Source organism: Cucurbita pepo, unplaced genomic scaffold, assembly GCF_057944985.1.
Source record: "Cucurbita pepo subsp. pepo isolate OVF unplaced genomic scaffold, ASM5794498v1 scafford_4, whole genome shotgun sequence".
Lineage (NCBI taxonomy): Eukaryota > Viridiplantae > Streptophyta > Magnoliopsida > Cucurbitales > Cucurbitaceae > Cucurbita > Cucurbita pepo.
In genome coordinates, this window is record NW_028257909.1 from 419,860 (window position 1) to 491,948 (window position 72,089).

General features: G+C 36.7%; 3 protein-coding genes and 1 non-coding gene across 4 annotated transcripts; 2 read left to right on the forward strand and 2 right to left on the reverse strand.

The window, feature by feature from the left end:
* Nucleotides 1-31,621: 31,621 nt before the first annotated feature.
* On the reverse strand, nucleotides 31,622-32,071 carry LOC147786252 (S-protein homolog 74-like). The gene has a single exon (XM_087120893.1). The coding sequence runs from the start codon at nucleotides 32,069-32,071 to the stop codon at nucleotides 31,622-31,624; it is 450 nt and encodes a 149-aa protein (XP_086977019.1).
* Nucleotides 32,072-33,898: 1,827 nt separating this feature from the next.
* On the reverse strand, nucleotides 33,899-34,348 carry LOC147786253 (S-protein homolog 1-like). Its single transcript, XM_087120894.1, has one exon. It carries the CDS (start codon nucleotides 34,346-34,348, stop codon nucleotides 33,899-33,901), a length of 450 nt encoding a protein of 149 aa, XP_086977020.1.
* An 18,818-nt stretch (nucleotides 34,349-53,166) lies between these two features.
* TRNAV-UAC (transfer RNA valine (anticodon UAC)) lies at nucleotides 53,167-53,239 on the forward strand. Its single transcript has one exon. It is a non-coding gene; the product is annotated as a tRNA-Val (tRNA).
* An 8,116-nt stretch (nucleotides 53,240-61,355) lies between these two features.
* Nucleotides 61,356-62,072, forward strand: LOC147786255 (uncharacterized). Its single transcript, XM_087120895.1, has one exon. It carries the CDS (start codon nucleotides 61,356-61,358, stop codon nucleotides 62,070-62,072), a length of 717 nt encoding a protein of 238 aa, XP_086977021.1.
* The last annotated feature ends 10,017 nt before the right edge of the window (nucleotides 62,073-72,089 follow it).

Below are 72,089 nucleotides of genomic sequence, written 5' to 3' on the forward strand. Positions count from 1 at the left end.
ACTCTACATACCAATTTTCTCGACAATTTTGGCAGGTCCAATGCATCTAGGACTTATTTGCCCTTACGTGTAAACCTCAAGAAGCCTCTTATGGGTGCTACCTTTAGGAATATTGGGTCCCCTACCTCAAACTCTAAGTTTCTACATCTTACATTGACATAACTTTTTTTTTCTACGTTGAGCGGTACGCATTCTTGCTCAAATTTTTTGGATAGTCTCATTGGCGACTAGGACTAGCTCGGGTCCTACTAGCTTTCTCTCACATACCTCATCCCAACATAGCGGGGACCTGCACCGTTTTCCATAAAGGGTCTCGAACGGTGTCATTCAAATAGTGGCTTGAAAGTGCAACTTCCCTTAACGTCTAATATGCAAGAACATAGAATGTCCTCTAAGTTTTGGCGCTCAGTTTGAACATCTGTTTGGGGGTGGAAGGAGGTGCCAAAGTCGAGCCGAGTACCCAATGCTTTTTTAAGTCCGAGCCAAAACGCTGACGTAAAGTCTGGATCTCGATTTGACACTATAGACTCTAGAACTCCATGAGGTCTTACTATTTCTTCACATACAGTTGTGCCTAGTTATCAACTATATATTTGCCTTTCCAAAGTAAGAAGTGTGCCCACTTGGTCAACCTATCGATAATTATCCAGATCGTTGTATAGCCTTTAAACGTTTTGGGTAATCCTACTATGAAGTCCATTTCTATGTTTTCCCACTTCCACTCTGGTATACTTAAGGGCTGTAACATCCTCGTTGTCTTTTGTCTAGGAGCTTTCACTTGTTGAAAAACTAAGCACTTGCTCATAAACTTGGTCACGTCCCTCTTCATGCTCTTCCACCAAAAATGTTGTTTTAAATCTTGGTACATCTTAGTACTTCCTGGGTGCATGAAAAATGGCAAGTTGTGAGCTTCCGTTAGTATCTCTTTCCTTAACTCCTCTATTGTCAGGACAAATAAGCGTCCCTGATACAATAGTCCTTCATCTGAGGTCTTTGAGAATCCGTGTATTGGACTTTTGTCTAGCTGGCCTAGGACTTTCTGTACGTTAGGATCCTCTCGTTGGGAGGTAATAATTCTCTGACTAAGCGTAGGTTGCACTGTGAGTCTTGCCAACTATGCTATGATTCCCTCGGTCGCTATAGCTATGCTGGCTTGCTCAAATTCTCTTTGTGTCCTTACTTCCCTTGTAATGAGGGCCGAAGAGTAGGCCATCTTTCTACTGAAAGCATCTGCGACCACGTTTGCTTTTCCAGGGTGGTACTAGATATCTACATCGTAGTCCTTCACCAATTCTAGTCACCTTCTCTGCCTCATATTTAACTCTTTCTATGTGAAGAAATATTTTAAACTCTTGTGGTTGGTAAAACTTTGAGTTTTCTCTCCATACAAGAAGTGTCGCCAAATTCGTAGTACGAACACTACAGCGGCCAATTCTAGGTCTTGGGTAGGGTAATTCTTTTCGTATTCTTTTAGTTGACGGGACGAGTATGCAACAACCTTACATGTTGCATTAACACACATCCTAGTCCCTTCTTGGACGCGTCACTATAGATTACGTACCCTTTTGAGCTTTCAAGTACTGTGAGTACCAAGGCTGTACCAATCTCTCTTTTAGGTTCTGGAAGCTTGCCTCACAAGCATCATTTCATATAAATGATACCCCTTTTCTAAGAAACTCCGTACTGATGTTATCGTAGTTGGGCGTTCCCACTTTGTGACTGCTTCAACCTTAGTGGGATCTATGGATACTCCGTCCTTTGTCACCACTTGTCCTAGGAAAAAGACTTGTCGTAACCAATATTCACACTTTGAGAACTTCGCGTATAACTTGTTCTCTCTTAGGGTGGCTAGGACTTTTCAGAAGTGTTCCTAGTGTTCCAAGTCTGTTTTTTAGTACACTAGGATGTCATCAATGAGCACGATCACAAAAGTGTCGAGACAGTCCTTGAACCCTCGATTCATTAACATTATTAACACAGTTGGAGCATTGATGAGGCCAAATGACATCACTACGAACTCCTAGTGATCGTACCTTGTCCTAAATGTTGTCTTTGGTATGTCTTTTTCTTTAATCTTTATTTAATGGTAACCTGACCGCAGATTTATCTTAGAAAATATTGTTGCCTCTCTGAGTTGATCGAATAAGTCTTCCATTCTAGGCAGAGGGTATTTGTTCTTTATGGTTCTCTTATTTAGCTCTCTGTAATCGATGCATCGACGCATCGATCCATCTTTCTTCTTAACAAACAACACTGGTGCACTCTAAGGGGATACGCTAGGTCGAATGAACCCTTTATTCAGTAAGTCTTGTAAAAACGCCTTGAGTTCCTTCAACTCTGTTAGCACCATGAGATAGGGTGCTTTGGAAATAGGCCCAGTTCCTAGCTCGTGTTCGATGACGAAGTCGACCACTCAGGAAGGGGATATTCCAGGTAGATCATTCGGAAATACATCTGGGAACTTGTTAACTATTGACACGTTTTCTAGGGTCTTTTCTTTTCCTCTTACGTCTACAACACATGCTAATATAGCCCATCCGCCTTGTTGGACTAACCTATTTGCTTTCATCATCAAGACTACCTAGGGGGTAATCCCGATACTCGTGCCTTTAAATTTAAAGGTAGGTCCCGCCAGTGACAAATATGTTACTTCCTTTTTACAATAGTCTATACTAGCATGGTTTTCGGCTAGCTAATCCATGCCTAGTATGACGCCGAAGTCCATCATGTTTACTACCATCAGGTCAACGCTTAGAGTTTGGTTCCCTATGATTACTTGGTCATTCTTTACTCTATCCCTAGCTACTAAGTCTACCCCCAAAGGGGTGCTTACAGACATTTCATGCAATAAGGGTTCTAATTCAAACCCCATCTGTGATCCTTCTTGAGGTTAACTCTCTTCAGCCTCACCTCATCCTCTACCTCTAATAGAACATCGTCCCCTTCCTTGTCTTACTCTTTCGCGTGGTCTAGGCAGCATGGTTCAAGAAACCAAGATAGCATTTCTTAAGTCTAAGGTTCATCACTATGCATATATATTATTAAAAATACATATACTAAAGTCACATTATATTGCAAACAAAATCACTCAACATACAACAAATCACATCGTACTCTATAATAAATACATTAAATATCACAACAATTTCAGTAATATCACTAGAAAAATGCATGCGAATTCGAAAATGTTTCTCTTTTCTTATCTTATGCAAGACGTACCTGATGGTGACGGGACATCGACGTTGGGACCATGGAATGTGCCAAGCCTACATCGTAGGCTAGTCTACAGAATCTAAAACCTAAAGCTTTGATATTAACTGTAACGACCTTAAATTTTCACATACTTAGTATCGCTACTAACGTCTCATGTTCATCTATAATGTGGAAATATAACTCTTACATGAACATCATTTATAGCGTAAACTTTGAAAAACGCTTAAAACAACTTCTTATCTGGAAAACACAGTCATGGTCTTCCATCTAGAGGAGGGAAGAGAGATAGGAGAGAAATCTAGAGCTAAAACGTCGTAGATCGAGTTGCCCAACAAGTCAATTCTTTGCTTTTTTGGGTGAGCTATAGATTGAGAAGAATTTATAAATATTAAAGCCACACACTTAAAGACTTTCGTTCAAATCAATTCATTTAACTAGAGAGAAGTATTAGTTTTCCAACGAACTTTGGAGGCAAATAACTTGGGCTACAATTCACGAGAAGGTATGAAGTCAATGTCAAGATCTTCCTTGTAACACCATTTTTAAGTTTCATGAAGAAATCAAGGGGAGCAATACCATGATTGGAGCTGGCGAGATTGATGCCACACACTCAAAGATGTTCGTTCAAACCAACTGATTTAACTAGAGGTAAGTATTAGTTTTCCGATGAACTTTAGAGGCAAATAACTTAGGCTACAATCCACGAGAAGGTATGAAATCAATCCCAAGCTCTTCATTGTAACACCATCTTTAAGTTTCATGAAGAAATCAAGCGGAGCAATGTCATGATTGGAGCAGGTGAGAGGCGTTTTAAAACGGCGGCGCTATTGGACATGCGCGTCTTCTTCTTAAAAGAGGAAGAGGATGATGACGTGGCCAGTTAAGTTGAACCCGCCATGTCAAACTAAACCGTGACCCTCCCTGTATTTTTCTTAATTTTAATCCTCTTCTAGACCAGTTGTCATGAAAACTTTATGGTTATAGAAACTAGACACCCTAAGGATTGTGTCAAAGAAAATTTGAAGCAATTAGGATACCAATTTCTCGAGAGCGGAGGTCCCGTACGTCAACTACGAGGTAAGTAACCATCTTAGACTTTTCTTAAGAAATACTTGTAGGAATTGCTTGAATTTTTATATAAACATTAAATCAAGTATGAATTAAATATATATGAAAGAAAAATATCAAGAAACATGAGTTAAGACCCTAAACCAATCAAATTTCTTGAGATTTAAGTAACATCAAAATAACCCAGTGAATGAATTTCGGCCAAACTTTTAATTCTGATCATACTATGGTATGTTAAGATTATATATGCAATTTGATAGTCATTGCACAAAGTTGAGTAGTTAAACCAAATAACGGTATAAAATGACCATAATGACGTTAAGGCAACTTACCTTCGGTTCATGATCTAAATGACCTCTAAAAGCTATCAAACTTTGTAGTAGGCCCTTTTATTTTTTTTTATTTTTTTAGTTATTATGATTGATGACATACTAAGTCTAAAAGGTATTGGAGCATTTTCAGAGGTCAAACCCCTCTAAATGACTTACTACTTCTTACAATGCCTATTCATAAGGGCATAAAGATATTTTCAAGATTTCAAGTTGTTAAAAATTAGATGCTTTGATACCATGCAAAGAATGAGAAACATAACTGAGATCGAAAGTCCAATTTTCATTAATGTTCATGTTTAAATAGGATACAAGCAACCAACTAAATCGTAGAAATAAAAGAAATCCATAATCTCATTGTTTCATTTTTTATTCACAATAACTATATTTATTTTGAAGCACGAGTTTTTGTCGGTAAAAAAGAAATCAAATGGATTTAAGGGGGCTTTTCAGAACGTATCAATAAGTAGACCCATGCTTCAAGTAGTTTCATGCCATAAATAAACACGAACACTCAAGAAATCAATCGGACAGGCTAAATGAAGTTGAGAAGGCTAGTGACATTGATCCACAAGACTAAATGAACTAATGTGTTCTATAGGATATACTATAAATAAAAATTAGTACATTCCCCGGGACACAACCAATTTCTAAAAGGGAGGAAAAATCCTAAATAATGACCACTCTATAAAATATATTTCATAACTAATCTTATATCCTAAATCAAATTTCTTAATACAAGTTAATTAGAACAATTTTGAAACCTAAACCAAGTTAGAGCCTAAGAAACGTTTAAAGGGATTACTTCAATTAATTCTTCCCAAAACTCAAGACTCTTCTATAATTATCTAAAGAACTCATTATGACTTCATGAAATTCTAAATGACTCAGGTATGTTACTAAGTTTTGTAGAGCTTAAAAATGCATGATACGACTTATGTTTCCAGAAATTACAAAACTTAGAATTTACATAATGTTGAAGACTGAGAACCAAGAAAAATACTATACAAACTCTACAACTACCAAGGTAAGAAAAACACTAGGTACCACTCAAGAATAAGGGACCAAGGTCCTTAAACTAAGAAACTCAAGAAACTCCTAAGACCTCCCACGGTATAGCATGTTCCTAACTTAGACTTCGTAGCTTTCAACGTATGAACCCTTAACTGTAGGTATTGAGACTATGCCGCTTGGAATGTATGAAGTGCAATGATTGACTTGTTTGTAATAATAATATCAATTGACACAACTTCTCCTACCGTGCATAACAGTGCAACTCTAAATATATAGTTGAGTGACCTATAGTTAACAATAAAAAAAATTTAATTAAAGAGTTTAATTATTTAATTTTGTGTCCTTGAATCTTATAATCTATATGTTCATAAGGTCTCTTTGATAACCCATATGCTCATAACACTAAAAGGTTCACTTTAGTTAAAAAGAAAAATTAAAATTTAGTATATAAGATTAAATATAAAGAAGAAAATAGATCTAATTTAAAGTGTTCAAATAAATATTTAATATATTAAATACAAATAGAAAAAAATATATTTAGTTTAAAGGGTTTATTGAATATATTAAATATATTAAATATAAATAGACAAAATAATAATAATAATCTCCGGTGTTCACATTAATATTTAATATATTAACTATATTAAACATAAAAGCAAAAAATATATTTATTGTATCACACTTCCATTCTTGGATGAGAATCTCCCGATTATACCCCAATCATAACTCCGTATCATTTTTCAACATAAATGATGCACATGTCACCTTTTGATCATCCAGACAGTTCATTAATAAGAAGATTGTCTTAATTGATGATTGCCACAATTGTGTTTTTGTTGGGTCTCGTGAGGCACCATTAAAGGTACGAGGATCTATCCCTTGAAATCCTTCATACAACGCTTCTCACAATGATTGCGTACTGTTGGTCTGCTGGATGGTCACCACCATTTGCATCCCAACCTAGAATGATTCCCACATCGTGGTAGTCATGGGGTCCATTCTAGACGTTGGTGCCACTAGGGGTGGCACTGCTGTGTCGGTTTGAGTAACTGATCCTTCACGAGGTGGACTCCCTCTACCTCTACCCCATCCTCTAAGAGGGGGTCATCTACTTCCCCTACACCCCCTTCCACGAACTCTAGGTGACATGATCTATAATCAACACGTAATTACTCTTAAGTGAGGATCTCTTGGTACAAAAAATATGTCATACACTATATCATTATAAACACACAACTGATTCAACAATATCACACTTGACAATAACATTCAATATCTTTTTTTATTAATTTACGTATGACGTACTTGACGGCGACGGACCATCTGCGGTGGGACCATGGAACGTACTAAAACTACCTCGTATGCTAGACAACAGAATCTGTAACGTAGGGCTTTGATACCAATTGTAATGACCCTATTTTTCTACTAAAATAGAGTCGCTACGATGTGAATGACCTGACCTGACATTTTTTTGCGAAAACATTCATTTAAATAATTCATAACACACGATGTCATGGACTTAAACATACATAATAAAACCTTAAAACAAAAAAACTAAAAATAAACGACATGAAATTTGTATAAAACAAAAAACGATTAAAATGATGCCCTAATCTAACTTAAGGACTACAAAATAAATAAAATGCAACTTATCCTAACACAAGTTCCATGGTTTTGAAATTGGGGTTATGAAATGGAGTCACATACTGGTGGGACCTATCATTAAAAACATCATGTATAATACTTCTGTACACATGGCCCACACGTGCGAACGTGAATCCACAAGATGGGCTCGTACGCCTCCTAGGCCTGCTGGTCGGGCTAGCACTCGCTAATGCGCTATTGCTGGACACCTAGAGGGAATAGCAGTCGTCGTAGCATTATGGCGAACATGATGGTCATAATCAGTATCATGGTCTACGTGTCCGTACTCACCATAATGGAGAAGTATCTCGATGCACGTGAACACAATTATTGATCAGGTCTCCATACTTTCTATCATAGTATGATAGGTGGAAATTCAAACGTAGAAGTATAAAAATATATATTTATATTAAAGTATAAGCATAAACTTTTAAAAATTACTGCATAGCATAGTGAATAATCATGTTAGTATATGTTATTAACTCTCGATTATCCTCTTTTCAATAAAGAACTCCCAAATCCATAGTGTCTTTCATTATCTAAACACCAGTTTTAAGTGGTTTTAACTCCCACCATATGGTCGATTAAAACTAACCATTATCTCATTTGCTTCTATTGAAAGGGTCCAAACATTATTTTCTGAGTTGTATAGTTGTCCGTAATAAGTAGTCAACTTTTTAGCAGCCAATATTAAGATTAAAGAGCTTGATGTATTGCTAAAAGTAGGATATAAATACTATTCAATCAATTCTAGAAAAAAAAAAACATAGAGATTTGAAATTCTAATTATATTTCTAATATTTTAAGATAGCTAAGCCTACTCTGAAAATTTAAATTAGTTAAAAGGTAGTCCTACTAACCTTAAACTCAAAATTTGAATTAGTTGACTACCTTTAAATGCTTTCGAATAGTTGAAATTAGAAGGAAAGGGACCGAGTTATGAGACCCAAGTCGGATTAGACAGAATGCTGGCTTGAAGTCCTCAGAAAATGTATTCTCCGACTGGCTTCAAACCTTTCAAGTGGGATGATAAAATGAAGTAAGGTGTCTCCATTTTACACCGGAGGCCTACTTCTAACTTCAGGGATGTGGGACAATGTCAATTTTTTTCTTCTAATTTCTTGGTTATTACATCAAGTTAGTTAGATAAACTCAATCATGAACCAACTTTATTCATAAAATTTTCATTTATTTGAACCAAATCCAACCCAAATAAGTTCACAATCCAACCCAAACTATAGAGTTGAGTTGATAGAATTTTTCTGATCATCGAGTTTTTTGAACATCCCTATTGTGTATTATATTTTATATTGGTCAATTTATGCCTAATAAAAATCATTTTAAATTGACATGTATATTTATATAACCTTGGTTGGTATGTTAAGAAATAGGTCAACCTTTCAAAGTGAAGGGAACAAAGACATGTGAGTGGGATAATCCTATACCATTAGTTTGTATAGAACTGAATCACTAAATATTTAATCTCTATTTATAAATTCATTAATTGAGAAGATTAATATTTCACAGATGATCATATGCGACTTGATTTTAATTTTTAGTGAGTTATGAACTCTTGTCTATGAGGGTTATCCTTTCATTTGTATGGGTGAGAATGACTTTCGTAACCTAATTATTATGAATGCCATTTTCAGTACTTGACCAAACGGGAGATGGAAACATAATTTCACGAGATGACTTTCACCCATTCTCATATATGGTAAGTAGATGAGTAGTTTCCTTTAGTGTTGATTTTGAGATTTGAACAATGGGGCCCACCCCTCTTACGGGCTCTAGAGGGACTTAGTTTATGATTGAATCATAAACAAATGGTTCATTAGAGAATCAGTGGTATTAAGGTGAAAAATATAATTAAGGGGTATAACGAACTTTTGACCCAGCTGTAATTACGAAAAAATTGTGAATGATTGACTTGCTTGTAATGATTATATCAATTGACACAACTTGTTCTACCGTGCATAAAAGTGCAACTCTAAATATATAGTTTACGAATGAAAATTGATTAATTAAGACCTTAATTTAGTTAAAAGAAAAATTTGAAGGGTACAAATTAAAATTTAATCTAAGAAAATAGATCTAATTTGAAGGGTTGGAATAAATATTTAATATGTTAAATAAATACAAATGGAAAAAATATATTTAATTTGAAGTGTTTATAAAAAGATAAAAAAAAAAAAAAAAAAAAAAAAACTTAATCTGAACCGTTCATATTAATATTTAATACATTAACTAGATTAAACATAAAAGCTAAAAGTATGTTTATTGTATCACACTTCCATCTTGGCTGAGAATCCCCCGGTTATCCCCCGACTATAACTCCGCATCATTTTTTAGTATAAACGATGCACAAGTCACCTTTTGATCATCCAGACAGTTCATTTATAACGACTCAAAATTTTCTAATTAATTTAAGGTCGCGACTGTATGCATATCATAAATATTGAATGCGGAAATACTACCATTTAAACTTTCATGAATCATAACCTTCAGCTTAAAACACAGTCATGGACTTACGTGTTTCGAAAACACCTTTAAAAATAACACAACAAAAGGCTAAATAAAATAAATGAATGTTTAAATTAAAAAACATCCTATCCTAGTCTAAGTCAAAAAAAAAATAAATACGACTACTCTATGCATGTGCTATAGTCTCGAGTTGCGATGCCGTCGCCAGCCGTACAGGAATGCGTTGCCTTAATCTGAAATAAAGGTAGCACGTGGCTTGAGTATTTTAAGAAATACTCAGTAAGTGACCTCACTATTGGGGGATAAATGCAAGAACATGTGAATGCAATGACGGGACCTACATTTAAATCCATTTTCCTACGGTACTGTCCTAACGGGTAATTTGGATGTCTATCATATACTCTACACATAGCCCATACGTGCAAGTATGGACTCACCAGTCAGTTCGCACACCGCTGGGCCACCTTCCTTGTTAGACGAGCATACTCCGGAAGCTCCTTAGGCCAGACACCCGTTAGAACTAGTAACCGTCACCACAACATTAGGTTAACCATAATGATCGTACCCCTGCCTAACCGTCGCAGCATTATGATAAACATAATGATCGTTTTCCTGCTTGGTCATCGCAGCATTATGATAACCATAATGATCGTATTCCTGCCTCCTAACGTATTCGTCGGTACTATCGTGAAGGGTAAGGGGTATCCCCCAATGCATGAGCACACAATAATGCATGAAGTCCCAATATTTTTTCATTTTCATTATCATTTAATACAACCCCACTAGCGTTCCGTACATCCCATATCATTTTTCATATCACTTATCATATCTTTCATGCATACGCTGGGGTTGTATTTCATGCTAGTTCGTCGTTTTGCATGTCAATCATATCATATCATTCAAATTACATAAGTGTATCATAATCATAACATTTCATGCTTCCAAGCATAATAATTTTCATCAGATACGTATCATGCCATAACATATCGCATCACAATATATTCATATCATAAACATGTCAATTTATCACATATCTTACCATAACATATTTCATATCGTCTTTATATTATATCACAATATATATACATCCATCATTCACATGTCATATCATAATCATATCATATCGTAAACACTTCGTGGTCATATCGTTCCCTAACTTATCATAGCCTCAACATTCTTATACCTATCACAGTCATGTCGTTACATCAACGTACCCTAACGTTATCGTTCTATCAATCTATCATGATCCTATCTCTTTCTACCCATAACCTAACTATATTCTTTTATCAACCTCTCATATCCATAGTACTTCAAGATGAAACCTAACCTTCACGTTTCATGAACAAATCTTACTTCTACGATTCACAAATAATTCACACATATCAGTATATATGACACCTGCAAAACCACGGGCATGTGTCAACATAAAATATAACCATGTCAATAGTAAGGTCACTTACCTGGTTAGCTTAAGTTGTTGTCACGAATATATCCTTAATGAAAGTTCGATTCTGTCCCTTGAAATCCAAGTCAACCTACGTGAGCCCATGACATCAGTTTCAAGTTTGAACCCTATAAAATTATTTCTCTAGTTTAGATTGGTTTATTGTTAAAAGTAAATGTTAGGTACCTAATCATTATATTTTTATTAAAAAGCTTGTTTTCTATGATTTTGTATAAAACAATTGATAGAGTTATTTTGGGTCTATATTTACTTTTCTTTCTATATTTAGTTTAAGTTTTTTAATACTGAAATCTTCCTTCTTTTTTTTCTTTATTTGTATTTACTCTATTGCCTTTTAATTATGTTCACATGTGTTCCAAATTTCGAATGGATCCCTATTTTTAAATCTTTCCTTATCTCCGTGTTTCCTTTTGTTTGACATGATTAACGTTTAGTTTCTAACTCAAACCTAAACCATTGTAAGGATTTAATGAAGATCTAACTACAGTAGGGTGATTTCAAAAAAAAGAAATAGGATAAGAGAAATGAAGATTTAATATATACCTTAATGAACATATCTATCTTCATGTAAATCTCTCTATAGGTGAATCTCAACTAGGTAAGAGCGGTTCTCATTTTTTCATCAGTAAATCTAACAATTGTTGTTTTTCTGTTCTTTTTTCCAACGGTGACTTTCTCGGCAAGGGATGGGTTGAGGAGAGATAACTGAGGAAAGAGATTACTTAGGAAAGACATAAGAGGTTAGTGAAGAGAAGTCGCGGAGGGTTGTTTCTTCTTCTTTTTGTTTATTTATTATTATTTTTTCATAACATAATCTTATTTTATAATTATTTTTAGTTGTTTATTTGTTTATGATTTTTTTAGACTATTATATCATTGATAGGAAAATCGTCTCAATGGACCATTTTGACAATTGTACCTTTGTTGGGTCACCTAAGGCACCATTAAAGGTGTGAGAATCTATCGCTTGAAATCTCGCATACCTCGCTTCTCGCGGGGATTGCGTACTGTTGGTCTGTTGGGTGGTCACCATCGTTTGCATCACAGCGTAGAATGATTCGAAAATCAGGGTCGTCATGGGGTCCATTCAAGTAGCCGGTGCGTCGCTGGAGGTGGACTCCCTCTACCCCTACCCCGTCCTTTAACAGGGGTCGTCTTTTTTCCGTACGCCCTCTTCCACATCCTCTAGGTGACATGATCTATAGTCAACACATAATTACTCATGATAGACAAATGACTCAGTCAACAATAGAACACTCAACAATAACATTTTTTTTTTCTATTTGATATGCATGACATGACCTTTTTTGTGTGAAAAATTCATTTAAATAAACACGATGCCATGGACTTAAACATTCACAATAAAACCTTAAAAAAAATAACGAAAAATAAACAACGTGAAATTTATATAAAACAAAAAAAAGAATAAAACAATGTCCTAATCTAACTTAAGGACTACAAAATAAATAAAATGCAACTTATCGTAACACAAGTTCCATGGTCTTTAATGTGACTTGTGGGCCGTGTGTAGGAACCCCTGTACTCAATAAGTGGCCCGACTATTGGCGTTATGAAATGAAGTCACATGAAATGTAGTCATCAACTGTACAAGAGTTCATTTCATTCTCTTGAAGGCTTTCTAGTTCAGGCTAAATTAGATGTGTAATACTTCTTTACACATGGGCCACACCTACGAACATGGGCCCACTAGGCAGGTTCGCACGCTCCCTACGCCTACTTGTCTGGCTAGCACTCGCTGAGAGTTGTTGCTGGACACCCATAGGGAATAGCGATTGTCGTAGCATTATGGCGAACAAGATGATAACAATCAGTCTCATGAAGTACGCGTCCGTGCTCATCATAATGGGGCAGTATCTCGATACACATGAACACACATTATGCATCAGGTCCCAATACTTTCCATCACAGTATGCTAAGTAGGAATTCAAACATAAAAGTATAAAAATATTATATTTATATTAATGTATTTGCATAAACTTTAAAAAATGACTGCATAGGGCAGTGGATTAGTGTGTCTAACTTTGGATTAGAAGGTTGTGGGTTTGACCCCCTTTGTAGTCAACATAAAACTTTTAGGGTCAACAACATTATACGAGTCATAGTCACTTACGTGACTCATCCACACACCCCTTACTTGCAATTACGGGACCTATCATATCCTACTAGGACCCGAGCCTCCTTTTCTTATAGGGCGAGCATTCTCTAGTAGCTCTCAGTGCCGGACACCCGTTAGGGGTACAAGGTCACAACAGTTTTTTCATTTTTATTATTGTTTAATACAATCCCGCTAGCGAACATATCATATCGTTTTTCATATCATTTCTCATATCGTTTATCATACTTTCATGCATACGTCGAGATCGTATTTTATGCTAGTCATATCATTTCTATATGCATATCTTAGTTCACGTCGTTTCATGAATGTATCCTAGTCTTACCGTTATAGGAACGCATCCTAACCATATCGTTTTATTTACGAATTCGAGTCATACCGTTATAGGAACGTATCCTAACCATATCGTTCTATCATTCTATCATAATCATATCCTTTTCTATACATAACCTAACCATATGCTATGTCAATGATATCTTAGTCATATCGTTCCATTACGTTTATCGCATCCTTCTCGTATCCTATCTCACAGATATCATTGAACACATGATGATGTACGAGTTATCATATCATTCACGTATCATAACGTATACATAACGTATCATAGTCATATCGACTCATAAACAATTCACACATCCATATCGTTCTATCATTCTATGATAATCATATCCTTTTTTATACATAACCTAACCATATGCTATGTCAATCATATCTTAGTCATATCATTCCATTACGTTTATCGCATCCTTCTCGTATCCTATCTCACAGATATCATTGAACACCTGATGATGTACGAGTTATCGTATCATTCACGCATCATAACGTATACATAACATATCATAGTCATATCGATTCATAAACAATTCACACATATGAAGTTTCTGACACATGCAAAACCACAGGGCACGTGTCAGCATCAAATATAATCATGCTAATAGTAAGGCCACTTACCTGATTAGCTTAAGTTGTTGTCACTAATTTAAAGTTCGATTCTATCCTTTGAAATCCAAGTCAACCTATGTGAGCCCATGACATCAGTTTTAAATTCGAACTTTTACAAAATTATTCCTTTAATTTATAATGATTAGGTTAGATTTCATGTGAACATTAGAATATTTGCATGAATAAATGTCCGGGAGTATTTTATATTATATTATATTTATTTTTATATATATATGGAAGTTACTGATATATAAAAGAAATTAATAAAGTTATTTTATGTTACATTATTATGTACTTGTCCTCACTTATTTCTTTTGCTTTATGCTTTATGGTTTAGTTCTTTTCACTCTATCTCCATTTTTCTTTTTATATTTAGTTTTAAATTCTATTTATTGAATCTTCCCTCTTTTTTTCTATTGGTCTTGGTTTATATTTTCTTTTCTTCCCGTATTTAATTTTAGTTTTTAATTCTTTTGTTTCATTTAGAGCTCTTTTTACTAAATCTCCATTTTTTTTATATTTAGTTTTAATTTTTAATTATTTTATTCTAAATCTTCAATACTTCTAAATCTTATTGTTTTTTTTCGTTTAATTCTGTTTAGCAGTTTAATTCTTTTGGATGAGAGTCCCACAACTAATTTAGGGAATGATCATCGGTTTATAATCAAATAATACTATCTTCATTCGTATGAGGCCTTTTGGGAAAGCCCGAAGCAAAGCTTATGCTCAGAGTGGATAATATCATACCATTGTGGAGAGTGTGTTCATCTAACATGTATCAGAGCCATTTTATTCTCTCTCTAGCATAACTGATAGTTGGAATAAGAGCTATTTTTTTATTCTTTCTCTAGCTTTGTATGTGAATTTTTTATGATCTATTTTTTTATTCTCTCTAGCATAAATGATAGTTAGAGTAGGGGTTGAAGAGTGATATTTGAGGAAGGAGTCCTAAGATATCAGTGAACGAAGGGATGGGTTAATTATTTATTTATTTCTTTATTATTGTTATAATTATTATTTTTTGTAAGTTGTTACCATTAAAAAGCAGGACCTATGGCTCAAAATAACCATGAAAGCCTTCAAATGTGTAATACTATTCAATTAATTCTAGAATTAAAAAAAAAGATTTAAAATTCTAATTTTATCATTCTTTTTACTCCTCAATTTTATAACATTATATCATAATATAAAACAAAATTTCCACATCATTTGGTCTTGTGGTGTAGTTGGTTATCAAGTTTGTCTAACATACAAAGGTCTCCGGTTCAAGTCTCGATGATGCCACAGTTTGTTCGCTAGTAATATTGTTCTTTCTCATGTGGTTGAATGATTTTATGCATAATATTTTAAATATAGGATATGAATAGATAAAACGATAACTTGGTCTTGCCATTATATTTTGGGTACGATGCAAAGCCTATGATATCTTTGTTGACTCGAAATGGAGTAGACGAGTCAAACCGTGGTAGGACGAAGGTGGCTCTTCAAAGAAGACATGACCACGGGTTACATTGGGTCACCACCATATGATATCCTTGATTATCTTTTTTAAAAAGTTCAAAAGTATTCTTATGTATATGAACTAATTTGTTAACCCATTTTAAAAATACTTAAGAATAAGATTGAAAATAAATTGTCTATTTAAATATTGAATTGTATTATATTCATATTGGAAAATGTTCATAAATGAAAGTTCAAGACAAAATTGAAGAGTATTTTTTATTTTTTTTTTTCTTTTTAAAATTATGAGTATTAACCAAAACTTATTTTTGAAGTTTTTCTTTTTTTTTGTTTGAAAGTTAAATTGTATTTTTCAAACAAGATATTAACGGTTTCATCTCACTAACTATTTTTTAATTATTAACTATTGATGAAACCTTGCGAGGTTCTAAGGATATTTTGTTTAAACATTAAATTTTTTAATTATTAACTATTTTTTTTTATCATGGACATCATGGACATTTAGTTGTTGTGGTGTAGTGGTTATCACGTTAGTCTTACACACTAAAGGTCCCCTTACACACTAAAGGTCCCCAGCATGCTTCTTTGCTTGCAATGTTGTCGTCAATTGTACAAAATCTTTTTTTATTCCTTTTGAAGGAAGGAATCACTGTTAGTTTTTGCACGACCTCATTAGTAACTTGGGAAAACTACTCTTCGTTTAAAATGGTTCGCTATACCAAATTCTATGACATTGATGCCGTGTGTTATATAGAACTTTAAGTTCGCTTAAGAGTTTGTCCTGTTACTCCATTTAGAATTTATTTAGACCATTACAAACTAGTTTAAGAACCTTCTCGAAGATCTAGTTCATTAAATTATACAAGTTTTGGGCATTAATGAGTTAAAAGACCTCACAGTCACTCATAACTACCATATTGAAACTTAAAGAAAATCTTTGAAACATTATCTTTCTTCAACTCCTATACTTGAGAGAACTTTTGTTTCTTGAAGTGTATCTTTTGTCTTTTGTTATCTTAATCTGTTCCTTATATTTAATAAATAAATGCATGAGGCTTCATGCATTCCCCGTGACATAGTCTTAATACTTACATCCAAGGCTTCATGTGTTCGGTGCGATACAATTTGTATACCTATGTCCAAGGATTCACGGGTTCCTTGTGACATAGTTTAAGTACCTACACCCAGGTGTTCATGCGTTTCCAACGACGTAGTCATTGTCGTAAGACCATATTGCACTACTCATCGGGAGGTCTTTAAAATATCTCGGGTTCTCGTTCAAGAGTTTTTTGTTAAGTCTTGAAGTACAACTAAGGAAAAATTCTTAACAAGTACACCCTAATCCATATGAGTCATAAATATTTTTCTATATGCATAAATCTTTCATAAGTATCTTGTCACTTGGTAATCATAAAAACCTTGATTTCTTATCAAGTGTCTTGAGGGGTAGTTACATACTTTCTCTCTTGGCTCATATCCCTAAGTTGTTATAATCTCCTTAAAATCTTTCATACTTACCCTTATATTGTAAATGAGTCTCATAAAATTTTTTTTTTTTTGAGTATTTAAGGTTTTGAAAATATCCTAGAATTCTTATAGGGATATTTTGGTCATTTACCATCGCAAAACTTGGTTTAAATCATCAACATATTTCAATGGCCTTGTAACATAAGTCTCCTCATTCAATTAAATGTCATTTAGGGGTCACTTTGCTCATAAGCCAGCTATATATAATTATAGGGGAATTTTAGTCATTTTACACCTACCCTGGGTTTAGCCTTTTATCATAATCTAATTATCATCAAATTTCATACATAACCTTATCATATCATATTGAGTCTTCTCCTAAAATTTCATGAAAAATAGAATCCATTTAGTATGATTGTGGTTTAGGCGCATTGAAATCAACATTCATGTGGACAATAATGATGGAGAACTTAAATACTTACCTCAACCTCAATTTCAATTTTCTCACTTTCTTCTAGATGACTTGCTTTCTTCGGACAACAAGATCAATAGTTTAATCAGTTTCCTTCATTACATTGTCCTCCAAGTCAAATTTTTTTTAAGCCTAGCTAAAGGTCCAATGATGCACTTTTTTGTCCATACATCTTCAAGGTCTCATTTTAACATTTTTTCATTCGTTATATGAAAAGGCAACACAACCAAAGGGGGCTTTTTTATATTTTTTATTTTTTTTAATATTGTGACTCCTCCCAAATCAATCTTAAATCATTCCTAAATTTAAGATATCTTAAAAATCTCAAACTCCCATCCATGTTTATAAATATTTATAAAACTTTGACCATGATCATAATATCTCATCCACAATGTGGCTCGATTGTAACTTTAAAAATTTTCAATTAGTGTTAGGCACGGAGGTTTTCTACATCTCACGACTTCCTGAGCTTAGCTCACATTAAAGTCATTTATGTCATTCATAAATCAGTTTATGTCATTCATAAATCAGTTTAGGTATACAATGTTTCAACTTTTATTGTGTTAGCTTTTTTTTTTTTTTTTTTTTTTTTTTTTTTTTTTTTTCACACCATACTTATATTTCATATTTACATACTTCATAGTGACAAAATTTCCTTTCGACAATACCACTTTTAATATCTGTAGCAGACTATAAGATGCTGTCGTCTATCAAGTTTTCTTGGTCGTTTTCATTTGAATCTATTTAATCGTCAGTATACGTTGATACATTTTTTACCATCTCTATGGTCATAACATTGCGTATTTTAACTATGTTCAAGACCTCTGACTGAAACATCTAACCTTTGTTAGAAAAATCATTTTCATGCATAAAATAACTCGTGAAGGATCATAAACAAATTGTTCATTAGAGAATCAGTAGTATGTAAGGTGAAAGATGTAGTTACAGGGGTAAAATAGACTTTTGACCCAACCGTAATTATGAACAACTCGTGAAGGATCGACTTGCTTGTAATATTTATATCAATCGACATAACTTGTCCTACAGTGCATAAGAGTGCAATAGGTCTATAGTGGAGTGATCTATAGTTAATGAAGGGAAATTGATTAATTAAAAAGTTTAATTAATTAGTTTTATATCATTGGAGCTTATAATATGTAAGTCCATAAGGTCCCCTTGTTAGCTCATAGTAATGCTCAAAGTGTAACGACCTTAAATTTCCACATACTCAGAGTCGCTACTAACGTCTCATGCTCATCTATAATGTGGAAATATAACTCTTACATGAACATCATTTATAATGTAAACTTGAAAAAATGATTAAAACAACTTCTTCTCTCGAAAATACAACCCTGGTCTTACATGTTTAAATACGAAATACTGACATTTAGAATTTAGAGAAAATAAAAGAAATACGAAGTAATTTAAAACAATGAAATGTATAACAAACTATTCTAACCTAAACCTTGAAATTTAAATATGAATCTACCCTATGCATATGCCACAATCTTTGCTCGCGATGCCGCCGTCCTCCATACAAGTGCGCCTTGCCTTTACCTAAAAAATAATGTGGCACACGACCTTAGTATTTCGAAGAATACTTAGTAAGTGGCCCCACTATAGGAGGTCATGCAAACGCAAACACATGCAATCATGATTTAAGGACCTATCTCTAACATCATAGGGGTGACCTTCAGTCTTGGAAAAATTGGATGTGAAGTACTTCCCTACACACGATTCACACGTGCGAGTGTGAATCCACAAGGCGCTCGCACATCCCCTAAACCCTCTGGTCAAGCTAATGTCATATGCCTCAGGAACACCCTCATCTGTGCACATTCGCACTCATCATCATATTGTGTGCGTCCACACTCATCATCTCTAGGGGAAGTAGCCCTATGCTTATAAACATACAACATGCATGAGGTCCCTCTAAATTCATCATAATATCTCTTCTAACACAACCCTCTAGTCGCATCTCTTTGTTACTCTAGGTAACACATACTCGTGGATATTTATATTAATATCATTTTCATGCTCTTAAAGGGTTGTGTCGTATGTCGATCTAACGACATGATGAAATATGGCACTCATCATCATATAGCATGCTCAATATGGAAAATATCATCATATTAAGGTAAACATCACACAATCATCATGCTCATCATATTGTCATAAAGTGCATCAAGCATATCAAGTACATCATTCATCGAAATATATATATACTACGCACATCATAAAGCATCATAACTCATACATCATCATATCTCGTACATCATCATATCTCGTACATCATCATAACTCATACATCATCATACACTAATATATGACATCATATGATACAAATCATACATCATTCATTATATACTAGTATATGGCATCATACGATACAACTCATACATCATCATAACTTATACATCATCATATACTAACATACGACATCGTACAACACAGTTCATACATCATCATAACTCATACAATTTTTAGCATATCCTATAGTAAGGCCACTTAGCCTTGGCTAAAGTACTCCCTAATTAGCTAAACATAAGCTCTCGTTCCTTGAGAGCTACTTCCTACGGTGCCAGAGTTTGTTTCCTATCACACCGTTCACCACCTTCCATTAGTATTTCACAATTAAATAACTAATAATTCAATAAATGTGAAATACGGCTCTAAAACGACCTCGATTACCTTAACTGGGGCCGAAAATGGATCTAGGATGGTCGAAACAGTGGAAACTAGGCTAAAACAGTAGTGGAGCCACCGAAGCGTCGTCGGAGCATCCAAACCGCTCAAGCCGAAGGGTTGCTTTCATAGCAAATGGACACGTGGCAGCACCATAGCAGCCCATGTCGATTTGGGTTGGCTCACAGTCGCGTTTACGGCTAAGCTGATGATAAGAATCACGGTGTTCCAAAAGATTAAAAAAACTATGTCAACAATAAAATTCGAACCTAAGCACAAAGAGCAGTGGAGCCACCGAAGCGTCGTCGGAGCATCCAAACCGCTCAAGCCGAAGGGTTGCTTTCATAGCAAATGGACACGTGGCAGCACCATAGCAGCCCATGTCGATTTGGGTTGGCTCGCGGTCGCGTTTACGGCTAGGCTGATGATAAGAATCACGGTGTTCCAAAAGATTCAAAAAACTATGTCAACAATAAAATTTGAACCTAAGCACAAAGAGCTCAATTGATTACACGTCTGCCGCATTAGCCACTCAAGCACATCAACGTTTGTTAGAAAAAACTATGTTTAATTTGATAAATTATGTAAAAGTCAAATGGTCAATTTGACTTATTCTTTGTGGAGATTAAAGGGGATCGGGAATAAATCCCGTCCACAAACATCTCGAATAAATCCCGTCCACAAACATCTTTTGTTGGGAGACTATAAATACCCACAATATGTTATGTAAAAATAAGATTCGTGGATGAATGTAATTCAGATCTCAAATTGAGACGTTTCCCTTAGAAATCCGAGCATCATATTTTCCATTTCTAAGTTTCAAGCAATTCTTGTAGTAGAATTGCACCCGAGCCATTCAATCAAGCCTTGATCAAGTTAGATTGTGGAGTGACTCGATTTAGAACATGGTTTCCAAATCTTGCTTCTAGATCTTCGATCGTAAGAGGTAATCTAATTCTAGCCTTATCTCTTGGTTGATCCAAATTTCGTATAAGGAGGTGTTAATTACTTTGATTTAAGGGTTCTTGCTTCAACATAAGCTTGGATCGTTGAGTTGAGGATTAGGGTTGCCTTATCAGCTGCTGATTGGGTTTCTGTTTACAGATTGGGCCACGAGTGAGTTAGGCTGCGGGCTGGTTTGGTTGGGTCGAGGGAACTTGGACCTCGGGTTTGTAGAGGCAAGCACGGGACGCGGGTTGCGAGTTGGATTGACATTTGGCTACTGGTCCGAGGAGGGATTTGGGCTTTGGGTTCTACAAATTTTTAGTACGAACACTACAGCGGCCAATTCTAGGCCGTGGGTAGGGTAATTCTTTTTGTATTCTTTTAGTTGACGGGAGGAGTATGCAACAACCTTACATGTTACATTAACACACATCCTAGTCCCTTCTTGGACGCGTCACTATAGATTACGTACCCTTTTGAGCTTTCAGGTACTGTGAGTATCTGGCTGTTACCAATCTCTCTTTTAGGTTCTGGAAGCTTGCCTCATGAGCATCATTCCATATAAATGATACCCCTTTTCTCGTTAACTATGTTAAAGGCGAGACTATCCTAGTGAAGTCCTGCCCAAACCATCAATAGTATCCTGCTAGTCCTAAGAAACTCCGTACTAATGTTATCGTAGTTGGGCATTCCCACTTTGCGACCGCTTCGACCTTAGTGGGATCTATGGATACTCCGTCCTTTGTCACCACTTGTCCTAGGAAAAAGACTTGTCGTAACCAATATTCACACTTTGAGAACTTCACGTATAACTTGTTCTCTCTTAAGGTGGCTAGGACATTTCAGAAGTGTTCCTAGTGTTTCAAGTCTGTTTTTGAGTACACTAGGATGTCATCAATGACCACGATCACGAAAGTGTCTAGACAGTCCTTGAACCCTCGGTTCATTAACATTATTAATATAGTTGGAGCATTGGTGAGGCCAAATGACATCACTACGAACTCATAGTGATCGTACCTTGTCCTAAATGCTGTCTTTGGTATTGTCTTTTTCTTTAATCTTTATTTAATGGTAACCTGACCGCAAATTTATCTTAGAAAATATCGTTGCCTCTCTGAGTTGATCGAATAAGTCTTCCATTCGAGGCAGAGGGTATTTGTTCTTAATGGTTCTCTTATTTAGCTCTCTGTAATCGATCCATCTTTCTTCTTAACAAAAAACACTGGTGCACTCTAAGGGGATACGCTAGGTCGAATGAACCCTTTATTCAGTAAGTCTTGTAAATACGCATTGAGTTCCTTCAACTCTGTTAGCACCATGTGATAGGGTGCTTTGGAAATAGGCCCAGTTCCTAGCTCGTGTTCGATGACGAAGTCAACCACTCAGGAAGGGGATATTCCAGGTAGATCATTCGGAAATACATCTGGGAACTTGTTAACTATTGACATGTTTTCTAGGGTCTTTTCTTTTCCTCTTTCGTCTACAACACATGCTAATATAGCCCATCCGCCTTGTTGGACTAACCTATTTGCTTTCATCATCAAGACTACCTAGGGGTAATCCCGGTACTCATGCCTTTAAATTTAAAGGTAGGTCCCGCCAGTGGCAAATATGTTACTTCCTTTTTACAATAGTCTATACTAGCATGATTTCGGCTAGCTAATCCATGCCTAGTATGACGTTGAAGTCCATCATGTTTACTACCATCAGGTTAACGCATAGAGTTTGGTTCCCTATGATTACTTGGTCATTTTTATTCTATCCCTAGCTACTAAGTCTGCCCCCAAAGGGGTGCTTACAGACATTTCATGCAATAAGGGTTCTAATTCAAACCCCATCTGTGATCCTTCTTGAGGTGAACTCTCTTCAGCCTCACCTCGTCCTCTACCTCTAATAGGACATCGTCCCCTTCCTTGTCTTACTCTTTCGCGTGGTCTAGGCAGCATGGTTCAAGAAACCAAGATAGCATTTCTTAAGTCTAAGGTTCATCACTATGCATATATATTATTAAAAATACATATTCTAAAGTCACATCATATTGCAAACAAAATCACTCAACATACAACAAATCACATCATACTCTATAATAAATACATGAAATATCACAACAATTTCAGTAATATCACTAGAAAAATGCATGCGAGTTCGAAAATGTTTCTCTTTTCTTATCTTATGCAAGACGTACCTGAAGGTGATAGGACATCGACGTTGGGACCATGGAATGTGCCAAGCCTACATCGTAGGCTAGTCTACAGAATCTAAAACCTATAGCTTTGATATCAACTATAACGACCCTAAATTTCCACATACTTAGAGTCGCTACTAACGTCTCATGTTCATCTATAATGTGGAAATATAACTCTTACATGAACATCATTTATAGCATAAACTTTGAAAAACGCTTAAAACAACTTCTTATCTGGAAAACACAGTCATGGTCTTCCATCTAAAGAGGAGGGAAGAGAGATAGGAGAGAAATCTAGAGCTAAAACGTCGTAGATCGAGTTGCCCAACAAGTCAATTATCTCCTTTTTTGGGTGAGCTGTAGATTGAGAAGAATTTATAAATATTAATGCCACACACTTAAAGACGTTCCTTCAAACCAATTCATTTAACTAGAGTGAAGTATTAGTTTTCCAACGAACTTTGGAGGCAAATAACTTAGGCTACAATTCACGAGAAGGTATGAAGTCAATCTCAAGCTCTTCCTTGTAACACCATTTTTAAGTTTCATGAAGAAATCAAGGGGAGCAATGCCACTTTTTGGAGCTGGCGAGATTAATGCCACACATATAAAGATGTTCGTTCAAACCAACTAATTTAACTAGAGGTAAGTATTAGTTTTCCGACGAACTTTAGAGGCAAATAACTTAGGCTACAATCCAAGAGAATGTATGAAGTCAATCCCAAGCTCATCCTTGTAACACCATCTTTAAGTTGAATGAAGAAATCAAGGGGAGCAATGTCATGATAGGAGCAGGTGAGAGGCGTTTTAAAACGGCAGCGCTATTGGACATGCGCGTCTTCTTCTTAAAAGAGGAAGAGGATGATGACGTGGCAAGTTAAGTCGAACCCGCCATGTCAAACCAAACCGTCACCCTCCCTGTATTTTTTTTAATTTTAATCCTCTTGTAGACCAGTTTGTTGGGTTTTATGTCCAATAACTCATAGTTTGTAAACAAAAACATATTCTATTTTCAATAAAGTTATTATTGTTGTTTATTCAGTAAAGATTGGTATTGAATAAAGTGAACTTTACGATCATTAATCTAAATCCAATAAACTAAGAACACTCTGGCTATATTATGATTACTTGAACTATATGTAGAGACATAAGAGTGGATCAAGTTTTGTATATGATATAAACAATGTGATCACCAAATTGTACATGTGGAGACATGTGAGTGGGGGCGTCCTATGCAATGAGTATTGCATAAGATCGGACCATGAAGAAAATCACTCAAACTTTATAAAGTCGTTTACTGTTGAGACTGATTTTCTTTTCATTTGATAACCTAGGTAACTCGGTCTTAATCCTGAGCTAACCATGAACTCCTGTTTATTCGGAATTATCCTTAGATTTGCATGGGTGAGAGTGGCTCTAGTTCGCCGACTTAATAGGCCTCCCATTTCAGGGGTAAGACTGGGTGAATAGCTGGGGACGTGGGGTGCAAGATGGAATTCACTCCTACCCACTTTTAGGGATAGAAGAGAGGTAGTTCCCTTAAGCACTGACTCCAGGTCTTGAACAAGGGGCCCAACCCTCTCATTGGCCTGAGAGGGATTCGGTTTAATGGTTGGACCACAAACCAATTGTTCATTAGAGGATCAGTGAGACATAAGGAACAAGAAGTAACTTTAGGGGTAAAACGGTAAGTTGACCTAGGTCTAGTTACGAACAACCTGTGAATGATTGACTTACCAATCATGGTTATATCAAATGGACAAAAATATATCTATAGTGAGGGGAGTCAACTACTAGGCTATAGTCGAGTGTCTTAGTAGTTAACGAATGTTGGTTAACAAGGTTAATGAGTTTAACCGGTTAATCTTGGATCGTTGGAGCCCATGATCTATAGGTCCATTAGGTCCCTCTGCTAGCTCATATCGGACTGAACCATAGAACAGTGTGATGAGTGAGTTCGAAGTGTTCGAATTCAAATTAAGGAATATGCGCTACATATATAGGATATATTTAACCGCATTTTTGTTTTATTTACGAATTAAAGAAAAAGAGAGAATCTGAGATATTTAAATAAGATTTAAATATCTTAATCAATTATGTGTCGGAATTGATTGGGATTGGCATTTGAATTAATATTAAATATTAATTAAATAGTTTAATTAATCATTTAATGTTACTTTAATTTGAAATTCATTATTCAAATTAATTGTTGAATTAAAATGAAGAAAGTCAAAATGTTGACTTCATTTAATCGAAAAATCCATGTTAGTGGAATTTTGAGGTGTCAAAATTTTGTTTAACCAAACTTGAATGCTTGCCAAATAAACCCCACAAGTTTGAGTGGAAATTTGAGTGTCAAAATTTGGTTATCTCAAACATGCATGCTTGCCACATAATCCCAAACATTTGAGTGGAATTTTGAGTGTCAAAATTTGGTGATCTCAAATTTGCATGAACATGCAAACATGACTCTTTAAATAGAGTGATCATGATACATGGAAGGTCTTCTTCTTCTTGGTGAAAAACCTTGAGAAAAACCTCTCACAAACACTCTCTTCATATATACAAAATTCCTCCCAAGTTTAGTCACTCACCGGATTCCACAATCCCGTTTCAAGGCCGGAGGATAGTGGAGAAGACACTAGTGGTGGTTTGAAACCGGTTCGTTAAGAAACTTGAGCGACAAAAAGTTAGTATTCAAACTCATGCTTTTGAAACATGCTAGCTAATTTACTATAATTGATGTACTTAGAGTGCCTAAGATCCAAATTGCTTCCGCATGTGTTCTATTAACACCATCAATTGGTATCAGAGAAGGTTTTATGCACTTTATTTACATTAATTTGATCATGGTGGGTACCATTTCATGAATGAAATTTTGTGGTTGCTAAAGTGGATGGTTTTGGTTTTGGCATTTTTTTTATGCTTCCATTTGATACAATTATTGTAATAAGCCTAATGTGTATGGGCTTTAATGAATGAAGAAAGGTCTGTAATTTTTATGGAGTCATTAGAGTTCATTTTAGGTTGTAATTGATCGAAAATGGAAAAGATAGCAAGCTGAACCGAAGAAGAAGATGGAAGAGGCGGTTTGGGTGTTTTTGCTACCTTTGGGGTCCGGTTCAACGTTTTTAAGGGTTGGTTCACCTAGTTCGTGGACCTGGGGAGCGGTTCAAGTTATTTTAATTATTAATGAATAATTTAGTTAATTGCTTGTTTTAAAATGCCAAAACCAATCCACTTTAGTGTGTTTAATTAATTATGCATTATGAATGTATGTTTTAATTTAATAGAAAATTTATATGCATAAAGTATGTCATATAGATTTAAAATCCCACCATAGGCTAAGCATGTTTCATGCATTCCAAGTATGTTATAAGTGTTATAATGTATAGTATGCATGTTTAGGGTTCCATGAGTGATAGATATAAATTGTTATATTATTGCATGGAATGGATGATTATATAATTGTTATATAAAGCATGTTAGATGCATGTTATAGGTTATTTTCAACGTCATAAAACAAGATAGACGTTAAAATCTATAATAAAGATAAGTGCATGCTCACTTAGGGTTAAGAACCGAGCACGATCAATTTTAATAGTTAAAATAGGTTGATGTCTTACAAAATTGCGGTTACGAGAAAGCTCACCTGGCACGATCTTGTCTAAGGCTGGAGGTACTTAAGTTGCCAGTTTACGAAACACCTACTACCCGGAGATCGGACCAGTACTTGAGCTTAGTTAGCCCAGTTTTATGAGCATGCTTAAGTGATGTAAGATTTAGAAAAATCACGTAGACTTAAGTTATATTTAATTAGCCGGAATATACTTAAGTAATGAGTATACCCAACCATCTAAAATACTTAGTGGGAGGAAAAAGGTGTATAAGATACATCGTTTTCTTTTCATGCTCTCTGTAAAATTCACACAGTGAGATTCATGCTCGGCCTCATGTTGCCCTGGGAGAGTCCTCCATTCGAAAGGTATATGCATGAGTCAATAACAAGGTGAATAGAGAAAGTATTACAGTAAGTGGGAGAAGGAAGTATATCAAATACGTCCTATGGTCTCCACCACTAGGCTGCACCGTGAGATTCCCATGTTCCACCTGCATGTTGCCCTAGAGCAACTACCCATTCAGAGGGTCGTAACATGGGAGTCGAAACAACGCAAACTCAAGAAATGGATAGGATTTCTTAGGTCCATTTCCAACTTTGGCTTTTTCATTCGATAGCATTGTTGGGACCGATCTATGAGGTCTGAAAATGGCGGGTCACACTTACGAAGAAATACTAATAGTTGGTATATTCTTGAACAAAACAACGATAATTAAGAACACTATAGGAACAAGAGTTATTCTGGGATTAGTGTTTAAGTCACTAATGTCTTGGTTTAGTGAATGAGTGATTGACTGCCCCTCGGTAGCAGTTGCTCTAACTCACTAAAGTATCGTTGCAAATTAATAATGATTTGGATACATTATTACATTTGCTAAAACTGATTTGATTAAACAGGATTAAGTCAAATCACTAATAGAATTTTCTTTATATCACAGCATGACAAACTCAATAGTACAATTACTCGCTTCTGAGAAATTAAACGGCGACAATTATGCAACTTGGAAATCAAACCTAAACACAATATTGGTCATTGATGATTTAAGGTTTGTTTTAACTGAGGAGTGTCCTCCAAACCCCATCTTAAATACAAACCGAACAGTTCAGGATGCGTACGACAGATGGATAAAGGCAAATGACAAAGCCTGAGTGTACATTCTAGCCAGCATATCTGATGTTTTGGCTAAGAAACACGATGTTATGGGTACTGCTAAAGAGATTATGGAATCTCTAAAAGGGATGTTTGGACAACCGTCCTTCTCCCTTAGACATGAAACCATAAAATACATTTACAACTGCCGTATGAAAGAAGGGACCTCAGTTAGAGAACATGTCCTGGACATGATGGTCCATTTCAATGTGGCAAAAGAAAATGAAGTTGTCATTGATGAGAAGAGTCAAGTCAGTTTTATCATGATGTCTCTTTCGAAGAGGTTCTTCCAGTTCCGCACCAATGTGGTAATGAACAAAATATAATATAACTTGACTGCTCTTCTCAATGAGCTACAGACTTATCAGTCCCTCTTAACGAACAAGGGACAAACAGGAGAAGCAAATGTTGCTATTTCCATGAAATTATTACGAGGATCATCCTCAAAAATAAGTCTGGACCTTCAACTTCTGAAAGTGTTTTGATGAAGAAGACGGGTAAAGGGTAAAGGGAAAAATAAGATTCCTACTAACCGCAAACACATGGTTCAAAAAGCAGATAAAGGAAAATGTTTCCATTTAACGAAAACGAGCACTGGAAGAGAAACTGCCCAAAATACCTTGCAGAGAAGAAAGACGAAAAGACACAACAAGGTAAATATGATTTACTCGTTGTATAAATATGTTTAGTAGAGTATGAAAACTCAACTTGGATACTAGATTCAGGGGCGACTAATCAAATTTGTTCTTTTTACCAGGAAACTAGCTCCTGGAGAATGCTTGCAGACAGCGAGATAAGACTCAGGGTTGGAACAGGAGAGGTTGTCTCAGCAAGATTAGTAGGAAATTTAAAGTTGTTTTTTGGAGATAGATTCATTATATTAGATAATGTACTTTTTGTTCCTAAAATGAAAAGAAATCTAATATCTATCTCTTGTTTATTAGAACAATTGTATAAAGTATCTTTTGAAATCAATGAAGTGTTCATTTGCAAAAGAGGTATTCATATTTGTTCTGCAAAACTAGAAAACAACTTATATATGTTAAAACCGAGCGAAACAAAAGCTATTTTAAATACCGAGATGTTTAAAACAGCTGAAACTCAAAATAAACGACAAAAGATTTCTTCTAATACCTATCTTTGGTACTTAAGACTAGGCCACATTAATCTCAATAGGATTGAGAGATTGGTTAAAAGTGTTATGTTATGGAGCCTAATACTTATTTATAGCTTGGTCAACGGTTATATCAAGTAAAGCTATATTTGGTAAAGCTATATATAGTAAAGCTATATATGGTAAAGCTATATATGGTAAAGTTATATCCGGTAAAACTATATATGGTAAATAGCTATATATAGTAGATGGCTAAATCTGATAAAGCTATATATAGTAAACTATACCATATATATATATCTGGTCCGGTAGAGCTTTGAAAATGTACTTTTCTATTCTCTGTACTCTCTCTTGTTGTACATACCTGAAGTCATCGATAAAAAAGAAGAATCCTTTTAGCCAGAGTTCTCCTTGCAATTTTCTCTATCACATTCTTTGTGTTCATCTAGATCGAGCGTGTGCGTTGTTGTGTGATCCTAACAATTGGTATCAGAGCTAACGACTGATATCGATCCTAACAACTGGTATCAGAGCTAACGACTGATATCGATCCTAACAACTGGTATCAGAGGCAGGCGGAAGTCAGAGTCAGGCGAAACTCGCCACGATCTGTGAAGATGGAAAGTTCAAAGATTGGAATTGAGAAGTTCGATGGATCCGATTTCGGTTTCTGGAAAATGCAGATTGAAGATTGTCTGTACCAGAAAGATCTTCACGAACCTCTGTTGGGGGTGAAGCCGGATACCATAACCACGGAACAGTGGAAGCTCAAGGATCGACAAGCCTTGGGGCTGATCCGGTTGACGCTATCGAGAAACATGGCGTTCAACATTATTAAGGAGAAGACAACGTCAGGTCTGTTGAAGACGCTGTCGAATATGTACGAAAAATCGTCGGCTATGAACAAGGTGTATTTGATGCGGAGATTGTTATGAGTCCTTGTGAGAACTGCATTATGAGCAAACATAAACGAGTTAGCTTCACAAAGATTGTTAGAGAATTGAAGAAAAGTACCATGCCCTAAAACGTATAGTTTGTAATAAAAACATATTCTATTTTCAATAAAGTTATTATTGTTGTTTATCAAGTAAAGATTGTTATTGAATAAAGTGAACATTACGATCACTAATCTAAATCCAATAAACTAAGAACACTCTGGCTATAGTATGATTACTTGAACTATATGTAGTGAATAAAAATCATGGGACCTCGTGCATGTATGTATGTCATGTGTATCGGGATACTTCCCCGTTATGTTAAGTTAGTACGGATGCATACCTTCGATATATATGTTCGACATGTTATCATGAAGACCTTTTCTTTTATGAGGGTCCAGTCACATGTATTGTGTTGTGCCCGACAAAGTCCGACCTAAGGGGCACGTATACCAATCCGTCTGAAGGGTCCATGTATGCGTACGTGGACCGTGTGTAGAAAAGTACCATGCATCCAACTCTGCCAAGAATTGAAAAAAACTAAGGTCATGCTATGTTTTAAACGATAGGTCACAGTCATATATTGTGTGTGATTGCATTACTAACCGAATAATATAACTTTACACGATATAAGGTGTTTGCCTCACTAGTTGTGTTCGTATATCCCAACACCATTTTCGCATTTATAAAGAAATTTAAGAGGACCCTCTTGTAATTAAATATTATTTTGTATTTAATTTTGGTGTTGTTTATCTTCCTTTAAATTTATATTTTATCGAATTTTCTTGTTTTATTTTATGTTACTTTTCATTTTTTTTGTTTGCTTTTTCATATTTTTAGTTTTGGTCCGAGATCAAAATTCTTGAAAATCGGACATCAAGAAAGATTGTGGAACTACAATGTAATATGTGAAACTTTTAATAAGATATATGGAAATTAAGGGATTGTGCCTACCATCCTATTCTAAGATCGATGTGAAGATGACAGAAACATGAGCTTTTAATACCTATTTTAGATTTTATTGTTCTAAACTCTCTCTCAGATTGGTCCGTAAAAAACATCATTTTTTTTTTAGTTTTAATATAAAAACTATATTACAACTTTGAAAACTTGTATTCATATACAAATATAATATTTTGTTTTTCTTCATAATTTAAAATTTTGGAGAACAACAATACACTTCGTTACGAAATAAATTTCAAACAAAAAAAAAAAAACAACATTTTTGTGTTATTCCATTATTTTTCATTGGTTCCGGAAGGATAATTCCACCAAAAGGAGATAATAAAGCTTCTCTAACTTTTATAGTTCCACTTGTGAATCAATTCATCAACATTAGCAAGAAAGTTTCTCAAGTAAATTCCATCATCTTTAGCCGTCCAAAGACAAGTTCCTACAGTTCCACGTTTGCACCTATCACAGAGCCATAAGTGCTGCGTTTCAGGCCAAAAGCTTTCAAATGAGACATATGCTTGTGGCGTCTCCAATTTGCACCAATAGAGGGTTGATCCCCAAAAGCTAACCTTGAAGTTCCACTGGTAATCATCTCCATGATTAAGCAAACGATGATACCCCAAGTCATCGTCTTTAGACTGACAATGCACAAGCAACCCAAGTTTGCTTAGCCCGTTAACCACATGAATGTAATATCTAGAAGGTCCTGGTGGTGGTAACGCGACCCTTGGAACCTGAGCCCCAACTAAAGCCACCGTGAAAAGAAAGAAAACGACAATATTCTTTATCATTTCCTAATCAACCTTTAGCTTAACTACCAATTTGTGTTGGACATGTGAATAAATATACGTACTTATAGTACATGCAAGAAACTATGTAAATGCATGCTATGGTTGCAAAAAAACTCAATCATTTAACTAATCTCGGTTATGCAACACAATTTAAGGTTAATTTTGGGATAATTTGAGAGATTTATTAGATTTTCACTAACAAAATTCCTTGAATAGATAATAGTTATTAGCCCAAGAATAATAAATATTTCATTGATTTTTAAAACACTCTCATAAAATGGACAACAAAATATGAATACTTCCCGGTAGAAAATATAAAATAGAGAAAGCAATTCATAGATTACATATGGTATAGCACCCAAGTCCAACAAGGCATTAAATTCCCGATTTATTTTTTTAAGTTGAACTTTCAAACTTTTTACGAGGACCTTAGAAATTTTAGGGTGAGGTAGAACAGATAAGTTCAAAAAATTCTAGAACTATAGTTTCAAACAGGAATTGCGCAAGACTTCTTTCGCAAGAATTACTCAATGCCTGTTGGGAGAACCGTTATGGGGTTTTGATTTCATCATGTCACACCCTGAATCTCTAGGATGTTGGGTTTTATGCCCTAAAACGTATAGTTTGTAAACAAAAACATATTCTATTTTCAATAAAGTTATTATTGTTGTTTATCAAGTGAAGATTGTTATTGAATAAAGTGAACTTTACGACCACTAATCTAAATCCAATAAACTAAGAACACTCTGACTATAGTATGATTACTTGAACTATATGTAGTGAATAAAAATCATGGGACCTCGTGCATGTATGTATGTATGTCATGTGTATCGGGATACTTCCCCGTTATGTTAAGTTAGTACGGATGCATACCTTCGATATATATGTTCGACATGTTATCATGAAGACCTTTTCTTTTATGAGGGTCCAGTCACGTGTATTGTGTTGTGCCCGACAAAGTCCGGCCTAAGGGGCACGTATACCAATCCGTCTGAAGGGTCCATGTATGCGTACGTGGGCCGTGTGTAGAAAAGTACCATGCATCCAACTCTGCCAAGAATTGAAAAAAGCCTAAGGTCATGCTATGGTTTAAACGATAGGTCACAGTCATATATTGTGTGTGATTGCATTACTAACCGAATAATATAACTTTACACGATATAAGGTGTTTGCCTCACTAGTTGTGTTCGTATATCCCAACACCATTTTCGCATTTATAAAGAAATTTAAGAGGACCCTCTTGTAATTAAATATTATTTTGTATTTAATTTTGGTGTTGTTTATCTTCCTTTAAATTTATATTTTATCGAATTTTCATGTTTTATTTTATGTTACTTTTCATTTTTTTTTGTTTGCTTTTTCATATTTTTAGTTTTGGTCCGAGATCCAAATTCTTGAAAATCGGACATCAAGAAAGATTGTGGAACTACAATGTAATATGTGAAACTTTTAATAAGATATATGGAAATTCAAGGATTGTGCCTACCATCCTATTCTAAGATCGATGTGAAGATGGCAGAAACATGAGCTTTTAATACCTATTTTAGATTTTATTGTTCTAAACTCTCTCTCAGATTGGTCCGTAAAAATCATCATTTTTTTTTAGTTTTAATATAAAAACTATATTACAACTTTGAAAACTTGTATTCATATACAAATATAATATTTTGTTTTTCTTCATAATTTAAAATTTTGGAGAACAACAATACACTTCGTTACGAAATAAATTTCATACAAAAAAAAAAAAAACAACATTTTTGTGTTATTCCATTATTTTTCATTGGTTCCGGAAGGATAATTCCACCAAAAGGAGATAATAAAGCTTCTCTAACTTTTATAGTTCCACTTGTGAATCAATTCATCAACATTAGCAAGAAAGTTTCTCAAGTAAATTCCATCATCTTTAGCCGTCCAAAGACAAGTTCCTACAGTTCCACGTTTGCACCTATCACGGAGCCATAAGTGCTGCGTTTCAGGCCAAAAGCTTTCAAATGAGACATATGCTTGTGGCGTCTCCAATTTGCACCAATAGAGGGTTGATCCCCAAAAGCTAACCTTGAAGTTCCACTGGTAATCATCTCCATGATTAAGCAAACGATGATACCCCAAGTCATCGTCTTTAGACTGACAATGCACAAGCAACCCAAGTTTGCTTAGCCCGTTAACCACATGAATGTAATATCTAGAAGGTCCTGGTGGTGGTAACGCGACCCTTGGAACCTGAGCCCCAACTAAAGCCACCGTGAAAAGAAAGAAAACGACAATATTCTTTATCATTTCCTAATCAACCTTTAGCTTAACTACCAATTTGTGTTGGACATGTGAATAAATATACGTACTTATAGTACATGCAAGAAACTATGTAAATGCATGCTATGGTTGCAAAAAAAACTCAATCATTTAACTAATCTCCGTTATGCAACACAATTTAAGGTTAATTTTGGGATAATTTGAGAGATTTATTAGATTTTCAATAACAAAATTCCTTGAATAGATAATAGTTATTAGCCCAAGAATAATAAATATTTCATTGATTTTTAAAACACTCTCATAAAATGGACAACAAAATATGAATACTTCCCGGTAGAAAATATAAAATAGAGAAAGCAATTCATAGATTACATATGGTATAGCACCCAAGTCCAACAAGGCATTAAATTCCCGATTTATTTTTTTAAGTTGAACTTTCAAACTTTTTACGAGGACCTTAGAAATTTTAGGGTGAGGTAGAACAGATAAGTTCAAAAAATTCTAGAACTATAGTTTCAAACAGGAATTGCGCAAGACTTCTTTCGCAAGAATTACTCAATGCCTGTTGGGAGAACCGTTATGGGGTTTTGATTTCATCATGTCACACCCTGAATCTCTAGGATGTTGGGTTTTATGCCCTAAAACGTATAGTTTGTAAACAAAAACATATTCTATTTTCAATAAAGTTATTATTGTTGTTTATCAAGTGAAGATTGTTATTGAATAAAGTGAACTTTACGACCACTAATCTAAATCCAATAAACTAAGAACACTCTGGCTATAGTATGATTACTTGAACTATATGTAGTGAATAAAAATCATGGGACCTCGTGCATGTATGTATGTATGTCATGTGTATCGGGATACTTCCCCGTTATGTTAAGTTAGTACGGATGCATACCTTCGATATATATGTTCGACATGTTATCATGAAGACCTTTTCTTTTATGAGGGTCCAGTCACGTGTATTGTGTTGTGCCCGACAAAGTCCGGCCTAAGGGGCACGTATACCAATCCGTCTGAAGGGTCCATGTATGCGTACGTGGGCCGTGTGTAGAAAAGTACCATGCATCCAACTCTGCCAAGAATTGAAAAAAGCCTAAGGTCATGCTATGGTTTAAACGATAGGTCACAGTCATATATTGTGTGTGATTGCATTACTAACCGAATAATATAACTTTACACGATATAAGGTGTTTGCCTCACTAGTTGTGTTCGTATATCCCAACACCATTTTCGCATTTATAAAGAAATTTAAGAGGACCCTCTTGTAATTAAATATTATTTTGTATTTAATTTTGGTGTTGTTTATCTTCCTTTAAATTTATATTTTATCGAATTTTCATGTTTTATTTTATGTTACTTTTCATTTTTTTTGTTTGCTTTTTCATATTTTTAGTTTTGGTCCGAGATCAAAATTCTTGAAAATCGGACATCAAGAAAGATTGTGGAACTACAATGTAATATGTGAAACTTTTAATAAGATATATGGAAATTCAAGGATTGTGCCTACCATCCTATTCAAAGATGGATGTGAAGATGGCAGAAACATGAGCTTTTAATACCTATTTTAGATTTTATTGTTCTAAACTCTCTCTCAGATTGGTCCGTAAAAATCATCATTTTTTTTAGTTTTAATATAAAAACTATATTACAACTTTGAAAACTTGTATTCATATACAAATATAATATTTTGTTTTTCTTCATAATTTAAAATTTTGGAGAACAACAATACACTTCGTTACCAAATAAATTTCATACAAAAAAAAACAACATTTTTGTGTTATTCCATTATTTTTCATTGGTTCCGGAAGGATAATTCCACCAAAAGGAGATAATAAAGCTTCTCTAACTTTTATAGTTCCACTTGTGAATCAATTCATCAACATTAGCAAGAAAGTTTCTCAAGTAAATTCCATCATCTTTAGCCGTCCAAAGACAAGTTCCTACAGTTCCACGTTTGCACCTATCACGGAGCCATAAGTGCTGCGTTTCAGGCCAAAAGCTTTCAAAAGAGACATATGCTTGTGGCGTCTCCAATTTGCATCATGTCACACCCTGAATCTCTAGGATGTTGGGTTTTATGCCCTAAAACATATAGTTTGTAAACAAAAACATATTCTATTTTCAATAAAGTTATTATTGTTGTTTATCAAGTAAAGATTGTTATTGAATAAAGTGAACTTTACGATCACTAATCTAAATCCAATAAACTAAGAACACTCTGGCTATAGTATGATTACTTGAACTATATGTAGTGAATAAAAATCATGGGACCTCGTGCATGTATGTATGTCATGTGTATCGGGATACTTCCCCGTCAAGATCTCTTATACTCCAACATCGTGAAGAGTTTAACTATCTCCATGTCGGTCTTGTCCAAGTCGCGGTAAAACCATTGTTCAGACTTGGATTAGATATCCCAGTCCTTATCTCCTTACGAGATAAGAGACATGAAGATTTCAAAACAAAAGATCATTAATTTCTGCTTTGCAGAACGTTAGTAATTCTTTATTCATTTGAATAGGTCGGACTTTTGTAGGAATATTTTTCTCCTCGAAAGCTTTGATATAAGGAAGATCAACAATATGTTGTTTCCTATTCCAAAATGCATTTGGGATATTTGAACAAACTTCTTTTTCTAATTGAGTTTGTAAAGTTTTAATTTTAAACTGGACAGTTTTGTTTTGAATTTGTTCTTCTATTCTTTTGAATGAAATTTCTTATTTCAAAAAAGAAATTTGTTTTTCTTTATAATTTAATACATTTATTGATTGAATAATTGTATTCTTTTGAAGGTTATTTATTTCGCTAATCCTTATGGGAAAGAAAGTTAAATTTTATCTTCTTTCCTAAGGCTTTTGATTCTAACCCTTTTTCAGTTATTCTAAAAGGATATAATTGAGTAATGAAATGAGTACCTAGGATTAGTTCTTTTACTAGAAGGAAGGAATTTACGAAGCAAATTCCATCATTGCAAACATGAACTTTTGATAGTTTGTAATTAATTTTGAGTTTGTTGTTGTTAGCACCTCTAAGGCCCTCAGTAGTTTTTTCAAAATACTTTGTACGTATTAAGCCTTCTTGAATGCAATTTTGATCGGCTCCATTATCTATGAGAGCCTTTAGTGTGATTTTGAAATCATAAATTTTTAAGGTAACGAGAGCGTACCATTTTTGAAATTGAGAAGTGGTGATGGCTCCAACGAAGGAACTTTGAAAATCTTCTTCATCCAGGTTCGGTTGCGTCGTTTCCTTTTGTGCTGGCAGCCTTTCCTGAAGATTGAGAATTTCTTGACGAAGCGTATAAGATTCTGACCTGGTTTCAGATCTTAGCGCCTGTACCTCTTGTTTGAGATTATTAATCTCTCTTTGTAAATCTTGAGTAGTGAGTTCCCTCGGTTTTTCAAATCTTTGGAGAACAAATTGGAGTCTGTAGGGATTTCTTTCTTCCCTTTCAGTTGGCCTAGAGATTGTCTTCGCATCCCTAAGTCGTTGAGCAATCTTCTGTTGAATTTCTGGGTCTTGAACTTTTTCTACTACTTCGAGTAGAATTTCTTGATCCTTGGTAAGGACATTTATGCATCCTTCGCACGTTCTTTTTCCTTCTTGTTCTGATTCGTATTCTGTGCTAGAATATGAATCAGATTCTTCTTGGAGTTCGAGGATTTCTCCCTCGCTTGATTGCTCTGAGTCAGTTAGGGTCAGTCGTAATAGCTGATTTTTCAGCTCTTGATCTATATCCAACTCATTGATCTTTCCTTTGATTGGACACTTGTTAGCATAGTGTCCTTCTTCACGACATTTGAAGCAAGTTTGCTTTTTCTTTCCTCTATGGGTTTTTGTAGGAATATACTTCCTTCTTGAGTATGTTGGCTTCTGAGACTGCACGGGTTTACTCCGATATGTTTCTCTAGGCCTGTATGAATGATAAGGTTTTGGATGCGTCTTAACCTTCTTCCGTCTGGAGGTTGAGGGAGCTTCTATTCCCTTGCATCCATATTGATCGCAAAATCTACCAAGCTCTTTTCTGTTTGATATCGAAGAATTGAGCTTGTTTTGAATCTTTGACTCATTACAAAGTCTGAGTCCTTCTTCTATGATGAAGGATGCTATGGATCCGTATGACAAAGTTTGCCATGGAATTGTTCCATTGTACTTTGTCTTAAGACCATCTTTGATCCTCCTTGAGAAGTGTTTTGGTAGTCCATTGACGAAATTCTCTTTCCAGAATTCCAACGAACTATCTGTTCTAATAAGAACTTTGCTGAAGTACATGTCTTTGTACCACCTGAAATCACCTAAGGTAGGACATTTCAGATTCATGAGTATCTCAGCGGATCTCTCCTGGTATTTTAGAGGGTCGCCGACGAAGAATTCTATGAGGGTATATATGAGGGTGTTGACAGCATCCTCTACCCTTTCATGTTGTACCTCGGTCCTAGTTGATGGACCTTCTTTGATAATTTGAGTAGTTGGTCTAATGACATAGTGGTTTAATATCTGTTGGCGGGTTGTTTCGTCGAGATATTTGTTCCACCAATCCTTGAGTTGCCCGGTAAATCCGGTTACCAAAACTTGAGCTATCTGATGGTCGGATTTATGGCCTTGTAATTTATACGCGCCTGCGGCCATCATCATTTCATTTACAACATTCATTATCAGATAGTCAGACAATTAATCGATATTCCATTCATAGATTGCTAAACCATCGTAATGAGCTTGAGTTTGTAGTGTCTTTTCTTCGAACTGGATATCCGGAAAAGACGGTTGAGGATACCAGTTTTTCTGATTACTGGCATTATTTTGACTTCTTCTAGAGATCCTTTCAATTCGATTGTAGAAAGGTTCTTCTCTCTCGTTTGCAATCTCGTCTTCGAATTCTTGGTTCTCGTCATCATTGTTAACGACATTGACAGATGAATCTTGAGGCGTCATGGCGGGATTTAATATCCTGTCTAACTTTTCCTCTATCTTGGCCATTGCAGCCTCTTCTTTTGAAATCCTTTTTGTAAATATTTCGAGATTTGCCGGTCTGAGTATTGGTATTGACTCATCAACCTTTGGTACAGAGCTGCTTGCCTGTTCTTGCTGAGTACCTGATTTCTTTGAGATTTTTCCCTCGATACTTTCAAGTTGAGTAGCGATCGTGGATAAAATCTTATTTGAATAATTGTTTTGATGCTGGATATTCTTGATATCTTTTAGGGTCGGATTACCCTTTTCTAGTCCTTCTGGAATATGTTTGAAAGGGCTAGCTTTGACCTTTTCTCCGTAGTGGTTGTCGAATTCGACTTCTTCTAACGGAGGATGTTTCGAATATACCTCGCCTCTTTTGGTAGTCTTCCAACTCCTCTGGGTCAAGGTGCATACCTGCAGAATATTTTCTTCAAACCATTCGAAGAATGGTATATTTTCTTTGATGGCTTCCATATGAGAATACCACTGAGCTCTTAATTCATTTCGCTCAGCCTCTTTGTAGGTTTGGAAGAAGGCATTTCTTTTTGAAGAGTTGGTAGTTGACATAAAATCTGCTTTCAAAAATTCTTTGTCTATCTGGAAATCAGCTGTAATGACATTTAGCTGGCTTTCGTAGACGGATTGAGTATCCATATCCGTATGGGTTGGAGACCTTGAGCCATCTTCATAGTGGATTGACGCTCTTTTTTGATCATAACTGACCTCTTTTACCTTTAAGGGGTCATACATTGATCTTGATATTCCTGAAGTACTTGGTCTAGAACTCAGGAATTCTTTTACTTTTGACTCTGACGAAGGTTCTTCGCTGAATTTTATTTCAACGCTTCCATCGTCATGTTCGATAATTTGGACTGGGTTTTGAGATTCTTTCCTCTTTGGAAGATTTGCATCTTCTATTTTCCAGAGAGTGCTTCTGGTTATTTGATCCCAAGAGAGTGTTTTGGGGACAGTCACTGATGATTTTCCAATATTTGCTTCTATGAGCATAGTCCATCCTTTTGGTGAGGATCTTAATGCTCTTGGAGAAATGTTTGTATTCATGAGCTTATAATAAACCCTGAATATAACGACTGAAGAATGGGTTTCAGCCTTGATGTTTAAATTTTTTGACTGTAAATCTAGCATGAGAGCTGATAATATGTGTGGGTCCTGGAGAGACAGAGTAAAGTTTGGATAACAATTGAAATAGACTGGTCCATTCTCTAAATTGGATTGAACCATTCCCAATAAAGAATTTGAGAAATCTTCATGTCTCTTATCTCGTAAGGAGATAAGGACTGGGATATCTAATCCAAGTCTGAACAATGGTTTTACCGCGACTTGGACAAGACCGACATGGAGATAGTTAAACTCTTCACGATGTTGGAGTATAAGAGATCTTGAAAAAAGATTCAGAGATTCCCTATTGCTATGAATTGGGATGTTCTTCTCTGAGAATTTGATGCATGATCTTTGAGTAAAATTGAAGGTTGAAATTTGGTAGATAGTTTTAGGATCTACCTTTGGAATAGTCCAATTTTTGAGTTGATCTTCGATTCTAGCAATCTGGTATTCTTGATTGATAGTATTTGAGATTGTGAGATTTTCTCCCCTTCGATGTTCATTTGAACTTTCTTCTTCATCGGTAGAGCATTTGAGATGGCTTGATTTTCTGAGCTTTCTAAGAAATTCGTTCATAAGATAGATAAGAAAAGAGTAGGATGATTTTTCTCTAAATTGTTCAATTGATATTCAAGAGAGAGCTATCGGCCGATCGATGCCCTCTTTACATTGATGAAGTCCCTTTATAGACTTCGAGTTTGTTCGTAAATTTGAAAAACGTCAACTAAGAGATAAGATCGAATCTAAGAGGACAGGACCCCTGCAAGATCTGTTTTCCTATAAGACATAAAGTAAACTAATAATTTAAAAGACTAATAATTTACCGACATTAGTAATTGGCATGTGAGCCTTTACTGTGTGGCTGACAAGTTGTCAATCTTTGTTTTGTCTTTGGTAAAGTTGTCACGTTGTAGATAAGATTTTCTTCAGAATTTTTCATATGACTAAGCACCCAAGCTTGCCAACGGACTTACTGCACTTCCCGCGTCTTACCACCTGGAACACAAGGGCTATTCGCTCAGCTATCACATACTTCAAATTCTTCTGAATTTTCATATCTTCCTCCTGGTTTCTGTGATATCGCTCTTAAAGATCGAGTAACTCCTCTTCCCTCATGAATAGAAGGCTCTGATACCATTTACAAATGCTTATTGCCTCCCATTTCAGGGGTAAGACTGGGCGAATAGCTGGGGACATAGGGTGTAAGAAGGAATTCACTCTTACCCACTTTTAGGGATAGAAGAGAGGTAGTTCCTTTAAGTACTGACTCCAGTTGTTGAACAAAGGGCCCCCACCCTCTCATTGGCCTGAGAGTGATTCGGTTCACTGGTTGGACCACAAACCAATTGTTCATTAGAGGATCAGTGAGACATAAGGAACAAGAAGTAACTTCAGGGGTAAAACGGTAAATTGACCCAGCTCTAGTAACGAACAACCTGTGAAGGATCGACTTACCAATCATGGTTATATCAAATGGACAGAAATATATCTATAGTGAGGGGAGTGCAACTACTAGGCTATAGTGGAGTGTCCTAGTAGTTAACGAATGTTGGTTAACAAGGTTAAGAAGTTTAACTGGTTAATCTTGGATCGTTGGAGCCCATGATCTATAGGTCCATTAGGTCCCTCTACTAGCTCATATCGGACTAAACCATAGAATAGTGTGACAAGTGAGGTCGAAGTGTTCGAATTCGAATTAGGGAATATGCGCTACATATATACGATATATTTAACTGCATTTTTGTTTTATTTACAAATTAAACAAAAAGAGAGAATTTGAGATATTTAAATAAGATTTAAATATTTTATTCAAATATGTGTTGATTGGGATTGACATTTGAATTAATATTAAATATTAATTAAATAGTTTAATTAATCATTTAATATTACTTTAATTTGAAATTAATTGTTGAATTAAAATGAAGAAAGTAAAAATGTTGACTTCATTTAATGGAAAATCATGTTAGTGGTATTTTGAGGTGTCAAAATTTGGTTTAACCAAACTTGCATGCTTGCGAAATAAACCCCACATATTTGAGTGGAATTTGAGTGTCAAAATTTGGTTAACTCAAACTTGCATGAACATGCAAACATGACTCTATAAATTGAGTGATCATGGTACATGGAATGTCTTACTTTGGGAAAAACCGTGAGGAAAACCTCTCATAAACACTCTCTTCATATTTACTAAATCCCTCCCAAGTTTAGTCACTCACCGGATTCCATAATCTCGTTCTAAGGCCGGAGGATAGTGGAGAAGACACTAGTGGTGGTTCGAAACCGGTTCGTGAAAAAAAAAAAAGAAGGAAATTTGAGCGACAGAAGGTTAGTATTCAAACTCATTGAGTTTTAATGCTTTTGAACATGCCAGCTAATTTACTATAATTGATGTACTTAGAGTGCCTAAGATCCAAATTTCTTCCGCATGTGTTATATTAACACCATCATAGGAAAATTTTTGCCAGTCAATGTTTATAAAATAAGAGGGAAATCAAAATGTGTATTAATATATGCCAAATTCATCTAACGAGGGAAGCAGGAATGAGATACATGATTCCCTAGGTCCATAATCCCTCTATTACTTCTAAACTCTAGAGTACCCTCTCGTCACGATCAAGCAATCTACTTGTAGTCTCTCATCACATCCTTAACCTAGCAGGGAACCAATTGTTTACTTTTGTCCCGAGTTTCCACACTCTTGATACAAAGGCCTGGGCTGAAAACTTAGCCTTCGCAATGGTACACGGTGGGGAAGAACATGGTGAGTGTTGGTCTGCTTGCATCCATGGGAGTATTAACTGGTGAACCCGTCCCACAGGCCATGAAGTAACCCTATGGTGAGGGGGTGCTACCCCTCGGTACATGCCACCTAAACAAGTTACTCACATGATCAACGGCCTCTCATAGGACGGATCTTACGTGCAGGGTAACTACTACCTTGCATCGTGATTAATGTCCTAAAACACGATGTGTCCACAATGCAGTGTAGTCGATCTACCACTGAGTAACAAGCCTTGGACATAGGATTGCCAGGTGTATGGCTAGTGCCGTAAATCCTAGGGGGAGTGTCTTGGAGAATAAATCAATAACAGAATAAATACCTAGAAAGTACCAAGAACAAGAGAAAGATCTAGGTCTAGAACATGGATCAAGACCCTAGTTCTAAGTACAAGAACCAAGAACCAAGAACCATGGTACTAAGGCCCTTAAAGGATGACCAAGGTTTTAGAATCCAAGGACCAATGTCCTTCGAATAAATCACGATAAGAACCCCAAGTTAACAACAAGTGGGCCTAAGTACTTACAATAAGAAACAAGAACAAGACAAGAAAGAGTGTGGTATCCTAGCATATCAACAAATGGATTGAGAGCCTACAAGCAGGCTACATATTAAGTCTTTGTACTCATTCCTTATTCTCCATTTTTTTCAGGTAAGGAGCTGGTCGAAGTCGGGAGTGGACTCTTGGGCAGGTGCCATAGAATAAACTCACCCGTCGTCCTCAACTCTTTTGTTTTAAAATTCTTTGAGTTCGTTTCTTATTTTGTGTTTTAAATTTTGTCGTGTTGTAAATTACTTATGTGCGCACACTATTTTGTTATAATATTGTCTCACCCTCTGATCGCCCTTCGAGATTCCATTGGTCTCAGACCTTTAAAGGTGTTCAATCCTAAGTCTCGACCCACCAATCTCCGTGCTTACCCTAGACTTAACTCGATTCTGTTGCTTATTCTTTAAAGGGAGAGATCACACAATAATTCACCAGGAGTCACACATGCTCAATGGGACGATAACATCCATCCAGCAGCCAGATTGCTGATAAATAAACATCTCATCCGCTGTCATAGCATGATTACTTACACCAGTACTAAAGTATATCAAGACAGTATACTGGGTAAGACAAGAAATTTCAACAACTAGCAAGTCTGTTTTCATTCTTAGTAAGTTTGCTAGGTCGTTGTTAATCAAGAATAGCTACCTAGGATTAATTTTACTAGCATGCATTCATAAGCAAGCGAATTGTAAAAGTACTGCTTTGTAGGTTTTCATGTTGTTACTTACAGATTTGTCGTGTGCCTTCTCGAGTAGGATTAGAGGACAAAAAGAAAGTCTATACACGCTCTCACGTGCTTTTCTAGCACCAAAGAAGTTTTCTACGTGCGCATATACAGTCACGGGTCGCGTATCGTTGGTTAGTGAATAGGTCGGGTAGGATTTTGAGCACCCGGATCAAACTCCAGTTCTTTGGTACTGTTTGAGTTCATGGGCTCCAACGATCCGAGATCAACTAGCTAAACTCATTAACCTTTTAACCAACATTCGTTAACTACGAGGACACTCCACTATAGACTAGTAGTTGCACTCCCCTCACTATAGATATATTTCTGTCCATTTGATATAACCATGATTAGTAAGTCGATCCTTCACAGGTTGTTCGTAACTAGAGCTGGGTCAATTTACCGTTTTTACCCCTAAAGTTACTTCTTGTTCCTTAAGTCCCACTGATCCTCTGATGAACAATTGGTTTGTGGTCCAACCACCAAACCGAATCCCTCTTAGGCCAATGAGAGGGTGGGGCCCCTTGTTCATGTAACAACCCTAAATTTCACATATTTAGAGTCGCCACTAACGTCTCATGCTCATCTATAATGCGGAAATATAACTCTTACATGAACATCATTTATAATGTAAACTTTTAAAAACGTTTAAAATAACTCCTCTGGAAAACACAGCCATGGTCTTACCTGTTTAAATACAAAATACTAAAATTTAGAGATAATAAAAACAAATACAAAATAATTTAAAACAATGCAATGCAAAACAACCTATTATAACTCAAAACTAAGAATTTAAATATGAGTCTACCCTATGCATGTGCCATAGTCTCTGCTCGCGATGCCGCTGTCCTCCGTACAAGTGCTCCTTGCCCTTTACCTGAAAAATGATGTGGCACACGGCCTAAGTATTTCAAAGAATACTCAGTAAGTGGCCCCACTATAGGGGCCACACAAATGCAAACACATGCAATCATGATTTAGGGACCTATCTCTAATCCTCTTAGGGGTAGCGTCCAGTCTCGGACGAATTGGATGTGTAGTACTTCCCAACACACGACTCACACGTTCGAGTGTGAATCCCAAGGGCGCTAGCACACCCCCTGGACCCTCTGGTCAAGCTAATATGTAGCGACGTCTGGAGGTCAGTGGAACCCCATAGTGTCATGCGCCTCATGAACATTCTCATCTGTGTGCGTTTGCACTTGTGCGCATTCGCGCTCATCATATGGTGCGCGTCCGCACTCATCATCTCTAGGGGAAGTAGCCCTATGCTTATTTACATACAATATGCATGAGGTCCCTCTAAATCCATCATAATGTCTCTTCTGATACAACCCTCTAGTCTCATCCTTTGTTACTCTAGGTAACACATACTCGTGGATATTTATATTAATATCATTTTCACGCTCTTAAGGTTGTGTCCTATGTCGATCTAACGACATGATGCAATATGACACGCATCATCATATAGCATGCTCAATATGGAAAACATCATCATATTAAGGTAAACATCATGCAATCATCATACTCATCATATTGCCACAAAGTGCATCAAACATATCAAGTTCGTCATTCATCAAAATATGTATGTACTGCACACATCATCAAGTATCGTAACCCACACATCATCATAACTCATACATCATCATAACTCATACAATGTTTAGCCTATCCTATAGTAAGGCCACTTACTTGGTTGGCCTTGGCCGAAGTACTCCCTAAATAGCTAAATGTAAGCTCCCGTTCCGTGAGAGCTGCTTCCTACGTTGCCGGAGTTTGTTTCCTATCACACCGTTCACCACTTTCCGTTAGTATTTCACAATTAATTTACCTATAATTCAATAAATGTGAAATATGGCGCTAAAACGGCCTCAGATACCTTAATCGAACCCAAAAACAGATTCGGGAGGGTCGAAACAGTGGAAATCGAGCTGAAAATAGGTGAGCCGAGCTGAACAGCCGCTGGGAGCCGCCGGAGCGTCACTGGAGGAGCCCAAGCCGTTGCACCGAGACGAGGCAAGGGACCGCCTGCGCCGCTATGTGACACTTGGCAGCAACAGAGCGAGCTACGTCGTACGGTAGCGTTGCATCGTAGCGCGGGTCGCAGCACGGTTCAAGTAGTGGTCCAGGTCGTGGGCTGCAAAAGGATACTGGGCCAAGACTAATCGTTGGGCCTCGGCTTACTGGGCTGGGTTGCAAGTGTTTGGGTTGTAGGCTGGCTCGATTGGACCGTGGGTCTGGTCTCGGGTTGGTTCAACTAAACCATAGCTACTGGGCTGGTTTGAGGTATGGGCCGCTGTAGTTGGGCTGGGCTGAAGGTAGAGGTCGAGGGAAAGAATGGGCTGGCTCTCTCGAGTCTTGGGTTCGGGTTGACTCGGATCTATGGATCTCGTCTTCCTTACCCGACTTTGGCCAATTTTCTGGCGAGTTTTCTCTCTCCTTTCCGTGGTGTTTCTGTTGCCGATTTCGGTCCTCTTTCTTCCTTTTCCTCTTTATTTGTCGTCCTTCTTTCTTTTCTGGGAGTTTTGCGGCCTAAAATTTCCTAAAACCACAGATCTAAGAACGATTAGGAAAACCCAACCTTTTGACCTCGGTTATCGATGACGGCGCTTACGAAAAAGCACAAAACGCACCTTGAGTTATTGTGCTTTCATTAGGGATCCTTCTCATGGTGGTAACAGGTCGTTTGGTGTCAGTTTGAGGGTGGTTTGAGGGTTCGTCGGAGAAACTGGATACTCGCCGACATTTATCCGAAATCTCTCTCTCTCGTATTTTATTTCTTTTCTCCCTTTGAAGGTATTCTGATAGGTGCTGGGAGTCGTGGGCTGAAGACTGGGCGTGGTGTGGCCGTCGTTTCGCGTGGGGTTTGGGAAACTCGGCGGTCACCAGAAAACTTGCGAGTTTTCTAGCGACTGAGTTTTTTTTTTTTGTTTTTTTTCTATCTTGGGTCGTTACATTATCTACCCCTAAAAAGAAATTTTGTCCTCGAAAGTCTCAAACTCTTGTACCAACTCGGGGTATTTTTCTCTTATTTAGTCCTCACACTCCCACGTGGCTTCCTTACTGTGGTGATTCCGCCACAGTACCTTAACGAACACAATGCTCCTGTTGCGTAAGGTTTTTACTTCTCTAGCTAAGATTCTTACTCGTTTTTCCTCGTAGCTTAGATCTTCATTGAGTTGGAGTGGTTCGTAGTCTATTATGTGGATAGGGTCCGTAATGTACTTCCTCAGCATCGACACGTGAAATACATCATGTACTCCTGAGAGGGCTGGAGGTAGGGCTAACTTATACACTACTGGACCAACTCACTCTTAGATCTCGAATGGTCCAATGAATTTAGGACTTAACTTGCCCTTATGTCCGAATCTTAACACACCTTTCATAGTTGCCACCTTGAGGAATACTGGGTCCCCTATCTCAAACTCCAGGCTTTTACGCCTTACATCGGCGTAACTTTTCTGTCTACTTTGAGCGGTACGCATCCTCACTTGAATTTTCTGGACAGCCTCATTGGTGAATCGAACCAGCTCGGGTCCTACTAATTCTCTCTCTCCTACTTCGTCCGAACATAGTGGGGACCTACACCGTTTCCCGTACAGGGCCTCAAACGGTGCCATTCCAATAGTTGCTTGGAAACTGTTGTTATACGAGAATTCCATCAGGTGGAGTTTAGAATCCCAACTTCCCTTAAAATCTAGTACACAAGCGCGTAGCATGTCCTCTAGAATTTGGTTTAAACGCTCCATTTGTCCATCTATTTGGGGCTGAAAGGCGGTACTAAAGTCAAGGCGGGTACCCAGCGCTTTTTGAAGTCCGAGCTAGAACGCTGACGTAAAGCGTGGGTCCCGATCTGACACTATAGATACTTGGACTCCATGTAGTCTTACTATTTCTTTCACATACAGCTATGCCCAATTGTCAACTGTATATGTAGCTTTCCCAGGTAGGAAGTGTGCCGACTTGGTCAACCTATCGACAACTACCCGATCATTGTATAGCCTTTAAGCGTTTTGGGTAATCCTACTATGAAGTCCATTGCTATGTTTTCCCACTTCCACTCTAATATGCTTAGGGGCTGCAACAACCCCGCCGCATTTTATTGAGGATCTTTCACTTGTTGAAAAACTAAACACTTGCTCACAAACTCGGTCACGTCCCTCTTCATGCTCTTCCACCAGAAGTGTTGTTTTAAATCTTGGTACATCTTAGTACCTCCTAGGTGCATGGCAAATGGCGAGTTGTGAGCTTCGTTAGTATTTCTTTCCTAAGCTCCTCTATTGTCAAGACATATAGGCGTCCCTGATACAATAGCCCTTCATCTGTGGTCTTCGAGAACCCATTTACTAGACTCTCAGCTAGCTAGCTTAAGACATTCTGTAGGTTTGGATCCTCTCGTTGGGAGGTAACCATTCTTTGCCTAAGTATAGGTTGCACTGTAAGTCGAGCCAGTTGTGCCATGATTTTCTCGGTCGCTACAACTATGTTGGCTCCCATGAATTTTCTTTGTACCCTTACTTCCCTCGTAATGAGGGCCGAAGAGTGGGCCGCATTTCTACTCAAAGCGTCTGCGACCACATTTGCTTTTCTAGGGTGGTACCGGATATCTACATCGTAGTCCTTCACCAATTCTAACCACCTTCTCTGTCTCATATTTGACTCTTTCTGGGTGAAGAAATATTTAAAATCTTGTGGTCGGTTAAACTTTGAATTTTCTCTCCATACAGTTAGTGTCACCAAATTTCAGCGTGAACACTACAGCAGCCAACTCCAGGTCGTGGTTAGGGTAATTATCTTCGTAATCATTTAGTTGACGGGACGCGTATGCAACAACTTTACCGTGTTGCATTAACACACATCCTAGCCCATTCTTTAAAGGCGTCACTAATACAATTAGTTTATATAAAACTGAATCACGAAATATTTAATCTGTATTTATAAATTCATTAATTGAGAAGATTAATATTTCACAGATGATCATATGCGACTTGATTTTAATTCTTAGTGAGTTATGAACTCTTGTCTATGAAGGTTATCCTTTTATTTGTATGGATGAGAATGACTTTCGTAACCTAATCATTATGCCTGCAATTTTCAGTACTTGACCAAACGGGAGATGAGAACATAATTTCACGAGATGACTTTCACCCATTCTCATATATGTAAGTAGATGAGTAGTTTCCTTTAGTGTTGATTTTGAGATTTGAACAATGAGGCCCACCCCTCTTACTGGCTCGAGAGGGACTTAGTTTATGATTGAATCATTAACAAATGGTTCATTAGAGAATAAGTGATACTTAAGGGGAAAGATATAATTAAGGGGTATAAAGAACTTTTGACCCAGCTGTAATTACGGAAAAATTGTGAATGATTGACTTGTTTGTAATGATTATATCAATTGACACAACTTGTTCTACCATCCATAAAAGTGCAACTCTAAATATATAGTTAACGAATCAAAATTGATTAATTAAGACTTTAATTTAGTTAAAAGAAAATTTTGAAGGATACAAATTAAAATTTAATCTAAGAAAATAGATCTAATTTGAAGGGTTGGAATAAATATTTAATATGTTAAATAAATACAAATAGAGAAAAATATATTTGATTTAAAGTGTTTATTTAATATATTAGATATATTAAATATAAAAAGACAAAAAAAAAAAAAAAAAAAAAAAAACTTAATCTGAACCGTTCACATTAATATTTAATACATCAACTATATTAAACATAAAAGCTAAAAGTAGGTTTATTGTATCACACTTCCATCTTGGCTAAGAATCCCCCGGTTATCCCCCGACTATAACTCCGCATCATTTTTTAGTATAAACGATGCACAAGTCACCTTTTGATCTTCGGGACAGTTCATTTATAACGACTCAAAATTTTTTATTTAATTTAAGGTCGCGACTGTATACATATCATAAATATTGAATGCGGAAATACTACCATTTAAACTTTCATGAATCATAACCTTCAACTTAAAACACAGCCATGGACTTACGTGTTTCGAAAAAAACTTTAAAAACAACACAACAAAAGGCTAAATAAAATAAATGAACGTTTAAATTAAAAACATCATATCCTAGTCTAAGTCTAAGAAAATAAATACGACTACTCTATGCATGTGCAATAGTTTCGAGTTGCGATGCCGTCGTCAGCCGTACAGGAATGCCTTGCCTTAATCTAAAATAAAGGTAGCACGTGGCTTGAGTATTTTAAGAAATACTCAGTAAATGACCCCACTATTAGGGGTGAAATGCAAAAACATGCAAATGCAATGACGGAACCTATCATTTAAATCCATTTTCCTACGGTACTGTCCTAACGGGTAATTTGGATGTGTATCATATACTCTACACATAGCCCATACGTGCGAGTATGGACTCACAAGTCAGTTCGCACACCGCTGGGCACCCTTCCTTGTTAGGCGAGCATACTCCGGGAGATCCTTAGGCCAGACACCCGTTAGAACTAGTAAACGTCACAACAACATTAGGTTAACCATAATGATCGTACCCCTGCCTGACCGTCGCAGCATTATGATAAACATAATGATCGTTTTCCTGCGTAGTCATCGCAACATTATGATAACCATAATGATCGTATTTCTGCCTCGTAACGTATTTGTCCGTACTATTGTGAAGGTAAGGGGTATCCCCCAATGCATGAACACACAATAATGCATGAAGTCCCAACATTTTTTCATTTTCATTATCATTTAATACAACCCCACTAGCGTTCCGTACATCCCATATCATTTTTCATATCACTTATCATATCTTTCATGCATATGCTGGGGTCGTATTTCATGCTAGTTCGTTGTTTTGCATGTCAATCATATCATATCATTCAAATTACATAAGTGTATCATAATCATAACATTTCATGCTTCCAGGCATAATAATTTTCATCATATACGTATCATGCCATAACATATCGCATCACAATATTCATATCATAAGCATGTCAATTTATCACATATCTTACCATAACATATTGTCTTTATATCATATCACAATATATATACATCCATCATTCACATATCGTATCATAATCATATCATATCGTAAAAACTTCGTGGTCATATCATTCCCTAACTTAACATAGCCTTAACATTCTTATACCTATCACAGTCATGTCGTTACATGAACGTACCCTGACGTTATCGTTCTATCAATCTATCATAATTCTATCTCTTTCTACCCATAACCTAACTATATTCTTTTATCAACCTCTCATATCCATAGTACTTCTAGATGTAACCTCACCTTCACGTTTCATGAACAAATCTTACTTCTATCGATTCACAAATAATTCACACATATTAGTATATATGACATGTGTAGAACCACGAGCATGTGTCAACATCAAATATAACCATATCAATAGTAAGGTCAGTTACCTGGTTAGCTTAAGTTGTTGTCACGAATATATCCTTAATGAATGTTCGATTCTGTCCCTTGAAATCCAAGTAAACCTATTTGAACCCATGACATAAGTTTGAACCCTATCAAATTACCTCTCTAATTTAGATTGGTCCATTTACTTTTATTAAAAATCTTGTTTTCTATGATTTTGTATAAAAAAATTGACAGAGTTATTTTGTGTTTGTATTTACTTTTCTTTCTATATTTAGTTTAAGTTTTTTAATACTCAAATCTTTCTTTTTTTTTTTATTATTTGTATTTACTCTATAGCCTTTTAATTTTGTTCACATGTATTCCAAATTTATAGTGGATCTCTATTTTCAAATCTTTCGTGTTTTCTTTTGTTTGACATAATTTACTAGAATTATATAATTGATTAATATTTAGCTTCTAAGTCAAAGCTAAACCATTGTAATGACCATATCTATCTTCACGTAAATCTCTCTTTTTGCCAACGGTGACTTTATAACTCAAAGCTAAACCATTGTAATGACCATATCTATCTTCGCGTAAATCTCTCTGTTAGCCAATTTACTAGAATTGTATAAATGATTAATATTTGGCTTCTAACTCAAAGCTAAACCATTGTAATGACCATATCTATCTTCACGTAAATCTCTCTGTTTTCCAACGGTGACTTTCTAACTCAAAGCTAAACCATTTTGGGTACACTGCAAAGCCTATGATATCTTTGTTCACTCGAAATAGAGTAGACTAGTCAAACTGTGGTAGGACGAAGGTGGCTCTTCAAAAAAGACATGACCACAGGTTACATTGGGTCACCACCATATGATGCCCTTGATTATCTTTTTAAAAAAGTTCAAAAGTATTCTTATGTATATGAATGAATTTGTTAACACCATTTTAAAAATACTCAAGAATAAGATTGAAAATAAATTGTCTATTTGAATTGAATTGTATTATATTCATATTGGGAAATGTTCATAAATGAGAGAGTTACAGACAAAATTGAAGAGAAAAGTGATTTAAGAGTATTTTTGAATTTTTTTTTCTTTTTAAAATTATGAGTATTAACTAAACGTTTAAAAGTTGAATTGTATTTTCAAACAAGATATTAACGGTTTCATCTCACTAACAATAAACTTATTTTTTATTTTTATTTATTTATTTGAAAAGTAAAAGATATATTTCAAGATTTTTTTTTTTTTTTTTGAATAATATTGATGAAACCTTGGGAGGTTCTAAGGATATTTTGTTTAAACATTAAAATTTATAATTATTAACTATTTTTTGGATCATGGACATCATGGACAACTTGTTGTTGTGGTGTAGTGGTTATCACGTTAGTCTTACACACTAAAGGTCTCCAGTTCAATCCTGGGCAACAACATGCTTCTTTGCTTGCAATGGTGTAGTTTTCGGATGGGAAACATTTTTGTTCATCCAAGACTCATACTCTGAGAAATTTGTGTAACGCTCACTAAGAACTTTTTAAGAGTTTGACATGTTACTCCCATTAGAATTTATTTAGAGCATGACATGTTACTCCCTTTAGAATTTATTTAGAGCATTACAAACTAGTTTAAGAACGTTCTCGAAGATCTAGTTCATTAAATTATACAAGTTGTGGGCATTAATGAGTTAAAAGACCTCACAGTCACTCTTAACTACCACGCTCACTAAGAACTTTTTAAGAGTTTGACATGTTACTCCCTTTAGAATTTATTTAGAGCATGACATGTTACTCCCTTTAGAATTTATTTAGAGCATTACAAACTAGTTTAAGAACGTTCTCGAAGATCTAGTTCATTAAATTATACAAGTTGTGGGCATTAATGAGTTAAAAGACCTCACAGTCACTCTTAACTACCACATTGAAACTTAAAGAAAATCTTTGAAACATTATCTTTCTTCAACTCCTATCCTTAAGAGAACTTTCTTGAACTCCTATCTCTTGACTTTTGTTACCTTAATTTATTCCTTATATTTAATAAATAACTGCACGAGGCTTCATGCATTCCCCATGACATAGTCTTAATACTTGCATCCAAAGCTTCATGTGTTTGGTGCGATACAATTTACATACCTATGTCCAAGGATTCACGGGTTCCTTGTGACATAGTTTAAGTACCTACACCTAGGTGTTCATACGTTTCCTACGATGTAGTCATTGTCGTAAGACCATATTGCACTACTCATCGGGAGGTCTTTAAAATATCTCGGGTTCTCGTTCAAGAGTTTTTTGTTAAGTCTTGAAGTACAACTAAAGAAAATTTCTTAACAAGTACACCTTAATCCATATGCGTCATAAATATTTTTCTACATGCATAAATCTTTATAAGTATCTTGTCACTTGGTACTCATAAAAACCTTGATTTCTTATCAAGTGTCTTGAGGGTTAGTTACATACTTTTTCTCTTAGCTCATATCCCTAAGTTGTTATAATCTCCTTAAAATCTTTCATACTTACCCTTATATTGTAAACGAGTCTCATAAATTTTCGTAGTATTTTGAGTATTTAAGATCTTGAAAACATCTTAGAATTCTTATAGGGATATTTTGGTTATTTACCACTGCAAATCTTGGTTTAAATCCTCAACATATTTTAATGGCCATGTAACATAAGTCTCATTCAATTAAATGTCATTTAGGGGTCACTTTACTCCTAAGCCAGCTATATATAATTATAGGGGAATTTTAGTCATTTTACACCTACCCTTGGTTTAGCCTTTTATCATAATCTAATTATTATCAAATTTCATACATAACCTTATCATATCATATTGAGTCTTCTCCTAAAATTTCATGAAAAATAGAATCCATTTAGTATGATTGTGGTTTAGGCGCATTGAAATCAACATTCATGTGGACATTAATGTTGGAGAACTTAAATACTTACCTCAACCTCAATGACGGCTTTCTTCTGTCAACAAGATCAATAGTTTAATCAGTTTCCTTCATTACATTGTCCTCCTAGTCAATTTCTTTTAAGCCTAGCTAAAGGTCCAATAATGCACTTTTTTGTCCATATGTCTTCAAGGTCTCATTTAAAAATTTTTTCATTCGTTATATGAAAAGGCAACATAACCAACGTGGGCTTTTTTATATTTTATATTTTTTTAATATTGTGACTCCTCCCAAATCAATCTTAAATCATTCCTAAATTTAAGATATCTTAAAAATCTCAAACTCCAATCCATGTTTATAAATATTTATAAAACTTTGACCATGATCATAATATCTCATCCACAATGTGGCTCGATTGTAACTTTAAAAATTTTCAATTAGTGTTAGGCAGGGAGGTTTTCTACATCTCACGACTTCCTGAGCTTAGCTCACATTAAAGTCATTCATAAATCAGTTTAGGTATACAATGTTTCAACTTTTACTGTGTTAGCTCTTTTTTTTTTTTTTTTTTTTTTTTTGTTCACACCGATATTTAAATTTCATATTTACCTACTTCGTAGTGATGAAATTTCCTTTCGACACTACCACTTTTAATATCTCTAGCAGACTATAAGATGTTATCGTCTATCAAGTTTTCTTGGTCGTTTTCATTTGAATCTATTTAGGGTACAAACCTTACTAATCTGAACACTATCAATATATTAATGAACATTCATATTCCATGCGGGGTAAATCATACCAATTCTGTATTAAAATAAACATATAACTAAGTCAAGAATAATACAGTCAATGGTGTCAAAATTTAATTGGAAGTTATAGTTGATAATGACCAAGCAGTAACAACATATGAAATCTGATGGTGTTAATATAACACATGCGGAAGCAATTTGGATCTTAGGCACTTTTAGAACATCAATTATAGTAAATAACTAGCATGTTCATAAGTATTAAAACTTAATGAGTTTAGATACTAACCTTTTATAGTTCAAACTTCTTTTTCCTCACGAACCGGTTTCAAACCACCACTAGTGTCTTCTCCACTATCCTCTAGCCTTAGAACGGGATTGTGGAATCCGGTGAATGACTAAACTTGGGAGGGATTTTGTATATGTGAAGAGAGTGTTTGTGAGAGGTTTTTCTCAAGGTTTTTCACCAAGAAGAAGAAGATCTTCCATGTACGATGATCACTCTATTTAAAGAGTTATGTTTGTCACTAACATGGATTTTTCCATTAAATGAAGTCAACATTTTGACTTTCTTCATTTTTCCATTAAACTATTTAATTAATATTTAATATTAACTCAAATGCCAATCCCAATCAATTCCAACACATAATTAATTAAGATATTTAAATCTTATTTAAATATCTCAGATTCTCTCTTTTTGTTTAATTCGTAAATAAAACAAAAATGCGGTTAAATATATCGTATATATGTAGCGCATATTCCCTAATTTGAATTCGAACACTTCGAACTCACTCGTCACACTGTTCTATGTCCGATATGAGCTAGCAGAGGGACCTAATGGACCTATAGATCATTGGCTCCAACGATCCAAGATTAACCGGTTAAACTCATTAACCTTGTTAACCAACATTCGTTAACTACTAGGACAGTCCACTATAGCCTAGTAGTTGCACTCCCCTCACTATAGATATATTTCTGTCTATTTGATATAACCATGATTGGTAAGTCGATCCTGCACAGGTTGTTCGTAACTAGAGCTGGGTCAATTTACCGTTTTACCCCTAAAGTTACTTCTTGTTCCTTATGTCTCACTGATCTTCTAATGAACAATTGGTTTGTGGTCCAACCAGTAAACCGAATCCCTCTTAGGCTAATGAGAGGGTGGGGCCCCTTGTTCAAGACCTGGGTCAGTGCTTAAGGGAACTACCTCTCTTCTATCCCTAAAAGTGGGTAGGAGTGAATTCCGTCTTGCACCCCACGTCCCTAGCCATTCACCCAGTCTTACCCCTGAAATGGGAAGCCTATTGAGTCGGCGAACTAGAGCCACTCTCACCCGTGCAAATCTAACGATAATTCCAAATAAGCAGCAGTTCATGGTTAGCTTAGGATTAAAACCGAGTTACCTAGGTTATCGAATAAAAAGAAAATCAGTCTCAACAGTAAACGACATTATAAAGTGAGAGTGGTTTTTTTCATGGTCCGATCTTATGCAATACTCATTGCATAGGACGCCCCCACTCACATGTCTCCACATGTACAATTTAGTGATCACATTGTTTATATCATATACAAAAGTGGGCCGCATCCATAGTGTCCCCAGAATAAGGTACTCAGCCTTATCCTTATACTATAGATCATTTTGACTATATACTTGAACTTGATCCACTCTTATGTCTCTACATATAGTTCAAGTAATCATACTATAGCTAGAGTGTTCTTAGTTTATTGGATTTAGATTAATAATCATAAAGTTCACTTTATTCAATAACAATCTTTAGTGAATAAACAACAATAATAACTTTATTGAAAATAGAATATGTTTTTTTGTTTACAAACTATGAGTTTTAGGACATAAAACCCAACAAAATCAACAACATTTCCTTTTCTTATCTTATGCATGACATACCTGATGATGATTGGGGGGCATAAGATGTGGGACCATGGAACATGTCAAGCCTATCTCGTAGGCTAGTCTACAGAATCTATAACCTAGAACTCTAATACCAACTGTAACAACCCTAGATTTCTACTATACTAGCCAAAGAATAAGAAAAGAAAATATTACTATCCTATGCACGTGGCATGGTCTCTGATTGCAATGTCATCATCAACGGTACAGGGGTGCCTTGCTTTTACCTAAATTAGAAATAGCACATGACTCGAGTATTTTAGAACCTATCGTTTAACGATCATGGGGTGTCCTCCAGTTTAGACAACATTGGATGTGTAGTACTTCCCTACACACAACCTACACGTGCGAGCTTGATCCCAGGCAGTTCACACACCCTAGACTAGCATACGACGTATATCTTGTAGACTTGACGTGTTCCATGGTTCAATCATTGATGCTCTGTCACCATTATATACACAATGCATAAGATTAAAAGAGGAAAATGTTATGATGATATTTATTGTGATTTGCTCTATTTTTTAAATGTTATGTAGCATGAAAATTGACGAGCTTTACTTATTGCAGCATGATGCTTGATTTAATATCGCTATTATATGCTTGCAATGTTGTATGAATTTTTTATGGGTACTATGATATTGTATTGTTAGTAAATGATAGACTTAAATAGAATTATCTTGGTTTTTAGAACCATGTCACCCAGAGGATGTGGAAGAGGAAGAAGAGGAAGGGGAGGACCCCCTATTAGATGTAGAGGAAGAGGTGAGGCTAAAGAGAGCTCACCTCAAGAAGGATTAGTAACTAGGAAGGATGCAGCTGCATTGCCTCAAGTTATACCGCCACAAGCTGCACCACCTTTAGCAGCACCAGTGACTGGAATAGACCCCACTACTAGTTTGATGCGGGAGTCGTTTTAGGTCATGATGCATGCCATAATGATCACCCAACAATCCAATACTTGCAATCTACTAGAGGAGCGAACTGGCTACGAGACTTCAAGCGGTATGATTCGCACCCATTCACTAGTACTATGAGAGATCCAACAGAAGTTTAGATGTGGATTTCGTCTATGGAAATCATATTTATGTCAATGGAATGTCTGAACAACCAGAAGGTACCTCGTGCGTCATTTATGCTGCAAAAGAACGCGTAAGTATGGTGGACGGACAATAAGGATAATATTAATCCAAGAGGGGGAATCATAGCGTAAGATCAATTTAAGGAGGCTTTCCTAAAGAAGTATTATCCCAAAGCGGTGTGTCTTAAGAAACAGCAGAAATTCATCAATCTGACTCAGGGTGGACACTCAGTGGACAAATATGACAGAGAACTTATGAGATTAAAAAGGTTTACGCCATCATTGGTTGATACTGAACAAAAGATGACATATAATTTTTTTTTTTTGGGTCCTAGCCTTGTAGGTCTACCACATGGTGGAAGCCATAAACCCAAAGATGTATGAGGAGGCAGTAAGAACGGCAAAAATCCCTGAAAAAGTCTCAAGAGGAAAGACATCGAGAACCAGCGGTCACTATCGGAAGGAAGCGATCATATGAGCCTAGAGGGACAGACTATCGACCATCAACGCGAAGGCCCTAATACGCTGATAGGGGTCCTGCCCAACATTTACACAGACACCAGGGATAAAGAGAGGGGTCAGGAACATGAGAAGCTTCAATGCCACTAATGCAGAAAACAACATTGAGGTAAATGTATGCTCCGATGTGGTCGTGAACATCAAACGACCAAATACTATATTGGGAAGGGTACCAAGAGTCCAAAAGAACCACCTAGAGGTTTAGGAAGTGGAGAGCGAACTGTGCAAACTCGCTTGCAAGCAAAGGAGTGTGCAAACTCGCTTGACAGGTACGTTATCTATACTAAGTCACTACGCATTAATGATATTTGATTCTAATTCTATGCATTCGTTTATATCCATGCCTTTTGTTAGTCAAGCAGGATTCACGGTGGAACCCTTATTGCATGTTTTATATGTTAGTACCCTAGCAGGAGTAGATCTAGTTACTGAGAATAGGATAAAAGATGGACAATTAATAGTAGCTGTTCATATCATAAGCATAGACCTGAAAGTGTGAGTATGACAGATTTTGATGTCATATTAGGAATATTTTGGTTAGCCGAGAATTATGCAAGTATAGATTGCCACAAGAAGAAAGTGGTTTTTTCGCCACCAACTAGACCTAACTTTAAGTTTAAAGGAACTTGTACAGGTGTCACCCCAAAGATAGTGTCGATGATGAAAGCCCGACGCTTGGTACAACAAGGAGGATGGGATATACTAACATGCACAGTGGACATAAAAGGAAAAGAGAAAACAATGGCTACGGTATCCATAGTAAACGAATTTCCAAGTGTCTTCCTAGAGGATTTACTAGGAGTTTCTCCTTCACGAGCTGTAGACTTCGGGATAGAACTCAAACCAGGAACTGGACCTATCTCTAAAGCACTATACCACATGGCTCCAACCGAATTAAAGGAACAAAAATTACAACTACAAGACTTACTATAAAAGGGTTTCATTTGACCTAATTTATTTTGTTGGTGTGTGCCGATGTTGTTTGTGAAAAAGAAAGACGGGTCGATGCGCCTATGTATTAACTATGGGGAGTAAAACAAGAGAACAATAAAGAACAACTACCCACTCCCTAGCATCGAGGATTTATTCTACTAGCTCTGAGAGGCGACAGTATTTTCCAAGATAGACCTTCAATAAAGCTATCATCAGATTAATTTTAAGGAAGGAGATGTATCGAAAACAGTCTATGAACAAGATATGGCCACTACAAGTTTGTAGTGATGTAATTTGGTCTCACCAATACCCCAACCATGTTCATGAAATTAATAAACCATGTATTCAAGGAATGTCTAAACATGTTTGTTATCGTGTTCATAGACAACATTCTAATATACTTGAAAATGGATCAAGAACACTAAGAACACCTCCGAAAAGTCTTAACTATCTTAAGGTAGAACAAGTTGTACGCCAAGTTTTTCAAATGTGAATTTTGGCTATAAAAAGTCTCATTCTTAGAACACGTAGTGTCTAAAGATTGGATTTAAGTGGAATCCACTGTTGGTTATAAAATGTTTTTTTATTTTACTTTACAAGTTTTTTTTGGTTTAAAAAAAAAAATAGTGGTTAGTATTTATTTTATTTCTGTTGCTTATTTCTCCATGAAAAAAGACTGGAGATATTGGAAGTAGTGGAAGGAACTAGTTTTTAGGGAGTGGAATAATAGGAGTGGAAGGAATGGTGGAGTGCTTGCTGATTTGCAGTAGAAATGGGTAAAAATTTTATTATATAAGGAAAATGGTGCAAGTTCTAAAGACACCACAAATAGAAGAAAATTAATTTGTGTGTCTTCGCTTCTTCTCCCCTTCTGTTACTTTTTTTTTTTCAATTGGTATCAGAGCTACAAGATCAAGGCCAAGATCAAGGCCTATTTTCAATCCTATCTCACCAAGAGATTGAGCGGTCAAGAAGGGAGAGAGATCAAAAAATGAGACAGGAATCCAGTGACAGGAGCCAAAACACCGGTGCGATAGAAGGTGATGCATATGAAGTGAGTGTACGAATTCAAGAAAAGGAGGGATCTGTCACACTCAAATACCCGATGTTGACAAAATGCAATTATGCAGCTTGAGCAATTAAGATGAAGGTATTTATGAGGGCACAAGGTGTTTGGGAGGCAATTGAGTCACCTGAAACAGTAGATAACCGCAAAGATAAGATGGCTTTAGCAGCTATTTATCAAAGTATTGGAGAAGATACGTTGCTACAGTTGGGTGCCAAGAAAACTACCAAGGAAGCCTAGATCATGTTGAAAAATATGAATCTAGGTGCGGAAAGAGTGAAAGAAGTTAGAATGCAGACTCTTTGACGAGAGTTTGAAGCGTTGAGGATGGGTGATTAAAAAAGTATTGATGAGTATTCAGGAAAACTCACCATTATTGTCAACAAATTGAGAGGCCTCGGCAATACTATGGATGATATCCAAGTAGTTAAGAAACTTCTACGATCCGCCTCTGCAATGTTTCTTCAAATCACTTCAACGATTGAGGAGTTCAGTGATCTCAAAACGAAATCCGTTGATGAGATTATTGGATCACTCAAGGTACATGAAGAAAGGTTGCAAGGGTTTGGAGAAAAGGATGAAACCGTTCTCCTCACTCATGCAGAATGGAAGGAACGAGAGAATGCAAAATCCTCAAAGAAAGAATGGAAGGATCAAGGTAGTTCCAAAGGAGGCAGGGGACGGGGTCATGGAAGATGGAGAGGTCGTGGGAGAAGTGACTGGCATCGAGAAGATGAAGGAGAGTCGCAAACTCAAAAGAAGAAATTTGACAAAAGTAAAATTAAACGTTACAGGTGTCAGCAAATGGGATACTTCGCATCAGAGTGTTCCACAAAAGACGAACAACTCAACTTGATAGAGATGCAAAATGATGAGGAGTCTTCATTACTGATGATAGAGGCGTGTGAAATTAAAACCACACATGACAAAGACCCTGATTTTGTGATGTTGAATGAAACTATAGTGCCGCCATCAGCCAATATTGGAGCTGAAAATTCCTGGTTCCTAGATACTAGAGCAAGCAACCACATGTCAGGAGAAAGAAGGGTGTTTCATGAGCTCGACACATCTGTTGTTGGAAAGGTACGCTTCGGTGATAACTCTGTAATAGACATTTGTGGTTGAGGAATAGTGCTCTTCAAATGCAAAACCGATGAGCACTTGATCTTATCGCAAGTCTATTACATACCTAAACTGAAAAGCAATATTATAAGTTTGGGTACCTGGATGAGAGTGGAAATAAAATTGTTATAGAGGACAATGTGATGAAGATATATGACAGGGCTAGGAGCCTGATTATTATGGTGACCCGACAATCCAACAGATTGTATGTAGCAAAGCTGAAGCTTGCGGATCAGGTGTGTTTAATGACAAATATCAGTAACAGTTGTTGGCTCTGGCACGCGAGGTATGGACACCTGAATTTTCACTCTTTAAAGAAATAAATGACAAAAGAATGGTTGAAGGGTTGCCGAAAATCACCCAGGTCAATCAATTTTGTGATGGGTGTTTAATTGGAAAGCAGCATAGGACTCCTTTTCCCTGAACAACAACATATCATGCGAAGGAGTCATTGGATCTTGTCCATGGAGATCTATGTGGATCTATTTCGCCAATGACTTATGGAGGTAACAAATATTTTATGTTACTAGTGGATGATTTTTCACGATTTATGAGGGTGTTTATGTTGAAAAATAAGAATGAAACAGTGGTGGTATTTAAAAAGTTCAAGATCATTGTGGAGGTAGAGAAAGGCAAGAAGATTAAGAGCTTTAGAACGAACCGTGGAGGAGAGTTCGTATCTACTGCTTTTAAAGACTATTGCGAGAATGAAAGCATGAAAAGACTTCTTACTGCACCATTTTCACCATAGCAAAATGGCGTAGTATAAAGGCGTAATCGAACGGTGGTAGAGATGGCCAGATGTATCTTAAAGAGCAAAGAGATGCCTGCAAAATTTTGGGGAGAAGCTATCAAAACTGCCGTGTATATTCTGAACAGATCACCAACAAAAGGAGTTGCAGATGGTACACCGTATCAAGCTTGGTTTGACAAGATACCACAGGTTCATCGCTTTAAAATCTTCGGGTGTCTTGCTCATGCCAAGAATACATATTCACACCTTCCTAAACTTGCTGATAGGAGTGCGAAGACAATTATGTTGGGATATGAAGATGGAACCAAAGCTTACAGACTATTGGATCCACAAAAGAATAGAATTATGGTGAGTAGGAATGTGGTGTTCGAAGAGGAGAAAAAGTGGTGTTGGGAAGAAATCACAAACGGTGATGATGAATAAAGAGGAACTTTCATCGTTCAAATTTCAGAAAAATAGAGTAGAACATAGGAAAGGAATATTGAACATATCGAAGTTGATCAAGATGAAAGACAAAGGAAAAATTCATCCTCAAATTTATCAACGCCAGACAATACCTCAAATGCATCATTGTCAAGCTCATCGACGCCGAAAAAATTTAGGTCTCTAGAAGATATTTATAGAGAACTGAACGAAGCAGAGGAGGAAGCAATGGACCTTTGTTTTCTTTCTATAGAGGAACCAACTTCATATAAGAAAGCTGCTAAGAATAAAAACTAGAGGAATGCCATGATGTCTCAAATTCTCTCCACTGAAAAGAACAGAACGTGGGAACTCACAGATTTTCCGAAGAATCATAAAGAAATCGGCATCAAATGGATTTTCAAATTAAAGAAAAATCCAGATGAAGAAATCATGAAACATAAGGAGAGACTCGTGGGAAAGAGATATGGACAGCAGTTTGGTGTAGATTACAGTGAAGTATTCGCACTCGTGGCCAGGTTAGAAACAGTGAGATTAATTCTTGCCTATGCAGCCTTTAAGAACTGGGAAGTACATCATATGGATGTAAAGACAGCTTTTCTGAATGGCGAGTTCGAAGAGGAGGTGTATGTTGCTCAACCAGAAGGGTTCGTTGACAAGGAAAATCCAAACATGGTGTTAAAACTACGTAAAGCTTTGTATGGATTAAAACAGGCTCCGAGGGCCTGAAATTTTAAACTTGATCAATGTTTGCAGTCACTTGGTTTTGTTAGATGTCCATAGGAATATGCTCTCTACAAGAATATTAATGGAGTTGAAGCAATGATAATCGGCACATATGTGGATGACTTAATCATAGTCGGCTCAAACAAACAAGTTATAGCTCAGTTCAAGGAAGAGATGCACCAGAAATTTGAGATGAGCGATCTTGGACTTTTGAACTATTACTTGGGTATTGAGATACGACAAAGTAGTGAATCAATCACTTTATGTCAGGCCATATATGCAAGAAAAATCCTAGAGAAGCTAGGAATGGGGGAGTGCAATCCTTGTTTGATTCCCATGGAACCAAGAATGAAGATGAGCAAAAATGGGAATGGAGAACCTGCGGTTGATAAAACACTTTACAAAAGTGTTATTGGAAGCTTACGCTATCTGGTTAATACCCGACCCGACATAGCCTACTCAGTTTGTGTGATGAGTAGATACATGGAGGCACCAACAACTTCACATCTCACAACAGTAAAACAAATATTGAGGTATGTGAAAGGTACTCTAAGTTTTGGCTGTGTTTATAAGAAGCTATCGAATGTAGAGCTGGTAGGATTTAGCGACAGTGATATGGCTGGGGATATTGATGATAGGAAGAGTACAACTGGAGTGTTGTACTATTTGGGAGTAAATCCGGGTATTACAGAGGCAGAAGGTGGTGGCTTTGTCATCATGCGAGGCTGAGTATATAGCCGCAACTGCTGGAACATGTCAAGGAGTATGGTTGGGCAGGATTTTGAGTAACATCAGTCAACTGCAAGTAAAACCCAAGCTTAATGTTGACAACAAGTCAGCTATAGCGTTGGCGAAAAATTCTGTTTACCATGATCGAAGTAAGCACATTGATACCAGGTTTCACTTTATTCGCCAATGTGTACAAACTGAAGCTATTGAACTGGAATATGTGAACACAGATGAACAGTTGGCAAATATTCTGACAAAGCCGTTAGCAAGACAACGATTCCTGGAGAAAAGAGAGAAGATTGGCTTGAAGAAAGTCGTTTCAACATAGTTAAACAAGTTTAGAGGAGTGGTTGTTGGTTACAAACTTGTTTTTTTTTTTTTTTTTTTTTTTTTTTTTTTTTTTGCTTTATAAGTTTTTTTTGGTTAAAAAAAAAAAACAAAAACAAAAATAGTGGTTAGTATTTATTTTATTTCTGTTGCTTATTTCTCCATGAAAAAAGGCTGGAGATATTGGGAGTAGTGGATGGAATGGTGAAGTGCTTGCTCATTTATAGTAGAAATGGGTAAAATTTTTATTATATAAGGAAAATGGTGCAAGTTCTAAACACACCACAAAAAGAAGAAAATTAATTTGTGTCTTCGCTTCTTCTCCCATTCTGTTACTTTTTTTCTTTCATCCACTACGATAGAAGTCATCACTAAATGGGAACACCCAACTACAGTTACAGAGGTATGAAGCTTCCTAGGGTTAGCAAGCTACTATCGAAGATTTGTCCAAGACTTCGCTAGAATAGCCTCGCCTCTTACACATTTTACAAAGAAGGGCATACCTTTTATATGCAATGATGCACGTGAGGCTAGTGCCAAGACCTAAAATAAAGACTAGTGTCAGCTCCAATGCTCATGGTTCTAGAAAGCTCAGAGGGATACGTACAACCTAGAATCGGCCGCAGTAGTATTCGCAATATAGATATGGTGACACTACCTGTATGGAGAAGAGACCCAAATTTACACCGACCACAATAGCCTGAAATACTTCTTACACCCAAAAAGAATTGAACGTGAGACAACGAAGGTAGTTGGAATAAGTAAAGGACTACGATATAAATATCCAGTACCACCCTGAAAAGGCAAACATAGTCGAAGATGCCCTAAATCATAAAACGGCACACTCGTCGGTCCTCATCACTAGAGAGTTAAAAGTACAAGCGAACTTCGAGTGAGTTTGTTGTAAAAGTGTTAGTTGCTATTTTTATGTTTTAGTAATCCTAAACATGAGGTCACTAATATGGTCTTCTGCCGCATCGTTTTGGCATGATATTCTGATATTCTGCTTTCCGTTAGGATTTTGTTTTTCTCTTTTGTTAAGCATTGTACTGGCTATAAATATAGTCATTTTTCACGTCGATGCAGGCGTCTGGGTCGAGGTTCGGTTTGGGTTGGTTCACGGTCGCGTTTACGGTTAGGCTGCTAATTGTGTTTCTGTTTACGGACTGGGCTGCTGATTGGGTTTCTGTTTATAGACTGGGCCGCGAGTGAGTTAGGCTGCGGGCTAGTTTGGTTGGGTCGAGGGAACTTGGGCCTCAAGTTTGTAGAGGCAGGCACGGGTCGCGGGTTGCGGGCTGGATTGATAGTTGGCTACTGGTCCGAGGAGGGATTTGGGCTTCGGGTTCTACAAGTAGGCTGGCGACAGGTCACAGGCAAAATTATTAGGCTACAATGGGTTTAGGTCTCGGGTATTCGATTCGCGTTTGACCCGAATCCATTAGATTCGTCTTCCTTACCCAACTCAGAGCGATTCTCCAGTGTCCTTTTCTCTCTCCTTGTTGTGACGGTTTCGTGCCACCTTCTTCATCTCTCTTTCATCATCTTCATCTTCTCTCTCTCAAAAAGTTTCGTGGTTGTTGGACGCTTGTGGAGGTAGATAAGAAATTCTTCCAAAAGTTTGATTTTTCGAATTCCATCTTCGAGGACGACGATACACATTGTGAATCCTCTTTGGGGAATATACTAAGGTCGGAGAGGTCTATCATGGTTGATCTGTTTGGTTAAAATGCGGGGCTGAGGGTTTCGACATCACGAGTTTTCCTGCTGGAGCTTTTCTTCAGTTTTCTCCTTCTCTCGAATTTTTTTCGTCTCTTCTTTGGTTGTAGTTGTTCTAAGTGGTTTAGGTGTTGAAAAATAAACTTAAATGCAGGAGAGAGAAGAAGAAAAAATTATGATTTTTTGTTTGTTATTTTGTGAAAAATACTATTACGAAATTTGAAATTTGAGAGGGGAAAGGCTTATGGGAGAGAGAAGAGTGATGACACTAAATTTGAGAGGGAAAACGGTTATGGGAGACAGAAAAGTGAGGAACATACTGCTAACTTAGCCTTAGAAAAACTATAAAAGGGGTCTTATGTATAGTGTAAAATGTGTAGAGAATAAAAGAACAAGATAGAGAAAAAAGCAGAAAGCAATTTATTGTCTGAGTTATTGTGTAATAACATTTCGAGAACTTCTTTGTCTCCTTCTCTCTCTCCCCTTTTGATACCCCTTTTAAAGTTTCGTGAGAGTTATCTAAATGAGTTAAATTCAAAGCGAGCATTTTTTCTCAAGTTGGTATCGGAGCGGCTTTATTTTTCTACAAATTGGTATTAGAGCGATTTCAATTTCAACAAATTGGTATCAGACCAATTTCAATTTCAACATTGGGGAGGTTGTTGACGTTCACGTGGTGATGGTTGAAGGTTGAAGGAGGCGTTGTGAGGGGTCGGGGAACACAATTTCGTACGGGTCACGGAATTACCAGCGACTAAGTTTTTTTTTTTTTATATTTTAGATTCGTTACATTATTTACCCCTAAAAAGAACTTTCGTCCTCGAAATTTTCAAACTCTTGTACTAACTCGGGGTATTATTCTCTTATTTCATCCTCCTCCACCCACTGTGTCCCCCTTTATATGGTTGCTCTGACACAACACCAAAATGAACGTAATGTCTCTGGTTTGGTAGCACATTCACTTCTTGGGTTAAAATTCTATTGGTTTTCCTCGTAACTCAAATTTTCATTGAGTGGGAGGGGCTCGTAGTCTATTATGTGTATAGGGCCCGTCATGTATTTACTCTACAACTACACGTGAATTACCTCGTGTACTTCTGAGAGGTAGGGAGGTAGGGCTAACTTATACACGAAATACCAATTCACTCGACAATTTTGACAGGTCCAATGCATCTAGGACTTACTTGCCCTTACGTCTGAACCTCAAGAAGCCTCTCATGGGTGCTACCTTTAGGAATACTTGGTCCTCTACCTCAAACTCTAAGTCTCTACGTCTTACATCGGCATAACTTTTTTTTTTGTCTACTTTGAGCGGTACACATTCTCGATCAAATTTTTTGGATAGTCGCATTGGCGACTAGGTCTAGCTTGGGTCCTACTAGCTTTCTCTCACCTACCTCATCCCAACATTGCGGAGACCTGCACCATTTCCCATCAAGGGTCTCGAACGGTGACATTCAAATAGTGGCTTGAAAGCGCAACTTCCCTTAAAGTCTAATACGCAAGAACGTAGAATGTCCCCTAAGATTTGGTGCTCAGTTTTTCCATCTGTTTGGGGGTGGAAGGAGGTGCCAAAGTCGAGCCGAGTACCCAATGCTTTTTGAAGTCTGCTCCAAAACGCTGACGTAAAACGTGGATCTCGATTCGACACTATAGGCAGTAGAACTCCATGAAGTCTTACTATTTCTTCACATACAGTTGTGCCTAATTATCAACTATATATGTGCCTTTGTCAGGTAAGAAGTGTGCCCACTTGGTCAACCTTTCGACAATTACCCAGATCGTTGTATAGCCTTTAAGGGTTTCGGGTAATCCTACTATGAAGTCCATTGCTATGTTTTCCCACTTCAATTTCGGTATACTTAAGGGTTGTAACATCCCCACTGTCTTTCGTCTAAGAGCTTTCACTTGTTGAAAAACTAAGCATTTGCTCACAAACTTGGTCACGTCCCTCTTCATGCTCTTCCACAAGAAATGTTGTTTTAAATCTTGGTACATCTTAGTACCTCCTGGGTGCATGGAAAATGGCAAGGTGTGAGCTTCCGTCAGTATCTCTTTCCTTAACTCCTCTATTGCTAGGATACATAGGCGTCCCTAATACAATAGTACTTCATCTAAGGACTTTGAGAATTCGTCCACTGGACTTTCGTCTAGCTAGCCTAGGACTTTCTGTACGTTAGGATCCTCTCGTTGGGAGGTAATAATTCTCTGCTTAAGAGTAGGTTGCACTATGAGTCTGGCCAGCTGTGCTATGATTCCCTCGCTCGCTACAGCTGTGCTGGCTTGCTCAAATTCTATTTGTACCCTTACTTTCCTTGTAATGAAGGCCGAAGAGTAGGCCGTCTTTCTACTCTAAGCGTCTGTGACCACGTTTGTTTTTCCAGGGTGGTACTGGATATCTACATCGTAGTCCCACCAATTCTAGTCACCTTCTCTGCCTCATATTTAACTCTTAATAGGTGAAGAAATATTTTAAACTCTTGTGGTTGGTAAAACATTGAGTTTTCTCTCCATACAAGAAGTGTCGCCAAATTTTTAGTGCGAACACTACAACGGCCAACTCTAGGTCGTGGGTAGGGTAACTTTTTTTGTATTCTTTTAGTTGACGGGACAGTATGCAACAACCTTACATGTTGCATTAACACACATCCTAGTCCCTTCATGGATGCATCACTATAGATTACGTACCATTCAGAGCTTTCAGGTACTGTGAGTACCAGGACTGTTACCAATCTCTCTTTTTGGTTCTGGAAGCTTGCCTCAGAAGCATCATTCCATATGAATGAAACCCCTTTTCTCGTTAACTGTTTCAAAGGCGAGGCTATCCTAGTGGAGTTTTGCACAAACCATCGATAGTATTCGCAAGTCCAAAGAAACTCCGTATGGATGTTATCGTAGTTGGGCGTTCCCACTTTGTGACCGCTTCGACCTTAGTGGGATCTACAGATACTCCGTCCTTTTTCACCACGTGTCCTAGGAAAAAGACTTGTCGTAACCAATATTCACACTTTGAGAACATCGCGTATAACTTGTTCTCTCTTAGGGCCGCTAGGACTTTTCAGAAGTGTTCCTGGTCTGTTTTCGAGTACACTAGGATGTCATCAATGAGCACGATCACGAAAGTGTCAAGACAGTCCTTGAACCCTCAGTTCATTAACATTATTAACACAGTTGGAGCATTGGTGAGGCCAAATGACATCACTACGAACTCATAGTGATTGTACCTTGTCCTAAATGGTGTCTTTGGTACGTTTTTTTCCTTAATTTTTATTTAACGGTAACCTGACCGCAGATTTATCTTAGAAAATATCATTGCCTCTCTTTGTTACTCTAGGTAACACATACTCGTGGATATTAATATTAATATCATTTTCATGCTCTTAAGGTTGTGTCGTATGTCGATCTAACGACATGATGAAACATGGCATTCATCATTATATAGCATGCTCAATATGGAAAATATCATCATATTACGGTAAACGTCACACAATTATCATGCTCATCATATTGTCATAAAGTGCATCAAGCATTATCAAGTACGTCATTCATCGAAATATATATATACTACGCACATCATAAAGCATCATAACTCATACATCATCATATCCCGTACATCATCATAACTCATACATCATCATACACTAATATATGACATCATATGATACAACTCATACATCATTATATACTGTTATATGACATCATACGATACAACTCATACATCATCATATACTAACATACGACATCGTACAACACAGTTCATACATCATCATAACTCATACAATTTTTAGCGTATCCTATAGTAAGGCCACTTACTTGGTTGGCCTTGGCTCAAGTACTCTCTAATTAGCTAAACATAAGCTCTCGTTCCTTGATAGCTGCTTCCTACGGTGCCAGAGTTTGTTTCCTATCACACCGTTCACCACCTTCCATTAGTATTTCACAATTAAATTACTAATAATTCAATGAATTTGAAATACGACTCTAAAACGACCTTGATTACCTTAACTGGGGCCGAAAATGGATCTAGGACGATTGAAACAGTGGAAACTAGGCTAAAACAGCAGTGGAGCCACCGAAGCGTCGTCGGAGCGTCCAAACCGCTAAAGCCGAAGGGTTGCTTTCATAGCAACTGGACACGTGGTAGCTCTAGAGTAGCCCATGTCGATGCAGGCGTCTCGGGTTGAGGTTCGGTTTGGGTTGGCTCAAAGTCGCGTTTACAGCTAGGCTGCTGACTGGGTTTCTGTTCACAGATTGGGCTGCGAGTGAGTTAGGCTGCCGGCTGGTTTGGTTGGGTCGAGGGAACTTGGGCCTCGGGTTTGTAGAGGCAAGCACGGGTCATGCGTTGCGGGCTAGATTGACATTTGGCTACTGGTCCGAGGAGGAATTTGAGCTTTGGGTTCTACAAGTAGGCTAGAGACGGGTCACAGGCTAAACGATTAGGCTACAATGGGTTTGGGTCTCGGGTATTCGATTCGCGTCTGACCTGAATCAATACGATTCGTCTTCCTTACCCAACTCAGCGCGATTCTCCGATGTCCCATTCTCTCTCCTCTCTGCGACGGTTTCTGATGCCATCTTCTTCATCTCTCTATCATCATCTTCTTCTTCTCTTTCTCACAAAGTTTCATGGTTGTTTGACGTTTGTGGAGGTAGATCAAAAATTCTTCCAAAAGTTCGATTTTTCAAATTCCCTCTCCGAGTTCGACGATGCACATTGTGAATCCTCTTTGGGTAATATACTAAGGTCGGTGAGATCTTTCATGGTTGATCTGTTTGGTTAAAATGCGAGGCTAAGGGTTTCGACGTCACGGGTTTCCCAGCTAGAGCTTTTCTTTAATTTTCTCCTTCTCTCGAATTTCTTTTCGTCTCTTCTTTGGTTGTAGTTCTTCTGAGCGGTTCGGGGAGGTTGTTGACGTTCGTGTGGCGATGGTTGAAGGTTGAGGGAGGCATTTTTAGTGGTTGGGGAACACGATTCCACGCGGGTCGTGGAATTACCGGAGACTAAGTTTTATTTTTTATAATTTCGATTTGTTACATTATCTACCCTTAAAAAGAACTTTCGTCCTAAAAATTTTCAAACTCTTGTACTAACTCGGGGTATTATTCTCTTATTTCATCCTCCTACACCCACCGTGTCCACTAGGTATGGTGGCTCCGACACAACACCAAAACGAACGTAATGTCCCTGGTTGGGTAGCACTTTCACTTCTTGGGTTAAAATTCTATTGGTTTTTCTTGTACCTCAAATCTTCATTGAGTTGGAGGGGCTCGTAGTCTATTATGTGTATAGGGCCCGTCATGTATTTACTCTACATCTACACGTGAATTACCTCGTGTACTTCTGA

Bases quoted from the DNA above. Each gene is read 5' to 3' on its own strand.
- LOC147786252 (XM_087120893.1), bottom strand. From the start codon at position 32,071: ATGATAAAGAATATTGTCGTTTTCTTTCTTTTCACGGTGGCTTTAGTT.
- LOC147786253 (XM_087120894.1), bottom strand. From the start codon at position 34,348: ATGATAAAGAATATTGTCGTTTTCTTTCTTTTCACGGTGGCTTTAGTT.
- LOC147786255 (XM_087120895.1), top strand. From the start codon at position 61,356: ATGGATGATATCCAAGTAGTTAAGAAACTTCTACGATCCGCCTCTGCA.